The 72,089-nt window shown below is 38.8% G+C and overlaps 2 protein-coding genes and 2 long non-coding RNA genes across 6 annotated transcripts; 1 reads left to right on the top strand and 3 right to left on the bottom strand.

The window, feature by feature from the left end:
* Nucleotides 1-10,437: 10,437 nt before the first annotated feature.
* LOC307169317 lies at nucleotides 10,438-11,417 on the bottom strand. The gene is made up of 4 exons (XR_013823085.1): nucleotides 11,387-11,417; nucleotides 11,171-11,259; nucleotides 10,661-10,766; nucleotides 10,438-10,513 (listed from the first exon to the last, which is right to left on the bottom strand). It is a non-coding gene; the product is annotated as an uncharacterized lncRNA (long non-coding RNA).
* An 18,875-nt stretch (nucleotides 11,418-30,292) lies between these two features.
* LOC307167618 (uncharacterized protein) lies at nucleotides 30,293-46,849 on the bottom strand. Of its 2 annotated transcripts, XM_079886868.1 has the most exons (3): nucleotides 46,806-46,849; nucleotides 34,170-34,429; nucleotides 30,293-33,357 (listed from the first exon to the last, which is right to left on the bottom strand). In XM_079886868.1, the coding sequence occupies exons 2-3, from the start codon at nucleotides 34,225-34,227 to the stop codon at nucleotides 31,814-31,816; spliced, it is 1,602 nt and encodes a 533-aa protein (XP_079742994.1). In that variant the 5' UTR covers nucleotides 34,228-34,429; nucleotides 46,806-46,849; the 3' UTR covers nucleotides 30,293-31,813. The 2 variants fall into 2 exon arrangements, with proteins under 2 accessions (XP_079742994.1, XP_079742995.1); XM_079886869.1 differs by lacking the exon at nucleotides 46,806-46,849 and having other exon boundaries at nucleotides 30,299-33,237; nucleotides 34,170-34,425.
* A 1,566-nt stretch (nucleotides 46,850-48,415) lies between these two features.
* On the bottom strand, nucleotides 48,416-63,218 carry LOC307162340 (uncharacterized protein). Of its 2 annotated transcripts, XM_079877587.1 has the most exons (5): nucleotides 63,045-63,218; nucleotides 61,505-61,626; nucleotides 60,515-60,716; nucleotides 51,535-51,786; nucleotides 48,416-51,169 (listed from the first exon to the last, which is right to left on the bottom strand). In XM_079877587.1, exons 4-5 carry the CDS (start codon nucleotides 51,590-51,592, stop codon nucleotides 49,854-49,856), a joined length of 1,374 nt encoding a protein of 457 aa, XP_079733713.1. In that variant the 5' UTR covers nucleotides 51,593-51,786; nucleotides 60,515-60,716; nucleotides 61,505-61,626; nucleotides 63,045-63,218; the 3' UTR covers nucleotides 48,416-49,853. The 2 variants fall into 2 exon arrangements, with proteins under 2 accessions (XP_079733713.1, XP_079733714.1); XM_079877588.1 differs by lacking the exon at nucleotides 63,045-63,218 and having other exon boundaries at nucleotides 61,486-61,548.
* LOC307165150 lies at nucleotides 62,072-71,333 on the top strand. Its single transcript, XR_013822419.1, has 4 exons — nucleotides 62,072-62,184; nucleotides 69,291-69,555; nucleotides 69,766-70,656; nucleotides 70,760-71,333. It is a non-coding gene; the product is annotated as an uncharacterized lncRNA (long non-coding RNA).
* The last annotated feature ends 756 nt before the right edge of the window (nucleotides 71,334-72,089 follow it).

Below are 72,089 nucleotides of genomic sequence, written 5' to 3'. Positions count from 1 at the left end.
TTACATATAAATCATACATTTGTAGTCTAGATAAAGCGGAACTGCAATGCTTGGGTCTGAATTCCTCATTATTATAGCTCCACAGGCCCCTTTCCTGATGTGCGTCTGAGAGCAACTCGTTTTGGTGCGGTCTCTTTAAATACAATTGAGACACTTCATACCCCGCCCCCTCTCCAGGTTGCAGAGGTTCAACTCCACCCCGTTCGGCCATTTTTGTAGTTTGATAGCAGAGATACGATTATCTAGCGGCACAGAAACGTTTTATTCACACGTTATTAATAAAATGTCAACAACGGAAGACTTGTCCAGCCAGCCTTACATGTTCGATCCAGAGTCGGAGCCGGAGCGAGATGAAAATGAAGACGACGAACCTGCAGAACAACGTCTTCATATGGATGTATCGCACTGGTGTGTTACTGTATTTACACATGAAACTTTGGTCTTCCGACCTTTTACCACCGTGTCGATTTATTTTGATTAATATGGGAGGGAGAGAGAGCAAGACAGCGTCTAGTTTGGAGACGGTGATGTCTTGTTTACACTTTCGCCTGGCTCCGGAGAGAGAGAGAGTGTGTGCGCGCGACCTCTCTCTCTCTCTGCTCGTTCTTTCAGTTAAACATGCGCCCTGTCACAAGCGCGGCAGTTTATCTACATTAGACGGTGTAATGAAGCGTGTGGGTTATTACATCCAACAACCGAACATTTTAACTTGCCCTCTCGTAACTTCTTCATCCTTTAGCTTGGACTACAAAATTGCAGCGAGAAATAAAAATGGCGGATTGCTGGAAGTGTTGGGCCGGAAGTCAATGTCCTTATTTGGCAGTTCTGCTGCAAATACTGTGACGTAATAGTTCAAAAAACGTCATAGAGAACAGAAAAATCGGAACAGGTTGAAAAATATGACCAAAACAGAATATAAAGATATCAACGAAGCACCTGAAGAGAATAATTTCAACTTTTCTGTACTTCTAAACACTCCAAATATACAACAAAATGCATTTAAGGGCTAAAAAAGTGGATTTAACATGATATGTCTCCTTTAACTGCATCTGATTGGCGTTAAAGAAATCAACACATATGTCTGTGATTGGCTACATTGTTCAACGCTGCAAACATGTTATAAATGGATAGAGACTCTCGCCTGTAAATCATTTCTATTTTGTTTTAGTTGTTCTTGTTGCTTTTGTGCAACAGATGAATGATAATTTATTCGTTTTTAGATGTTCAATTTATAGATAATTCTATTTTGCGCGAGTCCCACGAATCGATTTTAAAGGACAGTTTCTATTTGGACATGTATTAAAAGTTTTTTTTTTCTTTTTTTTTTTCTGTGATGCAAAGACAAATTTTAGCATAACAATTATTATTATTATTATTATTATTATTAGGCCTATTATTATTATTATTATCAATGTTGAAATCAGTTGTGGTGCTTTATTTTTTGGGAAACTGTGATAGTTTTTTAAAGGATTCTTTGAACAGAAAGTTCATATTCATATAGATTTTTTAAATAGATTTTTTTTTTAACAATGTTAAAGTTTTACTGTCAATTTTTTATAAATTTAATGCTTCCTTGCTGTATGAAAGTATTAATTTATTTTGAAAAACTACTGACCCCAAACTTTTGAATGGAAGTTTGTTTCATTACTACATTTACTCTACATTTATTAATTTAGCCTACACTTTATTGACATTTGAAATTAAGAAAATGGTGCAATTTATGTAATATGAATAAATATAATATTATGTTTCAATATGTGTAGGCTATGTCACGATATGTATCGTCAGGTTCTTATACCTCAAATTAAAACCCAGTGATGTCCGCAGATCTTATGGTAACACAATAAATATGAAACTAAGATTATTCCCTGTATCATAAAGAAGAAGAAGAAAAAAAAAAAACATTTATTTTGTGTTACATGATCCTAATGGTGTTGCCTACCGTACCTCTATGAACAGTGCTAATTCAGGCTAAGTAGCCTATACTGTAGCTGCTGACTCTGGTCTATTGTCCATCCTGATCTTACTTGACTTGAGCGCTGCCTTTGACACCATCTCACATCCCCTCCTCATTGAACGTCTGGCCAGCATTGGTATCATGGGGGATGCACTTTCCTGGTTCTGTTCATACCTCACGGATCGTCAGCAGTTCGTACAACTCAAACACTTTAAATCGGCCTGTGCGTTTGTGCCTCAGGGTGTCCCCCAGGGGTCAGTGTTGGGTCCACTACTCTTCATTATATATCTGCTTCCCCTGGGCAAGATCATGAGACACCACAAAATTCATTTCCACTGCTATGCTGACGACACCCAGCTCTATATTTCAACTAAACCGTCATCTCCCCTTCCACCCACCTCTCTCAGCAACTGTCTTAAAGACATTCAAATCTGGATGAACTCAAACTTTTTAAAACTGAATGCCAATAAGACTGAAGTCCTGCTCATCGGCTCCAAATCTTCTCTCTCAAAACAGCAAAACCTAAATTTAACCATTGATGAGATCACAGTCCCTCTGTCAACGCAAGTCAAAAGCCTTGGTGTCATTCTGGACAGTTCCCTTTCATTCAAATCTCAGATTAAATCACTTACCCGGACTTCATTTTTTCACCTCCGAAATATCTCCAGGCTTAGACCCTCATTGACACAAGCCAGCACTGAAACCCTAATTCATGCCCTTGTCACGTCACGTCTGGATTATTGCAACTCCCTTCTCATCGGTCTCCCTTCCAAGCTGATAAATAGACTTCAACTTATTCAGAACTCTGCCGCTCGAATCCTCACTGGTATCAGACCATCAGAACACATCACACCTATCCTTATCACTCTACACTGGCTCCCTGTGCACTTCCGTATTGATTTTAAGACCCTTGTCATCACTTACAAAGCACTTCATAATCTTGCACCCACCTACATTTATGACCTCCTATCAGGATATGTTCCTACACGCTCCCTCCGCTCTTCCTCGACTGGCCTCCTTGTCACCCCCAAATTCCGCCTCTCCACCATGGGGGCCAGGGCCTTCAGTTGCGCTGCTCCAAGACTTTGGAATGCTCTCCCCTCCCACATTCGACAGGCAGACACAGTCACTTCATTTAAAAAATTGCTAAAGACCTATCTCTTTAAGAAAGCTTTTAATCTTTAAAACTTTTTATTTCTACATCGCCATAGTAACTCTCCTGACACTCTTTATAGTGCTTTCTTCTGGCGTTCTTAGCACTTTTCTGATTTGTTTTATTTGTATCATGTATTAGCCTACAATGAGTTTTAATATATTTTAATTTCTTTATTCTTTTATGTCCTCCGAAACATGTAAGATGTCCTTGGGTATTTAGAAAGGCGTCGGCCAAATAAAATGTATTATTATTATTATTATTATTATTATTATACACTGTGACAAGAGCCAAAAATAAATAAATTATAATAATAATGATGATGATGATGACACATGCAAAACAGAGAGAAAAGACTACCATAATATAATAATTATTCATGGTTTGCTACAATTACATGATTTCTGGTGTGATAGCCTGTATTGGGGATTTTGACCGTGATCCCATGCAAGTAGCACAACATTAGAACTGCATCCCATGCAATTAGGCCTATACTATATTCCTATAACCATTTGTGTTTGTGATTTTCACCGCTAATCCACTTAAATCATAACATTAATCGTGTAGGTCAATCACAATCCCTCACGGAATGTCCCCACCACTGGTGACACGCAGCGATCTGATATCTCATTGTTTGGGGTTACCATGGCGTCTCAGAACATTGGAGTATCGGCGAGCCTATCAGGGATGAGTTCCCTAATGAATATTCATGAGTCTTCCCCTACCACCCTGCAAAAAAAAAAAAAAATAGCCATCAGATCCGCGGGAGTGCAGGTGTCTAGTCTACATGTGCATACACAACTTTTAAAAACTGGCAAATGCACTGAAAGCTTCGTTGACAGATTTGAGTTGAAGTTATAAATTAAAGTCCATTTTATTTTCGCCGAATGGGGCATAGTTTGCATAGTAAACAAAGCACCTTTCTGTTCGGCCGTAGTTTAAAGTATTCCCACACTTTGGATGATCGTGGTCTGTCATTTTCAGCATGAGTGGGAGCAGAAGCTGCCATTACTCGATATTTAAACGTACTAATGAATGACGTGTCGACGCATTTCATGTCTGTTGATGTATTTTCATAGTCCACGTAATCGATGACGTTGACTCGTCGTTGCGGCCCTAATGTAAACAAAGTCTACGATTTAAAGACTAAAAGGTAAAATAGCCTTTATAATATAAGTCACTAGAACAGAGGAAACAGGCTTTCAGCAGCTTGAACATTTTTTGCCATTAACTGCGTTTCTTTGGATCTACATGCGTTTCAAGGTGTGTGATAAAAACACCAGCCTGTCCACAGCATCTGGCTTGAGAGCTGCACGGTGACATGTTACAAGTCAAGTCATCTTCATTTATATAGCGCTTTTAATAATGTAGATTGTTTCAAAGCAGCTTTACAGAGATAAACGTATAATTTAAGGTAACAGAGAATGTTTTGGCTTTATAGCGGTTCTTTAATAAAGTTATTTTCCAGCTAAAGTTAGTTTTGATCGATTCGCTTCCGTCGCAACGATCATTTGTTATTAAAGGAGAAGTTCACTTTTAAAATGAAAATTCTGTCATCATATACTGTCATCATAGGAAGATATTTAGAAGAATATCAGTAACCAGACAGTTTTTGGGTCCCATTGACTTCCATAGTATATTTTTTTCTTTCTATGGAAGTCAATGGTATCTAAAACTGTCTGGTTACTGATATTCTTCTAAATATCTTCCTTTCTGTTCAGCAGAAGAAAGAAATTCATACAGGTTTGAAACAACATGAGGGTGAGTATATGATGACAGAATTTTCATTTTAAAAGTGAACTTCTCCTTTAAATTAGGGGCCGCCAAGACGACACCATTCTCTCTACACAAACTTTAAACGCGATCCTGTGAGAAACGCTGATGGCGTTCACATGCGCATTAAGAGTTGGTTCTATAGTTATGTGCGCTTGAATATATGTGCACAGGTTTTTAATTCCCTTCAAACCAAGCCTAAACAAATTTTCCAGACAACGCTTTATCTGTAGAGCGGTAAAGGTATCCTCCATAGGGAGAGACTAGTTGGCACTTCAGCACTGCATTGTCATCGGGTCCTATCAAAACCATTCAAATTGCTCCTAAAAAAGACAACATGCGTTTTTCGGCAATATGCGGCTTTATTGCGGTTATTGTCATGCTTTCCGTCAGTAAATGACAGCTGCTTTCTGGCAGAGCGGGAAGGAAGGATTTGCACAGAGAGATACAAAGCGAAACCGGTTTGAGGGTTTCTGATTGCATAAAATAATAAAAGAAACAAACAAATTCACGGTGAATGAAGTGGTAATGAATGAAATGAAATTTAATATTTTTTTCTTTCATGTCAGATCCGATGGAAGAGAGAGAGGAGAGTGAAGAACTGAGTGAAGTGAAGGAGGAGAGTGAAGAACTGAGTGAAGTGGAGGAGGAACATCATGTCAAACCTGGAGGAAAACCTTTGAGTCGCTCAAAGACTAAAAAGACATTTTTAAAGAAAAGAAGAGCCAAGAAATCTTTCACCTGCACTCAGTGTGGAAACAGTTTCGCACGCAAATATGGTCTTGATGTTCACATGAGGATCCACACCGGAGAGAAGCCGTTCACATGTGATCAGTGTGGAAAGAGATTCTTATGCAAAGGTAATCTTAAGAGTCACATGAGGACCCACACCGGAGAGAAGCCGTTCTCATGTGATCAATGCGGCAAAAATTTTTTTAGTTCATCAAACCTGAAGAAACACCTGGCAGTTCATATGAAGAAGAAGCCGCATTCATGTTCTGTGTGTGGAAAGAGTTTTTCACTGCTGCTATATTTACATACACATGAGAAAATACATACTGATGTGAGAGAGTACATGTGCTTTGAGTGTGAGAAGACTTTTACTACAGCGGCCAAGTTAAAACGGCACCAGAGGATCCACACTGGAGAAAAACCTTACAAGTGTTCACACTGTAACAAGAGATTCAGTCAGTCAGAACATCTGAAAATACATGAGAGGATCCACACTGGAGAGAAACCTTACAAATGTTCACTCTGTGACAAGAGATTCAGTCACTCATCACATCTGAGATCACATGAGAGGATCCACAGCAGAGAGAAGCCGCACACATGTGATCAGTGTGGAAAGAGTTTCTCTTTTAAAAGTGGCCTGAAGCTACACCTGAAGATCCATGCAGTGGAGAAACCACATCACCTCAGTCTGAGATCACAGTAGCTCATCTTTATGTGCCGAGAAACATGTTTTTTCTAAGTTAGTTTCCCAACAGCCATGACGATCGACAGGACATTTTCACATTAACACGAATGTTCGGCACCAAATTCACATGAGGTTTGTCTGTTCAGTCCAATGCAAAAGAAAAATGTCAGTAAATGCAGTGTCAATCTCTGACAGTAGGTGGCGCTCATGGAAAAACGGAAAAAACAACAGCGCTGCGCAACTTTCTGGCCGTTTCTCAATATGCGTTCTTGTCTGTACTTGTGTTCTTGTGGACTTGTGAAACGTCATCAGTCGCTGCCCAAGTACTGTCCCAATACACAAGTTTGCATTTTGGCAAGAACGGGTAAAAATCCCGGAAGTGTTCTTGACACGCCCATTTTACAGAGGATACAGAGGATGCATAGGTTGGTAACTTGTGTGAACTTGACGGCAGAAATATTCCAGCATTCATTTTGGCATTCGAGGAAAGAGAGGCAGGCGTTTTTCTACAATTTCCCACGCTATTTCATCACTAAATTCACTTCTGAGAACATTTGATGCGAGAAATCAACTGTGTAGATTTCAAATATTGGCATTTTCACGAAAATTTATGGCGAATCGAAAATGTGCTCAAATGTTTTCGGAAGTGAGAATCTCCATAATGATGAGATATGAGATGAGATATACTTTATTGTCCCCGAAGGGAAATTTGTTTTGGACTCTGTCCATTCCATAGCTTTACAGAGACAACACAAAAAAAAGACACTGTACAAAAAGAATGAGCATTTCATATACGTTTACGTATGTATAGTAGTAGACACATTAACGCCTTCCATTGGCACTTATAAAACTTTAAAACTGTTACTTAATTAAAAACTGGCATATTGCACACAAAAACACACAACTGATATATTGCACACTCTCCATATGGCCTACAAAATACAAAACTGACATATTGCATACTCCATAGCACCCATTAAAATACACAACTAACATATTGCACTCTCCCTAAGGCCCATAAAATACACAATTGGCATGCTACACACTCCATAGTACCCATAAATACATAACTGATATATTCCACAAGGCCTATATAATACACAATTGGCATACTGCACACTCATAGTACCCCTAAGATTCACAACTTATGTATTGCACACTCTATCTGGCCTACAAAAATCCACAATTGACATATTGCACATTCTCTATGGCCTAAAAATCGCACAAATGACATATCACACACCTCAACAACCAACATATTGCACACCCCAAAAGCCTACAGATTGCAAGAAGAACACATTACACACACCTACATATTAGAGTTAATGAGCTTAATAGACATACTGTAGGTAAAAAAAAAAAGAGTTTTTATAACGGTTTAGCCTACATTTAGGAACTCTAAATCTTCTACCAGATGGTAAAAGCTGAAATTCCGGATGAAGAATGTGGGTCGGGTCAGAAACTATTTTTTGTGCCTGTCTGATAACCGACTGCTCATAGATTTTCTGGGGGGGGCAAATAGTTTTTGACCCCCATAATGTCTTTACTTGACAAGCGATCTGTGATTTTGATTGTACTGTCAGGTTACCATACCAGCTTGTAATACCGTACTTTAAAATACTCTCTAATATTGCATGATAGAACAACAACATACATTTTTGTTCTACTCCATACAATCGAAGTCTCCGTAAAAAAATGCATCCTCTGCTGGAGTCTGGAACAGACCGTGTTTACATGGTCCTTCCAGGTCAGTGCATTATCAATATGTACACCCAGGTACTTGTAAGAGCTAACCTGAGTAATGGGTACATTAATTACTACAGGCCTGGTATCGCCTATGGCTTTTGGGTCAAACACCATCTCCTGAGTCTTAGTTACATTTAGCACAAGATAATTATCATCGCACCACTGAACAAATTCCTCAATTTCTGTATGATACGCGGTTGGACTTTTATCTTTATGCATGAGGCCAAGGATTGCTGTATCATCGGAGAATTTAATAATGTAATTTTCGGTATGAAGTCTAAGGCAATCGTTAGTATATAATGTAAAAAGGGCTGGCGAACTGACACAGCCCTGCGGGACACCAGTGCTGATTGGCCTGGGCTCCGTAAGAGCATTATTCACTTTAACCTGTTGAGTACGTTTGTTAAAAATGAAAAAATACCAGTTAAGAATAAAAGAATTAACATTCATGTGTTTCAGTTTCTGAATAAGCATATAAGGCTGTAGAGTGTTAAAAGCCGAACTAAAATCATCAAATAAAATACGTGCATAGGCTTTAGGGTCTTCGAGGTGTTTACTGACCAGATGTGAAATGCTATTGATAGCATCGTCTATGCTGCGCCCCGGCCTATAAGCAAACTGAAACGGATCCAAAAATGCACCAACATCTTGTTTAAGAAATGACACCATTATCCTCTCAAAACATTTCATAACAATAGAAGTTAGCGGCTAATAACAGCAGTGAATATGGACAAGTTTCTTGTTTCCTGACAAAAGTTATAGTGGGATACAGATTTTTTTCATACTGTATTTTTGACCTGCCAAAATACGTATCCCCCCTCCAAAATCTACAGATGATGACCTATCATCAAGTGTTTTATTGTGTGAATACTGTACATTATGTCTAATAACAGCAGTGAATATGGATAAGTTTCTTAGTTATAGTTAAGTTATAGTGGGATTTTTTTTCAGACCGTTTTTAATCCTGCTATAAAAATATCCCCTCTCCATAATGCACAGATGATGACCTATCAACGTCTCCACTTCCATTGGCGCCTGAAGAAAGCAAGGAAAGCCCCCCACCACCCATCCTCACCACATTCTACAGAGATACTATAGAGAGTGTTTCAGTCAGCTGCATCACTTTCTGGTGTGGGAATTGTACGGCCTCCGACCGCAGCGGATAGTGAAGACAGCTAGTAAGATCATAGGAACTGCACTCCCACCAATCTATGACATCTACAATGCTCAGTGTATTTGGAGGGCCGTCAGCATCATGAAGGACTCCACACACCCACTTCACCCTTCTACCCTCTGGCAGGAGATACCAGAGCATCCGCGCTGCCATCACCAGATTATGAAACAGTTTCAGTTTATTCTCAACACTCCTGCAAAATGAACATCAAACACTTCCACACACCAGAACACTTATACCCCCCCTTTTGCATCTAGGAATTCTTAAAGCTTAGGCCTTAACTTGAAGTGAGTCTCCAGTACACTTTCAGTTTTAATGTATAATAGGATACACACAGTAGATCCTGTATCCACTTTCTTCATCACTTGAATGTACAAAATATACAGTAAGACAATAACTTTGGCCACTGTTTTTGACATGCTGTTTACATACCAAGTTTTATTTTATTAATCAATCAATTATTTTAATCTGCAATTATTGTATTATTAATCAATATATTGTAAGCTATTTTTCAAGCAAAATAAAAAAGATAAGAAGACACAAACTTGGAAGGTGTGATGTAATACAACAAGATGTAATGAATAAATTCCTCCACAACAATAATGTGTACAGAAAACTAAGGAGTACAAGCAGTACACAGGAAGGCGGCATCTGTTGGTGGGCCTTGAACGCACATATGGTGGAACCACCGCAAACAAATGTCACACTGAATCTGGAAAACAAATTATTTGGATTTTTGGGTAAGAGGCTGCAAATTTTCATTCTTGTGCAATTGAAGGTATATTTTTAATATACAGTAATTCATGTGGAGATAAAAGAATAATAGAATGTTTGTTAGTCATGGGTAAAATAGAAGAAATAGAATAGAAAAATCCAACATAACAATACAAGAAAATTCTTGATAACTTTATAACAAAACGTATTTCATTTCACATTTCTTAAGTTTGATTTACCCAACTCAAGTCTGTCTCAGGCCCTTCTGACCCACAGAAGTGACATATGTTTGTCAGGTCATCTTCGAAACAAAACAAAAATCACAGAGCATGCATCTATAATTCTTCATTTTTCACACTAATACTTTTTAGGTAAGTATGGAATAATTCTGATAGCTGCATACGATGTTTTACAGCAATTATAAGGACAATTATTTGTATTGCTAAAACATCCCCTGATATCTTATTACTCACCAGTCTCTAGGAGAAGAGTGACAGCGATTTGCAGCCTGTGTTTGATGATAGCCTCTTTCGTAGCAGGAAAATCTACTGTCTCATTTTTCAAAAGTTCTTCTGCAAACTGAAAAATACATTTTTTGACTACATAAAAAAAATCATGTTACAGAAATATAAATCTACTGTCAGTGAATAACTTAACTAGTCTTAACTAAACAATGGTCATATTATAATGTGAGGGCGAGGACACTGCTCTGAATAGTAAACATACTTTCAAGGCAAAGACTCCACACGAGGTACCGTCCGATTGTTTGGGATGTGGGACTGTGTCGCATGTCCACCTTGAGACATTGCATCCCTTGTTTCGCATGAATGCCCTGAAGAAAGAAAATAACAATATAAAAAATATTATGATTTGCAATTTTGTCACACACAGTAGGGGGCAATGCCACCATGCATTTTTAAACCGTACAAAAACAAAAGACTAATAAAAACTACCAAAGATTCACATTTATGTTATCACATTTAGTTTTTTTGTTAGATTCGTAGCTTTTCACATCTTTATAGAGCTCCTCGGTGGATAGGTGATAACTTGTGGGCTGTGTAAAGAATGACAAGCTCTAATGGTGGCTAAAATCCTGTGCTGCCAACTACTCCTTTTCTCTTTTATGATTATTTTGTTAAAATGTTATAATTAAGTTTTCTTATTGACAGTGGACATACTAAATTAAATGTTGAAATGTTAATAATGCTGAAGTTTAATTTTTACAGCTATCCTTACCTTGTTGTTTCAAGACATGTTTTGATGTCTTGCTTAGACTCTCCCAGTGGATCCAGGAACACAGACTTCCTTTGTTGTGGGTAGATCACCTTTTTTCATGAAAACAAATGACACGTTAGTTCTTTACTAAATCAAGCATAAATCAGCATATTATGGCAGTGCATTTTTCTTCTGTGACGTAATTTACTTTTATAATATGCGTATAGTAAATTTTACCGCTAGTGTCCAGTGGTGATGATCATTTATAATTCCCACAATGATATCGTACTCCAGGGGTTTCATCTAAAATTTAACAAAAATTATTGTGGTATTTGAATTGTCCATAAAATATGGTTTAGAAAAACTTGAGGGTGAGTAAATGATGACAGAATTTTCATTTTTGTGGGAACTATCCCTTTAAATGTTTTTAAATTATTTTAAAGCATTACATTTTATTTATATTATTTAGCTTTATTACAATGGGAATTTGTAATTAATCTGAATAGTACATCAATGAGATCCTTTATACCAATACAGACCTTGAGTCTTAGAGTCCATCTTTTCCAAATTGATGTCATTGCAAATGAATCAATGAATGCTGCCTTTGTAGTATTCTGGGCATTGTACTTACGCACCAAGACCGCTAGATATGCATTAATTGACTATTGAGAAATTTTAAACAAGAGATTATGATAGAATTATAAAACAAATACATTGAGAGCTACAGTTGATTTACAGAACAGTTAAAACTGTACATACCTCACTTTCCAGCTCCATGTTCGGACCAAGTAATTGAATATCCCAGTAAAATAATTTGTAAGCCCCTACTCTAGAGAGGAGGACATGGGCATTCTTTCCTGCCCAGGCATCCCGTACATCTGCCGAAAATAATGAATAAAGAAGTAAAATAATAATAAAAATATCTAATAAATCGATGTGGAAAATGTAAGTAGCAATTAAAATGCAATCGAAGCTCCTAATGCATCACTACATACATTATTGTAACCACATTGTCCATAAATTTAGTACAGCAGTCACAGTCTCATGTAAATCATTAAGGGTGATTGAGACATAATTATGAAACTAGTGTGCTTGGGTATTAACATCTCTTCCATTAAAATTAAAAATAAATCTTACACTTCTCTGCAACAGCTAGAGTATGTCCATGAGTCGGTGGCAGGGCTGTTGCTGGTGGACCTGTGGCTGGAAAGACTGCTGGTTGTGGTTGGGCAGGTGGTTTTGGTGGGGCTGTTGCTGGTGGACCTGTGGCTGGAAAGACTGCTGGTTGTGGTTGGGCAGGTGGTTTTGGTGGGGCTGTTGCTGGTGGACCTGTGGCTGGAAAGGCTGCTGGTTGTGGTTGGGCAGGTGGTTTTGGTGGGGCTGTTGCTGGTGGACCTGTGGCTGGAAAGACTGCTGGTTGTGGTGGGGCAGGTGGTTTTGGTGGGGCTGTTGCTGGTGGACCTGTGGCTGGAAAGACTGCTGGTTGTGGTGGGGCAGGTGGTTTTGGTGGGGCTGTTGCTGGTGGACCTGTGGCTGGAAAGGCTGCTGGTTGTGGTTGGGCAGGTGGTTTTGGTGGGGCTGTTGCTGGTGGACCTGTGGCTGGAAAGACTGCTGGTTGTGGTGGGGCAGGTGGTTTTGGTGGGGCTGTTGCTGGTGGACCTGTGGCTGGAAAGGCTGCTGGTTGTGGTTGGGCAGGTGGTTTTGGTGGGGCTGTTGCTGGTGGACCTGTGGCTGGAAAGGCTGCTGGTTGTGGTTGGGCAGGTGGTTTTGGTGGGGCTGTTGCTGGTGGACCTGTGGCTGGAAAGGCTGCTGGTTGTGGTTGGGCAGGTGGTTTTGGTGGGGCTGTTGCTGGTGGACCTGTGGCTGGAAAGACTGCTGGTTGTGGTGGGGCAGGTGGTTTTGGTGGGGCTGTTGCTGGTGGACCTGTGGCTGGAAAGGCTGCTGGTTGTGGTTGGGCAGGTGGTTTTGGTGGGGCTGTTGCTGGTGGACCTGTGGCTGGAAAGGCTGCTGGTTGTGGTTGGGCAGGTGGTTTTGGTGGGGCTGTTGCTGGTGGACCTGTGGCTGGAAAGACTACTGGTTGTGGTGGGGCAGGTGGTTTTGGTGGGGCTGTATTTGGCAGGGCTTTTGCTGGTGGACCTGTGGCTGGAAAGGCTGCTGGTTGTGGTTGGGCAGGTGGTTTTGGTGGGGCTGTTGCTGGTGGACCTGTGGCTGGAAAGACTGCTGGTTGTGGTGGGGCAGGTGGTTTTGGTGGGGCTGTATTTGGCAGGGCTGAGGTTGGGGGGGCTGTAGCTTCTGGGGCTGCTGGTTGGGCTGTTCCTGAGGATGCAACAGCTGTAGCAGGTGGGGCAAGTGGTTGTAATGGGGATGTTGTTGTTTCAGAAACCACTGAAGTGTTCCCTCTCTCTTTAAAATCCCAGTGTGGCACTCTGGGTGTGTCATCAACGTTTATTTTCAGTTGGTCAATGTTAATTTTGTGGAATATTGCCCCGTTTTCATCTTGGAGATCAGCACTTTTACCCTGGATTGCCTTAATGGTGTATGGTCCTAAAAAATTGGCTTCCAATTGCAACTGCGTTTGAATATACGCAGGTTTGGAATTCCCTACAAGCCAAGCCTAAACAAAGTACTTGTCTTTCCTTATAAATTTTGATAAAGAATTTTTTTTAATTTTGTTGCTTTGGGGTAGGAACGCGAAACAAAATTTCCCGACAACGCCTTATCTGTAGAGTGGTAGTGGGATCCTCCATAGGGAGAGACTAGTTGGCACTTTAGCACTGCGTTGTCATCAGGCCAGGCGAAGGTCCTTCGTCAGATCTGGATACGGCCTGGATCCGGCAGGCTGCAGGAAAACCTCGGGATAAACACAGACACTAAAATTAGCGTAGATGCCATTCTTCTCATGATGTAACGAGTACATCAGGATTTTTGGGAGGTGTTCCTGGTTCCGGCTGACCTAATATATGCAGCCTAACATTAAATTATAGAAGTCTATAATGTATTATGTGAAAGCTAGGTCAAAGAGATGTGTCTTTAATCTGGCTTTGAACTGACAGAGTGTGTCTGCTTCCCGGACAATGGTAGGAAGACTGTTCCAGAGTTTTGGTGCTAAATAGGAAAAGGATCTACCGCCAGCAGTCGATTTTGATATTCTAGGTATTATCAACTGGCCGGAATTTTGAGATCGCAATAGACGTGACGGACTATAATGCGCTAAGAGCTCGCTCAAGTACTGCGGAGCTAAACCATTTAGTGCTTTGTAAGTGATCAGCAATATTTTAAAATTGATGCGATGTTTAATAGGGAGCCAGTGCAGTTTTGACAGAACTGGGCTAATATGGTCATACTTCCTGGTTCTGGTAAGAACTCGAGCTGCTGCGTTTTGAGCCAGCTGTAGTTTGTTTATTAAGCGTGCAGGGCAACCACCCAGTAGAGCATTACAATAATCTAGCCTTGAGGTCATGAACGCATGAACTAATTGTTCCGCATTTGTCAATGAGAGCATATGGCGTAATTTAGATATATTTTTAAGATGGAAAAATGCGGTTTTACAGATAATAGACACGTGACTTTCAAATGAAAGATTGGTATCAAAGAGCACACCCAGGTTCATAACCGACGACGAAGACTTAACAGAGCAGCCATCAAGTGTTAGACAGTATTCTAGGTTATTACGTGAGGAAGTTTTTTGTCCAATAATTAGAAACTCTGTTTTTTCAGAATTTAGAAGTAGGAAATTCCAAGTCATCCAATTTTTTATATCCGCTATGCATTCCGTTAATTTTGTGAATTGATAAGTTTCGTTAGGTTTTGAAGAAATATAGAGCTGGGTATCATCGGCATAACAGTGAAAGCTAATGCCATGTTTCCTAATGATATCTCCTAATGGTAGCATGTACAGAGTGAACAGCAGCGGTCCTAGTACTGAGCCTTGTGGTACGCCATACTGAACTTGTGATCGATGAGACATCTCATCATTTACTGCTACAAACTGATAACGGTCAGATAAGTAGGATTTAAACCATGCTAGTGCATTTCCCGTAATGCCAACATAATGTTCTAATCTATTTAAAAGAACGTTGTGGTCAATGGTGTCAAATGCAGCACTAAGATCGAGTAACACTAATAGAGAGATACAACCACGATCGGATGATAAGAGCAAATCATTTGTGACTCTAACGAGAGCTGTTTCGGTACTATGGTACGGTCTAAATCCTGACTGAAAATCCTCGCAGATATCATTTCTTTCAAGAAAGGAACACAGTTGTGAAGACACTGCCTTTTCTAATATCTTTGACAGAAAAGGTAGATTCGAGATCGGCCTGTAATTGACTAATTCTGTAGGATCAAGTTGCGTTTTTTTAACAAGCAGTTTAATCATAGCCAGCTTAAAGTTTTTTGGTACGTATCCTAGAGACAAAGACGAATTAATGATATTAAGAAGAGGATCTATGACCTCTGGAAGTATTTCTTTCAGTAGCTTAGTCGGTATAGGGTCTAACATACATGTTGTAGATTTAGATGATTTAATGAGTTTAGTAAATTCTTCCTCTCCTATAGCAACGAATGAATCAAATTTTTCCTCAGGGAGACTACAATGCACTGCCTGATGTGATACTGTAGTAGACGGTTGCATAGTTATAATTTTGTCCCTGATATTATCAATCTTATAAGTGAAAATGTATGTATCTATCTGTCTCTTATTTTGTTCTCTAAATAAGGTTCAGAGACATGCAAAACTCACTTTCATGTAAGTCAGTGGTTCTCAAACTAGAGGACATAGTGCCTTTTTGCCACTTTTGGCATTTTGAAAAGAGAAACACGAAGTGTTATAACTTCTGCACACATTAACTGATCTTGATGAAACTTCAGCAGTGTGTTCGTGGTAAGAGGCCGATCAGATGTATGTAACTATTGTGAGTCAAAGTTATAGCGCCACCAACTGGTAGCAGGAAGTGTGTCACTTTCAAAATGCTTTTGACAAAAGTGGGGGGGTTAGTTTTACCCACAGTTACAAAAATCAGTTTGTATATTGGTTTCATCGAGCCGGACAACTTTCTAATTTACAGTCATTAGCTCCGACCAACAGGAAGTCAGATATTTTGGTTTGAATGTGGATTTCTTTGCAAAATCGGCCTCTGAATAGGCCTGTCGCGATAGTCAATAAATCAATTAATCGCACGATAAAAAAAAAATGAGCTCGATAATTTTTCCGGCCGCGATAGTTCCATTTGCATACTTGTTTGTTTTCCTCGTCTCTCTCTCTCTCTATCAAAGAGACTGGATGACCACTCTCGGTTCCTTAGCGTATAGGAGGAGTGAACCCTCTTGTCAGTTGCATGGTCTTTGTGTGGGGAGGCGGCGCCGCGGCGCTTGTCAGTCACATGGTCTTTGTATGGGAAAGCGGGACTGCTTGCGGCGACTGCCGGGAGAGAGAGAAGACGCTAGTTGTGAGTTGGAGGGAAAAAAAAGAAAAAGATAGAATTGGTTTCAAAGCTAAACGCGACAGCGAGCCCGATCTCATGAAAATGCGTATCTATACCACGAATGTTATTTCTCGTGCCATTTATACACCAAAAATAGTTTTTGCGTGCATATGATACGCACTTTAAGGCGTGTAATACGCACGTACTCCTCACCCCTAATCCTAACCAAGGATTTTCAGTGCGTAGCATATAAACGCAATAAAATGCGTCTCCGTCTTCCCGACAGTACACAATCACTCGGGCGTTTAGTCGACAAAGTAACAGAAGGACAGTGCAAAATGGTGTGATATGGCCTGTTGAGGCTTTTTTTATTTGTTTACAAAGGTCCTAACTGGCAGTTTTCCCTGTTATGGAATGTATCACTATTTATGTCTGAGCCTAATGTTTAATATTTTTTGAAGTGCAATTTTGTTTACATCCATTTTATTTATTGTTTTTGGTATTTATTCAAGTGAATTTTTTTGTTAACAGACACTGAGAGTCCATTGCTTTTATTGTTTTTGGTTGTTTTGTTCATTTTTTGTGGATATTTAAAATGTTTTCTGTTTTCAATGTTTAATATTCTTTAGAAATAAAAGTTTATAGATCTCTGAAAAGGTGTACCTGCATTATTATGCCATTATCATTATATTAGATGAAAATGGTCTCAGTACGACAATATGAATAGAACGTTTATCGCAATAATTTCCAGCAAAATTTGTTATCGTGACAGGCCTACCTCTGAATTTTTACCCACTCCTCTTAAGTGGTTTATTTTATCCCCACCAAACTTTTTCAACATGATGAAAATACATTAAAGGTAGGGTAGGTAATCCTGTTCAGAAACACTTTTTTTTATACTGGGTGAAATGGTCCTTCCATCCTGAGAGTAGTCAATACATTATGTGTTCAGAAAAAGGAATGAAAACAATCAGACCTCTGTAGCAGCTGCAGGACAGTAAAAACTCTGACCAATCACTGCCATTCGGTGCGAATGTAAAGAACCAATCAGATGCCTTCATGTCTCGTGCCCGAGCCCCACTGCACGCGCTGCCCTGCGTGCACTCATCACATGTCACCGTTCCCGGAAATATTCAGCTCAAAGCACCTGCATATGCAGTCAGCGAAGGCAAACAAGGCAAAAACTACTTCCTCGGACCCTGCCCGCACTCTTGAACGACCTCCTCTGCTTTGCTCCTCTGCTTCGCCCTCAACCGTGAATGAGAGTGATCGACTAAGCGCGTGCGATTACCTGCATCTGTCATTGAGGTCAAGTCATATAGATTTGTGAAAAGGTTGCTGTGTCCAAGGAAAGCGAAATATGTTGTGTCATCCTTTTAAAATTTAAGGGCATTTACCATGAATGGCATCAGCGACAGCGCTGGTCAGCATTCCACAGCTCGAGACAGCCGCGGAAAACAAAAATCAGAGAGTCATGCATTGAATCGCATCAGCTTCAGCGTTACCCATGCGACGCATTGCTGGTCAGCTGAGCCTTGAAAAGTGGAGCTCAAAGTTAAAAATAATTAACACCTTATTTCATTACTATCTTTTAATGAATCAGCGTTTTTGAACGTGTGTGTTGAATGAACGGTTATAATGACTCATTGAAAGACAGTCTGTTCCCACTGTAACTGTGCGCTGATCGACAGCCTTTCAATGCGCAGATAGATGCTGTTTAGTTTCGGTTACATTGGTTACTGAAAATGTACTCGTTTTTGTGCATGGATAAATAAATAAATAAATAAAAATGGCGATAAAACCGCATATCGCGCTATTGAGCCACTCAAAATTACTGCAAGGGAAAATCCTTCACTGAGACAGCCCATGCCTGAGCAGCAGCTCATTTACATTTAAAGGGACACACACAAAAACCTTTTTGCTCACCATTAAGTAAAATTTTATTCAAGTAGTAGTACTTTTACTTGAGTAGAATATTTTATTACTCTTTCCACCTCTGGTGGTTAGCCCTTACAAAGGGCCTTTTGGTCATTGCCTTATTCACCTACGTTACCATCTCTAGAACCAAAACGAGGCTAGGGGGTACACTCTAAACCGGAAGTTCAGTGACAGAGCGCAGTGGGCGTCTGTAATCATGGTGGTAACTGTGTGGACAACAAACCTTTCATCTCTTCCTGAATTAACAGTGGACTATGTTGAAAAATGGGCAAATAACGACTGCAAGATTCCAAGTTTTTCGGACGATGACGGCTTTTTTTCTAAAATCAACATTAGCAAACGTTACTTTTAAACTGTTAGTTTCTTAGCTAGCTAATACAACAGGACGCGACAACATTACAAGCTGATGTTAAGCATTAAGATATATTAACCACACCAAACTGACTGTTATTTTGAGTGTTAACAATAAATTATTTTACCGACAGTCAAGAGGAGCGAGACAGTCAGTGTGCGAGCTAAGTCTTTTCGCTCAATGCAAAAAAACGAGGCACCTTACAACATTCGGGTATCATGACTGTGGATAAACTGCTCAGTTCGCGGAGTGGTGCCACTGCTAGAACAAATACGCTTGCTAAACGTTCAAATGTTAATTTTGATCGTTCATATCAACAGTTCATCTTTCCCTGCTAGACTAAAAATAACATGTTATGTGCAGTTGATGTGATCTTTAGCTAATAGTGTATTGGAACCATCAGTAAAAATAGCTTTTTTCCAATGTGTCACTACAAAGCAAGGCAGGGTGCTACTGTTGGTTATTAAAATTAATGCATATTAAGTATAAGTAAGTTTGTTTACAGGCATGGGTTGCTCAGTTTACATAGCGATGTTAAGTAGGGTTGGGGAAGGTGCTCTTCAGGTCTCACAGGTAACACAGATGCTAAAAACTAATCAGTAATGTCGTCCACTGGGATGCACAAACCCAGTAACATCATTTGATTACCTTGAAACTTTTATGCATCTCTGCCTCAAAAATATCTTATTTTAATAAACAGCTGGTGTCAAACAGCTTGTCAAATTACTGTTATTCCCCAACCCTGGGTTTTAGTACAATGAGTGTCCAATATATTAGGTACCCTGCAAGCTGTATTAATCAGTATCATGTCTGATGTCTAGGACAAACCTAGCAACTTAAACATTGACTGTTATGCTTTCATGCTGTAACATGAAAACGCCAGTTGTACCTAATTAACTGCACACTCAGTGTACATCACCATGCTCTGTAATTTCATGTTAGGTATGCATATCAACACCTATTTTGCTAGGCCAGTTACATGTTCTTTTAAATCCTTAAGAGTTACCATGACTGTTTGCGTCTGGACCAGACGTTTAGAACAATATGTTGGTATACCTATCTAAATGTGAATGTGTTCTTAAACTTGTTTGATTATTCTTAAAGGTGGAGCTGTCCTTCGAGGAGCCATTCATTGGCAATACAACCTGCAACTGTAAAGCTGGCTTGGGACAGTGCAATCACATAATAGGACTGCTCTACACACTGGCCCACTATATTAAAATGGGGTATGCATCTGTCCCCCAAACTGCAAGCAAAACTCTCTACCTCAAGCCTGGCATGTTCCATCAAGGACATTAGGTCTCAGCCCAAGAGCAGTTAGCACTGTGACTGTATCCAAAGTTAAACCACCATTGGCTAATGCATCACCAAAGAAAAACAGCGCTCTACTGAGGGGATTGTCTCTAATTTGTATTGTCCTGTGCCACTTCCATTACCAAGTGCTGAATTTGCAGAGACTCTTCGTAGCAACCTGGCTACAATCGGCAGTAAGAGCCAGATGTTAAAGTTACTGGAAGCAAACTGTAAGCAGCCTGCTGATCTGGTCTCCACAGAATTTGGGGAACTTCCCCGGGGTTCTGTATTAACTTACCAAACTCAACGTCCACTGTCCATTTTCAGTGAAAATGACCCTGAACTTCCTCTACCTCCACAGCCATGCTCATTTAGCACTGCTCTAGATGATACTGAAACATTCTTCTATGGTGGCCTGGCTGTCACACTGTCTGATGCAAAGCATCTAGAGATGGAAACCAGAGGACAAACAGTAGCAAGACCTGGCATCAAGTACGAGCCAAACGCCTGACATCATCATCATTCAAAAGAATCTGCTCCAGGGTGAGAGACTTTGACAGTTTGGCAGCCAACATGAAGGAGAAACGGTTGACACAAACTAAAACAATGAAGAGAGGCCTTGAAATGGAGCCAGTCGTTGCTGCTGAATACAAGGAAATCACTGGCAATGAAGTCTACCCCTGCGGGTTTGTAATTAACCCCCATGCCCCACATCTGGGGGCCTCACCTGATAGGAAAGTGCGTGACCTTAGTGCAGCACCAACCTACGGACTTCTGGAAATCAAGTGTCCAAACAAGGAGAGTTTTAAAGAGTGTGCATACTTGTACTGCAAGACCGATGGAACCTATGCTCTGAAGACAATCCATGAGTACTACTACCAGATGGTGGGACAGATGGGTATCACCGGTATGACATGGTGCGATATCTTTGTCTGGTGCAAACAGGACCATCACCTGGAGAGGGTCCACTTCAACCCTGAAGAATGGGAAAACATGAAATCCAAACTTGACAGTTTCTTTTTCACATACTTCCTGCCTGCCTTGTGCAACAAAGGTACATGAAAAGAGCATCAATGAAATGAAATGAAACACAGGAGGCCATGTTTAAAAATGTTTTAAAGTGTTTTATTTTTCAGAGGTTTTGTGACAAGTGCTTTATATTTAAAAGTTATTGTGACTTTTACAAAAGTAAAAACTTTAACTTTTATATTTTGTATATAGTTTTTTGTGACAAATTAAAAATGACATCAAAAATAAACACTGTGTTAAAAATAAAAGAAACTTGACTGTAAATCAACCTGTCAGCGTAATTCAGTGTGCTTCATGTGGTGGACAGTATAATTTCAAACCAGTCCATAAAGACAGGTATAATTTCAAGGGTGCACTGGCACTCTTTAGAACAGAGGCCCTGGGAAGTTACTCAAGAGGGCACAAACAGTCCACAGTTGATTGACAGAGCCCACTAGTGTCATTGGTAAGACCCTATCGAATATGTGATACTCTTTGATCCTCCTAATGGCACGCTCAACATGAATGCGAAGTCTGGCTATGGCTTGTGTCTGTCTCACCTCTTCTTGGCTGAAATGTCCACGTGGGACTAAAAAGGGTGGGATCACAAGGGAGACATTGATTTCAGTGAGAAGGTCCTTGATGAGAAATCCTTTATCCGCCATATCTATTCTATATCTATCATCTATTGTGTGACGTGTGCGCAGACTGTTGCATAAATATATACACACTAGATGTCGCCTCGTTCCAATGAACTGCCGTAGCCAAGGCGGAATCTATTGTATATATCTATGCAACAGTCTGCGCACACGTCACACAATAAGAAGCGCCCACGCCTTCAGATCACTTGGACGTGGCTGTGTTATTAGAGGTAAAAACTATATAAATACTGTTCGTTTTCTCACATAAACCGCTCGTTTCGTGTCTTAGGCCATCAATGTGTACTTACGATGGGGAATTGTTTCATTTGGACTCTGTGCACGCTCTTTGAGACAGTGACCACAGACCTGCATGAAATGACTGACAGACAAGAACGGTTTGACCTAAAAATATCAAAATTGAAACTACTGTGGAAAAAAAAGACACCTACATCTTGGATGCCCTTGAGGTAAGCTAAAACATACCAAAATTTAATTTCAAAGTGAACTATCCCTTTAAGAATGTTCAGAGATTCACATTTATGCACATTATTTGAAAGTGGTAAGAAACAATACTTGACAAAGACACATGGCAAACATGAGGGCTTAAATACACAGACTAATGACAAGACAAGGGACACATGTGAACAATGATCAGACAAAGAAAAGACACATGGCAGGATCACATGACAAACAGGGAATCACATGACAGACATGGAAACATGACATGAACAAACCCAAAACGTGACAACTAGCCGGCAGAATATTCCACAATTTTGGCTTAGCTAAATAATCGTGTTTTAAATTATCAGGTACAGTTCCTGATTCAAGACATTTATTTATTAAATTCTAAAAGGTTTTCACATGTTTAACAAGGCGAGGAGGAATTACATCAAGAGAGGAGCCAGTGGGTTTTAGCTTGTTTATAATTCTCTGCAAAGACGAGAGAGAAATTGGTGTGAATTGATTGAAAACCACATGACATGCAGCACAGCTGGGTCAGGTGTTGAAGGCAAGATATTCAATCTTATGTCCCTGTAGCGTTAATAGAGTGATTCTGACTGGTCAATTTAGCTCAAAGGGATTATTAATTAATTGATAAGGAATTCGAAAGAATCACTTATTACAACCGAGCAAATGACTTGTTCGCGGTTCATTTGAACTGGCTGTAATTCTTCAACGGATATAAATATCCAAACTATAGTGCAACACTATAGTTAACCCTCTGGGGTCTAAGGTGTTTTTGGGGTCCTTGAGATGTTCTGACATGCCCTAACATTTGTGCTTTTTTCAGTTGCTTATAAACATATTAATGGCAAAAAAAAAAAAATTACACACTATTTAGCACAAACAGGGCTACCATAATATGTGAACAACAAGAATGTACATGTCTGCATTTTTGAGAGAATAATGTTTATGCGTGGTTATTGAAAAAACTAAAAACTAAAGTTTCTGAAATAAGGCCATAAAACACATTCTAAATATGTGCCAATAAGACTTTTGTCTAATGGATGTCATCACCTGGGTAGGGTTGCACCAGCCGTTCGTAAGTTCTTTCTTAAATTGGAACGTAAAGTCCACACTAGAGGCTTAGTAACTACTAGCTAGTTTGTAACTAACTCTGAACTTTATTCCGTTGCACCATTTGTTCGTAAGGCAGAACGTAGCTAGTTGTTACGAGGTGCGGTTAAGGTACAGATGAAGCAAGATCCAGTTGCAGCACACTTTATTAAATAGATACTAACTTGAACAAACTAGGACAAGAACACAGGAACAGAACAACCGAACGACACACAAAGACATGGCTGAAACACAGGGCTTAAATACAGGGGTAAACGAGCTAGACAGGATAACAAGGGGGCGTGGTTAATGGGAAACACCTGGGATGACTAATAGACAGACAGGGAACCACTAAATGTGACACAAAACCACATCGTGACATAGCCCCTCCCCTATGGGCGGCTCCTGACGCCCATAAAAACAACAAAAAGTTCAGGAGGGTGGTGAAGCGGAGGCGGTCTCGGGGGCGGGATGGAGGGCCAGGCCCGTGGAGCAGCAGAGGGCCTGGAGACTGTAGCAGGACTGGAGGCCAGGGCGGATCAGGCAGTGCAGGTGACCAGCGCAGATCAGGCTGTGCAGGCGACCAGGGCGGATCAGGCTGTGCAGGTGACCAGGGCAGATCAGGCTGTGCAGGCGACCAGGGCGAAGACCCTTCGGGCGGCCACGGCGGAGAAGACCCTTCGGGCGGCCACGGCGGAGAAGACCCTTCGGGCGGCCACGGCGGAGAAGACCCTTCGGGCGGCCACGGCGGAGAAGACCCTTCGGGCGGCCACGGCGGAGAAGACCCCTCGGGCGGCCACGGCGGAGAAGACCCCTCGGGCGGCCACGGCGGAGAAGACCCCTCGGGCGGCCACGGCGGAGACGACCCCCCGGGCGGCCAGGGCGTAGACGCCCCCTCGGGCGGCCAGGACGGAGACGACCCCTCGGGCGGCCAGGACGGAGACGACCCTTCGGGCGGCCAGGGCGGAGACGACCCTTCGGGCGGCCAGGGCGGAGACGACCCCTCGGGTGGCCACGGCGGATCGGGCTGGTCCGGAGGCCTATTGCCGCCCCCCCCCCCCCCCAAATTTTCTTGGGGAGGCTCCCCGGTATAGAATCCTGGACCAGTGATGAAGAGGGCTTTGGGTTGGACAGGACCAGCGGCGAAGAGGGCTTTGAGCTGGGCAGGACCAGCGGCGAAGAGGGCTCTGAACTGGGCGGAACCAGCGGCGAAGAGAGCTCTGAACTGGGCGGAACCAGTGGCGAAGGCTCTGTGCTGGACAGGACCAGCGATGAAGAGGGCGTTAAGCTGGACAGAACCAGCGGCGAAGAGGACTCTGAGCTGGCGTGAAGTGCAGGTTCGGCTGGACTGGGGTGAAGCTCTGAATCGGCAGAAGCGACGTGAACAGTCTCTGGATCAGCAGAAGCGACGTGAACAGTCTCTGGATCAGCAGAAGCGACGTGAACAGTCTCTGGATCAGCAGAAGCGACGTGAACAGTCTCTGGATCAGCAGAAGCGACGTGAACAGTCTCTGGGTCAGCAGAAGCGACGTGAACAGTCTCTGGGTCAGCAGAAGCGACGTGAACAGGCTCTGGATCGGCAGACGTGACGTGAACAGGCTCTGGATCGGCAGACGTGACGTGCACAGGCTCTGGATCGGCAGGCGTGACGTGAAGCTCAGGCTCGGCAGGCGTGACGTGAAGCTCAGGCTCGGCAGGCGTGACGTGAAGCTCAGGCTCGGCAGGCTGGACGTGAAGCTCAGGCTCGGCAGGCTGGACGTGAAGCTCAGGCTCGGCAGGCTGGACGTGAAGCTCAGGCTCGGCAGGCGTGACGTGAAGCTCAGGCTCGGCAGGTGTGACGTGAAGCTCAGGCTCGGCAGGCGTGACTTGAAGCTCAGGCTCGGCGGGACGAGACCCTGGAATGATGGCCTTCGTGGCAGCACGTGCTGACATCAGCGGGGAATCGGCCACGCTAGAGATCGGTCCTGTACGGCCATAGACCGATCTGGTGGCTGGCTTGATTGCAGGCAAGACGTGGAGCGCGGTCTGAGGGGACATTGCGGGTTCAGGGAGCTTCTTCTCCTCCTCGCCCACAGTAAACAAGGAACTGCTCCACAACAGGGCCAGGTCAACGTACCTTTCTAAAGACCTGTGCGGATCAGGTTCGGGCATCAGAGACCGGAGTGGTTCCGATAATCCCCCACGGAAGAAGATCATCAAGCACTGGGTGCTCATTTGTGCAAGATGTGCCAGCTCGAGGAATTCTGCGACATAATCCTTGATGGCGCGATTCTCTTGGCGAAGACGGATGATCTGGACATCAGGACTCCAGGTAGGCATGGCTGCTGGATCTAGGTTTGGTGAGTTCTTCTGTTATGAGGTGCGGTTGAGGTACAGATGAAGCAAGATCCAGTTGCAGCACACTTTATTAAATAGATACTAACTTGAACAAACTAGGACAAGAACACAGGAACAGAACAACCGAACGACAGCATAACTGTTGACACAAAGACTGTCAAACAAGAACTCACAAAGACATGGCTGAAACACAGGGCTTAAATACAGGGGTAAACGAGCTAGACAGGATAACAAGGGGGCGTGGTTAATGGGAAACACCTGGGATGACTAATAGACAGACAGGGAACCACTAAACATGACACAAAACCACATCGTGACACTAGTAGGTCGTAAGCTCTCCGTAAAGTAATGCGTAGTCGCATAATATGACGTTTAGCCTTGGTTATCCAATAGCAGCCTTCAAATACGTGAGCAGATGTTGTGTTGAAATGCTGTGAATTTCAGTTTATCCTTCATTCTTTTGCCTCACGTTACAAAACGGTAAAAATAAGTTTCCATTAAATACGATACTTGATCATGAATAGCATAAGTGTTTTTATATGTAACATTCAGAAACTGTATTTGAAATGAAATGAATAAGGATCAATAAATAAATATTGATACAAAAAGCATAAGAAATTACGTTTATTGATTATGACTGATATTTGACATGCACACCATGGACCGATGCACACAGCGACGTGCTGTTTAGGATGGGTTCGTGTTAAAGATAGATAGCCTCTAACAAAGTAATCTTTTCACATAATGTTCTCTCTCTTAAAATGTAAGCGAGTGTAAATGTCTGCATTATCATATATGTATTAAGAATTGAAGTCTGTCAGGTAAAAGAATAGCTTATTGATGCAGTTCAGTGTGTTTGATATTTTATTCCATCCGTTACTCCTGGGGCCTGTTTCAGAAAGGAGGTTAAGTGAAAACTCTGAGTATGTTAACCCTAAAATGAGGGAAACTCTGAGTTTTCTGTTTCAGAATGGGAGGTATGTTAAACCTGAGAAAGCAGAGTAAGTCAAGCCTGTTTCTGAAAGAGAGGTAACTTATACTCAGAGTCAGTTACCATGGTAACTTACTCTGTGAACCTAACCTGGTCGGGAGCAGGTTTTATTTGGTAAACCCAGAGTTTATTTCTGTCTCCTCCCCTTTTTTAAAGAGGAAGTGGTGTTTAAACACCTCATTCATTCTTTCAGTACATTTTTATGAATAAAAATTATAAATAAAATATTGCTATTTTTACTGCTGTTTTTTTTTTTTTAATAAGATGAAGTCTATATAACTCCTTAACTGGCAAATGAAAATACAGTTGTAGATTAGAGTTACATAATGTAGTTCTAAACAAATTCTACAGAATTAAACGGTGGCATTTACTGAAAATCACTGAACTGTGTTCATCTGTGCAACAGAAGTGGGGGGGGGATAAGAATACCCGTTTATACTTGGATATAAACTTACATTCTATAGGCTACTCCACATAAATATGTGAAAAAAAAATCTGATTGTGTGATGTGTAGACACATAATATTAACATAACCTCTCTGTGGCAGCAGAAACTCTTTATCCTCATTGTCATGTGAAGATGAGCATTTGGTTGAGTGCACTTTATAGCACTATTTGTAATAATTTCTGGTGTACTGAGTAGGCTACTTACAACTGCCTGGGGTTCTGTTGGGACAGGAGGCTCCAAAAGACAGATATTACCATCAGAATATGTTGGGACCAACAAAAAACCCAACCCAAAGTAAAATAAATGGAAATATCAAAAATAGCCTATATAAAAAATTACACATGTAAACCTCTTACATTTTATGAAGGCCCTTGGATCTTCGGGAGTGACTGGCTCTGAAGTCCCTCCAGGAATTCCCTCAGCCAAAAATGCTGCTGCACTGCTAGACACCGGATGCTATTTAGTTATTTAATATGTCAAATGTAAAGTCAGGTAGCCTACACCCATGATATGCTCAAGCCTTACCTAATTAAATTATTTTTTATATTTCATTTTCAGCTGCTGCCATGTTCTTTTAATGCCTGTAGGATTGTACCTATGAAAATTAAAATTAGGTTGAATAACATACTGTTCTTCCAGTTTCACCTCTGATATTATAACAGTTGGGTAAGTTACTTGTATTACTAACTACAAATGACATCTTCAGCAGTGTAATTAGATTAATGTCTACTTATTACTAATTACTAAATCCCACATCAACCTCAACCACTTGAACAATACAAGGAGAGACAAGAAACTGCACTTTTAATGCTTTCAAATAAACAATCTACAATTGCATGAATTATTCTTGAATTGACCAAAGTGCGTAGAGGGAGAAGGTTACATAAAAAATATACCTTTTAAAAATGTTAAATATACAGAATTGTTCTGTCTAATGCAATTACATCCGATTTTACTTTAAATTACAGAAGAATTAAGAGTAATCCCTTTAATTAAATTACAGTATTTAGATTACTTGGTAATATATTACACCCAACACTGTATAACTAATTAAAATGTAAAGGTGAGAAACGTGCCAACCTCTTTTTGTCTGGGGCTGTTGCCATGGTGACTCATAATATCTGTGCTCCATTGATAATGGCTTTTTATAGTTGTGGTGCACGCGCTTAACTCAGAGTAGGTCAACTCAGAGTTGATTGAACTAACTCATTTCAGCTGTTCTGTAACCGAAAACTCAGAGTTTCCCATCTCAGGGTAAGTCAACTCAGAGCTCAAGCTTTAACTCAGAGTTGGTTGAACCTCCTTATTGAAACAGGCCCCTGATCGGAGGCTGCCGTAAATATTTAGTTTAAACGTAAAGTTACGCTTCAACTAAGTTTAATGGTGCAACGCAAAAATATTTAGAAGTGCGTAAGTCGTAACTTAGTGTCCATTTACGTCAAAACTAGGCTAAGTTATAACTTACGCACAGCTGGTGCAACCGGCCCCTAGTGTTTTTTCTTCAAAATGGTGTGAAAATCACCCTGCCTTATCATTCACATAACACAATACATTGATCTGAATTTTGCAAAGCACTTTCTGTTTGGAAAGGCAATATGCGGAGTGGGCGTCAACAATCTTTCATATTTAGTGGTTCACACCTGGAGACAATGGGGCCTGCATACTTAATTAGCCATTCATTCAGGTGAGTCACTGAGCCACAAGAATGCAAGAGCAACAGTTGGAAGCATCTCAATTCTTTTTTATTTTTCCACATATTGTGCTTGCAATTTGGCCTATAATATCCAAGGAAAACATGTCTAGTAATTGTGCAGTTAATTCTCATACTGTATTTTCAGATTTGGAATATTTATCCTCTCCCCAAATTTGTCACTAATAAAACAATACAAATTATTTAAAGAAATAATTTTATAGGCTTATATTTACCTTTTAATAGTTTGTTTACACCTTGTAAATATATAGTTTTTATTAAAAAGGTTACAATTACAACAACAATTCAAGTGTAATCTTTCTTTGTAAAAACTAAAGTATGCATTTTATCATACATATTTCAAAGTTAAGTATTTGATTGATTATTTGATAACTTTATTTTTGACAAAACATACTATATTTAACATGAGCAAATATTGGCAAACAAAAGCTTATTTGAGGTGGCAGATATTTTACAGTAAAAATGTATAATCTATCCAAAACTAATCAAGGAAATGTTGTCTTTCATATGTCTGTAACATAGGTCTTTCATTTTTATTATAAGAAATATAAATGTTAATTTGCAGTTTAATACGTTGCTTATACAAATACATTTTATTTCAACATATTTCAGTCGATTTTTACTCAGTATAGCAATACAGTTTGCTAAAACCGAAACATTCATTCACAAACAGAAACGCCTGACTGTAACGTTGTTTTTATGAAATATTAGGGCATATAAATGTTAATTTTCAGTTCAATACGTTGCTTATACAAATAGCCTACATTTTATTTCAACATATTTCTGTCGATTTTTACTCAACTCAGTATAGCAATACAGTTTGCTAAAACATCATCATTCATTCACACAGAGACGCAATTTAAATTTAAACTGTCTTTTTGCGAGCTGTGATAAACAGCGCGCATCTCTGCGGCTGCCGTTCATTCATTCACAGAAACGCGATTAACTTGAGAAGGAAAAAAAACTTACTACATATTCGGATCCTCTCTCCTGCAATACCCGCACTCTGAGGTAGATTTTCCATTATTATTATTCCTCACAGCGCTGCCAGATGGTGTAAACACGTAGGCTACAATGGTCTGATTAAACTTGTGTTTTCTCGCGCTGATATTGGGGCGTTCACAGGTTTGCTTGGATTGCCTCAGTAATTTGCGTTTGAATAGCGTGCGCTCTCCGTGGGCGGAGTCACATTACATTTGAATTAGCTCTAATGAGCTTGACTGGAATCGCTCTCTTTTAATACAGATTTCACAAGATGAGAATATTTGTTTTTTATATAAATTACCTCATTTAAAAGAAGATAATTCAAGCTTCATGCCTGTGTGTCTGTATGCCTGTTTGACTGAGTATTCGCTGAGTTACAGTTCATTTTCGGACGTGTTTCAGAATGGTCTTTACTGACAGAGAGAAGGCAGAACTCGCATCATGTTTATTTTTCTTTATTTGGCAAAAAGCACAACACTTTGTTTTTATTGTGAGTATACACAAAAATAATACACATTTAACAGAATCGATTGATGTATGAAACTTGCTTGTAATATCAAAGTCCACAGAGCAAAATTAATTTCTTTTGAACTGAACTGAAAAAAGCGAGCCTATCGCGACGGCGCGATTGTCGAACCCAGGGGGTTAACAAGGTAACTTAGATCAGCAGTTTAAGACATTAATTTTGTAAGCACATAACACAAGTAACACTTCTCTTTAAAAATAAAAACAAGACTTTATTGATTATTCTAACACAGACTAAAACTAATATCTAACACAAACACACGCGCGCACACACGAGTTGCAGAAAGGAAGAGAGTGAGGAAAGAGTGAGTTTAAGAGTAAGATGATGAAATCCCAAGATTCTATGCACTTAATCACGTGGTGTGCTGGCGAATGAATGAAAGTCTTTGTTGAAGCTGGCTTTGCAGAAGAAACGTGGGCCGAAATCTTGTCACAAAACTTAACTTAGAACTGAGACTCACAACGGAAAATAAGAAACTAAGAAAAGAAAGGAAATTGAGACGAGAGTAGTTAGATGGCTTGAATGAAGTTGTTGAACCCGTTCTTCTGATCTTGATTTGGGTTCTTTGTCTCTGCGCTTCTACATGGTTACTGTCTTTCTGTTCTCTTCTCCCTTCGCGCACCTTTTCAACCTTGTTGAAAATTCTTTCACCGAGAGAGCGCGCAAACTTTGTTCGGGTCTAAGATTTTAAACTCACATGTTTGTCCAGCATCCTAAGAGAACTGACCAATTAAGACACTGGCTTAATTTAGGAGGTGGCGTTCTCTTCATCTCTTATCATAAATCAAGCTTATCTGTGCTCTCCTTACTCTCTAAGCTCTAGCAGAGAGGAAAGAGGCCACAGTTTAGACATTATTACTATTATAAGAATACAGAACATTTGACACAAATTTCACGCAAGCCATCTTTTTAATTAAGAACATACGATCGTAGCGATAGGAAGCGCGACACACTTTCATTCAAGCATCTAATAGTTACAACAATTACATGAATTATATGGGATCTAAGCATATTAGACATGCCCACATATTGTAAAAACAACAGAATTATGTAGTTGCATGATGTTTGATTATAAGTCCATCGACAATTGTTCTGAATGATTTGATCCCAGAGTCAAAGTCTCAGTCTCTTTGGTTTGAAGTGATTTCAACACTGGGTCATTCATAGGTCTCCTTAAGGAGACTGGGGTCTGCTTTGTGTCTGTGTGGAGTCCAGCAGCTTCTCTGCTGTTATCTTGATCGAGCACAGAGCTTTAGCCATCTCTGAACCAATCAGTCTTTGGAACCAATCTAACATTGACACGTTCTTCCTTTAGTTGGGCTCATCTCTTTGAAGCCCGCATGGCCATAAAGTTCTTAGCTGGGGTTTTTCGTTGGTTAGCGTAGACTGGCTGAAGCCTGATTTTATGGCTCTGGATTGGTGATTTAAGTTCTGGAATGTTGAGTCCTGTGTGGAGTTATGTTTGAACAAAACACCTGGAAGCTTCATTTGTGTTTGATTCGCACTCAGTCGTTACACTAGTGTGGATCCTCTCATGTGATTTCAGATGTGATGAGTTACTGAATCTCTTGTCACAGTGTGAACACTTGTAAGGTTTTTCTCCAGTGTGAATTCTCTGGTGCTGTTTTAAACTGTCCGCTGTAGTAAAAGTCTTCTCACACTCAAAGCACATGTACTCTCTCACACCAGTGTGTGTTTTCTCATGTCTATGTAAAGATTGCAGCAGTGAAAAACTCTTTCCACACACAGAACATGAATGCGGCTTCTCCTTCATATGAACTGTCAGGTGTTTCTTCAGGTTTGATGCACAGAGAAATGTTTTGCCGCACTGATCACATGAGAACGGCTTCTCTCCGGTGTGGATCCTCATGTGAACAATAAAGTGTGATGATTGACTGAAATCTTTCCCACATTTATCACACTTAAACGGTTTCTCTCCAGTGTGAACTCTCATGTGTAGCTTCAGTGTATTTTTAAAAGTAAAACTCTGTCCACACTGATCACACGTGTACGGTTTCCCTCCAGTGTGGATCCTCTCATGTGACCTCAGATATGCTGATCGACTGAATCTCTTGTCACAGTGTGAACACTTGTAAGGTTTTTCTCCAGTGTGAATTCTCTGGTGCTGTTTTAAACTGCCCGCTCTAGTAAAAGTCTTCTCACACTCAAAGCACATGTACTCTTTTACACCAGTGTGAGTTTTCTCATGTTTATGTAAATATTGCAGCAGTGAAAAACTCTTTCCACACACAGAACATGAATGCGGCTTCTCCTTCGTATGAACTGTCAAGTGTTTCTTCAGCTCTGATACACAGATAAATGTTTTGCCACACTGATCACATGTGAACGGCTTCTCTCCGGTGTGGATCCTCATGTGTTCTTTAAGGGATGATGATCGACTGAAAACTTTCCCACACTGATCACACGAGAACGGCTTCTCTCCGGTGTGGATCCTCATGTGTCCTTTAAGGGATGATGATCGATTGAAAACTTTCCCACACTGATCACACGAGAACGGCTTCTCTCCGGTGTGGATCCTCATGTGTCCTTTAAGGTTTGAAGATTGACTGAAATCTTTCCCACACTGATCACACGAGAACGGCTTCTCTCCAGTGTGAACTCTCATGTGAACATCAAGACCATCTTTGGTTGTGAGACTCTTTCCACACTGAGTGCAGGTGAAAGATTTCTTGGCTCTTCTTTTCTTTAAAAATGTCTTTTTAGTCTTTGAGCGACTCAGAGGTTTTTCTCCAGGTTTGACATGATGTTCCTCCTTCACTTCACTCAGTTCTTCACTCTCCTCCTCCACTTCACTCAGTTCTTCACTCTCCTCCTTCACTTCACTCAGTTCTTCACTCTCCTCCTTCACTTCACTCAGTTCTTCTCTCTCCTCCTCCTCTTCACTCAGTTCTTCACTCTCCTCCTCCACTTCACTCAGTTCTTCTCTCTCCTCCTTCACTTCACTCAGTTCTTCACTCTCCTTGCTCTCTTCCATCAGGTCTGACATGAAAGAAAAATGTATTAAATAAAATTCAGTACATCAAAATAATACACTGAAAGAAATACAAATTGAAAGGACATGAAAGTGAGCCCTAAAGTAGGGTGACCATACGTCCTCTTTTTCCAGGTCATGTCCGGCCGGGATTTCGAGATCGCCCAAAATATCCGGGATTCGGCTTTTGCTTTCTACAGTCACCATTCATTATGTTTACATTATTACATTATTTGACACTGACACGTACATGCCATCTTTGCAGGTCATGCATTCTGCTTCACACGGATCCCGATCGAGACGAAAACACAGGAATTTTCTTAGCAATGTTAAAACGCACATCAACCGATCACTTGTTTAGCGTTCATGTAAACACTACATTCAGATTCACCAATCAGAATTAATTCAGTCCTATTGAATCAAAAGGTGTGCATGTAAACAAAATGAATGGCGACGAGAAAGCAAAAGCCGAATCCCGGATATTTTGGGCGATCTCGAAATCCCGGCCGGACATGACCTGGAAAAAGAGGACGTATGGTCACCCTACCTAAAGTAATAGTAGAAAGTAGACAACTGTTTTAAATATTATGATAATTTGCTGCCTTTTTATAAATTGATTATTTATCAGTTAAAATAGTATGTTGATAATCAATATAAAAATTTCTCAAACCTCCCTTTACTGACCATTTGTTGAAGAAAAACCAAGAACATTGTGTACCATTTCATAGTTGAACTGTTTATCTAAATGTGATGAAGTGCTTGAATGTTTCTAACATGAATGTTCTTCAGCATCATGAATGAATGGAGAATAAACACCAACCTCTTTGTTCTTCAGGATCTTCAGTGTGTTTCATTCTGCAGGGTTCTGGATCACTCATGTTCTCACTGTCCTCTTTAATAAACTCAGTCTTCGCAGATTTCAGCTCTTCCTGATGCTCTGATGCTCGTCTTCACTTGTAGCTGATGGGAATTTACAGCATTTATTGGAGAATTGATGTGGGAGGAGCTTCACTGACCATGTGACTGATGTGGGAGGAGCTTCGTTGATGATGCAATTGGTGTGGGAGGAGCTTCACTGATCTGCCCAAAATCAAAAATATATCAGTTACTGAGTTTGTTTTTATACTAACTGACACTTGAAAATTTCCTTGAACGAGGGATATTTTTCTTCCAATTATTTTTAAAACATTATCGAATCTGAATCCTGGGGGCTGTTCCATAAACCAAGATTAGAGTATAAGCCAGGCTTATTTCGGTTAGTCAGGCTTATTTTTGGAAGATTCGGTTTCATAAATCAAACTTAAAAAAGTTCAAACTCAGTTACCCCGGCAACTTATGCTGGGAAACTAGTCTGGTCCAGGGCAGGCTAACTGTCAGGCTAAGCCTCAGTTGTTACACAGATCCTCTAACACTGACCAATAGGAACACAATGATATTACCACTGACACTCTCTCATACCATTATTGGACTTTATTGACCACTATTAGTCCAAAAATAAATACACAGTATACAGAAAATCAACTTAAATAAGGCTACAATGATAAATTAGTCAATATAGACCTATATATATATATATATATATATATATATATAGATAGAAAGATAGGCCTAAATACAATATATATATATATATATATATATATATATATATATATATATATATATATATATATATATACAGTGCTATGCATAAGTTTAGGCACCCATGCTAAAGTTGACTAAAAAGAGGAATAAAAAATCATCTTTTGGAAATTGAACTTAATGCCTTAATTTAAAAAATGAGGAAAAATCCAACCTTTAAGAACACCAATTTTCTTTGTGAATGAATAATGTATCGTAAATAAATAAATGTTCTTCCTTAAAATACAGGGTGCATAAGTTTGGACACCCCTATGTTAAATTCCCATAGAGGCAGGCAGATTTTTATTTTTAAGTTTTTTTATTTTTTTGGATACTATGCATCCTGATAAAGTTCCCTTGGCCTTTGGAATTAAAATAGCCCCACATCATCACATAGCCTTCACCATACCTTGAGATTGGCATGGTTTTATTTCAGTTAGCCTAATAGCTAGTTTGATTTGCATTGAGAGCACCCTGTATTTTAAGGAAGAACATTTATTTATTTACGATACATTATTCATTCACAAAGAAAATTGGTGTTCTTAAAGGTTGGATTTTTCCTATTTTTTTAAATTAAGGCATTAAGTTCAATTTCCAAAAGATGATTTTTTATTCCTCTTTTTAGTCAACTTTAGCATGGGTGCCTAAACTTATGCATAGCACTGTATATATATATACTACAGGTTTTCTTTTTTTACTGGCTGAATGTTTTGTGCCCAAGATTTAATTAGATTGTTTTAAAGATTTATGAATACATTTCTCTCTGGTTTTGTTTGGCAGCTGTAGTACATGTTTATGATTAGAAGAACATTAGAACACAATCTAAAAAAAGCTTTGTAAAGCATAAGTTAAAATCACAAAATTAAAAATAAATAATTACAAAAGCAAATTTTAAATTTTAAATTTTAACTGGTAAGATGAATCTGAGCTTAGTAATTGACAGTATATTAGCCTACATTTGATTTACCCCATTACAATAGTCCCTTTACAGTTATTGCTATCATAAAAATATACACACAGGTTTAAAATTCTAAATAAGGCACATCTAATGTCCAAATAACAAATATTTTAGTGTATATATATATATATATATATATATATATATATATATATATATATATATATATATATATATGTACTTTATTATGTCTTTCAATTCAAACACATTTAACACAATTATACAAATTTACAGTTCCTTTAAAGACATCATATTTTCCCCCAATAAATATTCCTTATTTTTCCTTCTACTTTTTTTCTTTTGTGATAATACCCACCAACACATAGCCTAAAAACACACATGAATAGAACAATAACCAAAAAGTTCATAGACACTTTTACATATGATTTAAGGGGGATAAGACAAAAAACAATAAATAAATAGTAATAAAAATGTAACATTAACATATTTATATCAAACTCTTATAATGACACATAATTCCTAATAGTTATTCAAGTAATATTATTTGAATATCAAATATGCAATATTAAATAAGTAAATAAATAAAAGAACAAATTACTAGAAATAAAAGGGAGGGAGTGTTATATAAAAATGTAGTTAATAATATATATTCCTTTATTTTATGGAATATTCTTTGATTTTAGAGTTGCACATATCTTTTCAAAATGTATACATTTGCTCTTAATTTAATGTTATCCTCTCCATAATGTACTTTAGAAACTAAATCTACTCATTTAAAACTGGGGATTCTTGCTTTCCAAAAAAATATTGCATTAAAAGCTGTAATTCTCAGCATTCTAAATAAGTATACATCTTCTTTAATAAATAGCATAGGTCCTATACCCAAAACTATATTTTGTATATTTATATAGGCATTTAGTTTCTTAAAATAAACTTCCCTAAATTATAGGCTACTTCACTGAAGTACTTCTGTTTGCTTGAAGTTCAGTGCAACTTATCCAACATCCTAAAGATAAATTATTATAATTAGAAGATATTTCTAGTGTTATAAAATATCGCATATTAATTTTCCGAATTTTCCGATTTTAAGAATTATTGCGCTCCTATTTGGCGCACATGCGCGCAGCAGCACTCGTTCAATATGAAAATTAGCAGCAAAATGGATACATTTGCATGGCTTTCGAACATTTACAGATGGAGAATATAACTGTAAAATGTAAGTTTTGAACTGAGGGGGGGGGGGGAAAACATGTCACAAACGCATAAAACAGCACAAAATATGTACGCTGTTTGATGGTGGATCGATTTGATCTATGATCGACCTCTAGGGCTGCTTAAGAAACGCGTGCACACGCAATTATCTAGACTAGATAAACCTGGATCAAATTAGTGAGATTGCGTGAGCTTCAATTACCTTTTATGGAACCACTTTAGCCCCAACTCATTTGTTAGGCTCATTCAAGTCCGGTTTTGGAGTTTAATCCCCGCTTTTCTAAGCGTCTTTTATGGAACAACCCTCTGGGACAAATCCCATTGTTGCCATATTTTGACACCAACTTTGAGATTGATATTTATTTTACTAAAAACGTTTTGAATTATTAATGGCCGTTCACACTAGACTTTTCCTTGCACTGACTTCCATTCATACGCATGTGAAAGTGGGACACCAGAAACACAATATTCTGTTTCTTCATTAAAATACAGGTATCTAGAAATAAATAAAAGAATATAACTAATTTAAATTCTTCCAAATATGAATAATGGTAAGAAAAACAGTTAAAATCATAAACACAGAAATAAATGTACATATAGTAACCAGCAAATCCCCTCAGTCTGCTGACACCAATGAAATGAGCTTTAAGTGTCAATTTACAGGAGATCTTAAGACATCAGCATAATAAATGAGGAGAAAACAGGAAGTATTGTCATGAAATAAAGAGTGTTTTCAGCAGATCTGTTAATATTGATGAGCCTCAGACTATCAACACTCATTCAACAAGCCATTCAGGATCATCAGCAGATCATCTCACTTTATTCTGAGTGTTTGCTGTTAGAAACACATTACTTGAGTCAGGATAGATGATAAAAGCCTGTTAAACTGCTCTACTGAAAGACAATACTCTTATTTCTTAAACTATAACATGGATAAAACATCAATAACACAAAACAATGACACTCATCTTCCTCAACCACTACAGATTACAGCAGCATAATGTCCAAATCAATCTAAATATATAGTTTGATCTTATAATAACTACATTAATCACTACACAGTACATTTGAAATCCGGAAATCAACATCAATGTACATAATTTCAACACTTTAAAAGTGTAAATATGGGAACAACCCTCAAAGTATTAGTTCGACACTTTCAAGAGTGTTGCCTCTCGCAACACCGACGACACAGAGTTACACCATGAACACTAAGAGAGTGAAATATGAACACCTATTCTTCATTACCTACTTTAAAGAACTGTAAAATCAGGGCTTGAATTTCGGCGCGGGTATTGCGCATAATTTTAATCATTCCCGCAGGTCTCCCACTTATAATGCGGGAAATTCCCGCAAACATTGATTCACTTTAGCATGTAGGTTGTATTGGTAAATTAATCCACACAGATTATAAAATCAAATCAGTCATTTTAAAACTGTCTACGAGACGCAATTTCACAAACAGCGTGAGTGCTTCAGCGGTGCTGCGTCTTCTATCTCTCGTCTCTCTAAATGTGTTGCACTAGGCAATCGTTAAGCGCGCTGCAGGCATTGCATCATGAGTAACGTAACTAAAGTTTACCATTTGCAGTCTTTTTTGAGTCTTACCAGTTTAAACATTCACGCGTATTTTAAACTTTTCGGTACTTGCGCGCTGTCTGAGAGATGTTGTTTTTTCTGCACACATACATAGAGTAAAGCCGCCTCACACACAGCTCGCGGGTAACAAAAGTTATTTTTCGTGATTATATCGCTTTAACAGTCAAAAACATGCGAAAATTAGAGATGGTGCTCGATGCAGAGCCAAATGGGAGGAGCTAGAGCTCCAGCTCCTCCCCTCGCTGGAGCTCCAGCTCCACCTTGCTAAATTTAGTGAGCGGGGATTCGCTGCAGTGTCAAATGGGAGGAGCTAGAGCTCTAGCTCACTGTTGCTGGATCTAGTGCGAGTTCAACCCATAGACTGTAAAAAAATATGGACGTAGTGTCCGTGACGTCACCCGTAGGTTTCTGAAGAGCATTTTTGAAGCCTAAAGTGGGCGGAGCCGGCCGTCGCCATCTTGGCCTTGCGTCACTCCCGGATAACAGAAAATGGGCAAAGAGGCGGGGCGTGAGTGGAGCTGAGGAGCTCAATTAAAAGTTCCTATTTTTGCCCTTCGAAATATTATAATAGTTAAAAGACATGGCTACAAGTGAGACTGTGTATCGTGATTCTGTACTATTCTGCTAGTTGAAAATGCATTATGCAGTAACTTAATATTACTCTGAGAGTGTGTGTGTGAGACAGTGATTTATGTGCATACATGTCAGTCACTCTTTTTTTATAGTCTATGGTCCGTCAGCGCGGCATCGCTCGTCAAGTTCGTAGAGAGCTTATTCGGTCCATTTTAAATTCTGATTTTGGCCACCTCTCCATAGATATATTGCCTATGAAGTTCAAGTAAATGAGCTAGAAAATCCGCGCTCATTCAAGGATGTACATTTAACGTTATTGCATGGACGGAGAAAGCGCCGACGCCTGCAGGATTTCATCTGACGGTACATAAGCATATTATAATCTATCTGTTCCGTGAGAGCAGAACGAACGAGCCTTTATTGACGTTTTTAAATCTGAAAACTCCAAAAAGCAACGAAATTGTCAGACATCCATTAGTGCATGTTCACAGAGGAAAACAACTGAAATACAGCGCTGGTTGTTCTCTCGAATGATACTCGACGACAACGACGGAACCCAAAGTCGTGGGCGAAGTAATGGGTGTTTTAAATTGTATGAAATAATCCCGAAAAAAAAGCACAAAACACTGCAGAGATGATAAGTTCAGCAGCTAAAATTTGCTGAGGTGAACTGACGGCTAGTAACAGCCAACAGCAGACAAACGGCTAGCATTGACATCAGCGGCAATCCACCTGTCACTCAAGTGGCCACACCCTTGCAGAACTTTAAATATTAATCAACTAAACGGAAGAGTTATAAAAAAATTCACCCCCCTCACAGTTGTCATGAAGGGCAAAATTAGCTGTATAGACCAAAGCCACATACAGACACCAGGCTGTAAACATGTTTTTTTCTGCTGTAAAGTTGGTCATTTTAACATGGGGGAGATACAGATTTGACTCACTTCTGACAACAGCCTCAAGCGGCCAGTCAATGAATTGCAGTTTAACTCACTTCCGTGTTGGTTTCAAGAGAGAGACGGGGAGGTTGCCGCTTGGTTCAACCGTGATGGAAGGACAAGTTTGTTTTGATGCGCAATATGCTGGCATACATCATACTGTATTTTTCTCTAATATTTGTCGTGATTATGATTAAATATTTATCGTTTCTGTGACAAACGCGTAAACACCTAATAAGAACATTGCTCACACTGTGTGTGTGTGTGTGTGTGTGTGTGTGTGTGTGTGTGTTTCTAAAAACGGTTGAAACTTTTTATCTATGTATTATTTTATCTTTATAACGGTTTCGTTGTTTTCCTCACTTTTAAAGCTGCTTTGGACAAAAGCGTCTGCTATTATTATGTAAATTACTAGACTTAAAAGGCAATGTGAAAGCTTAGATAGGGCTATTTATTTTTTGTCCACCGCATTTACATGTGTGTTATTTGTGAATTAATCTAAATCATCTGATTTCTGTTGAGTTGTTCAATGTTATGATACTGTACACAGCCTATTAATACATAATGAAAATGCTTTATTTTTTTTAGACACATTTATTATCATTAGCCTACTTTTGCCGGTGCTTGATGCTTGAACTGCACCCAGGATTGATTAACGTGCGATATTAGTCATTGCTTAAATGAATGACTAACGTTAAAAATATTTAGTCTATCGTAGATGGCCTACATTTAATGACATAAGGCCTATTTAAGTAGCCTTATCCAGCTCTTTACATTAGATAGATGAGTTAGCATTTTAATAACCTAATACCAAAATAAAGTTTAAATTAAGATGCTATAACCATAGGTTATGCTATTTCTATATAGCCTTATTCCACAAAGGACTGTTTATAAGGTGATAATCCGTTATACATGTAATAGGCTGAAGATTTTTGTATCTTCTGTTATAAAGACGAAGATTGACATTTCGTTAATGAAAAAAAATAAAAAATAAAAATAAGAACATATTGTAAAAAATGAACAACTCAGGTTATGTTCTGTTAGATGTGTTTTTGTTTAATTATATCTAGGCAATGAAGATAGCCTTAACAAATATACATTTTAATATATTATATAAAAAACATTATAGGACTATATAAAATATATTTAAAAATTAAAGCTGCAAGCAGCGATGAAAGGGCCCTCGCACCCGTGCCATCAACACTCGGTGGCTTTAGGAAGACAGAGCATGGTTGGGAAATGTACATTTAAGGAGGTATATATAGTAAGAGTATGTCAAAGTTAGTAACAAAATGTTTTGTATAATGGTGATAATAGCATGCTTCATGACTCAGCTAAGTGTTGCTAGCATGTTTAGTCTGTTTCTAGCATGCTTAGTACACAATAATTATGTGGTTAGTACTGTATTACTGTGTTAACCATGTCAGTTTCTGTTGCCAGTAGGTGGCGTTATGACTATTGCTGAATATGAGCATGGATGTGTGTTCAGGACAGAACTCTTATCAAACGTGTGAAGTTTGGTGCAAATTGGAAATTGCCTTCTTGAGTAACAAAAAAGTCATGTTTCATTGAATTAGCATTCTTTAGCACTTAGCTAAGCATTGTTAGCATGTTTTAACATGTTTCTAGCATGTTTAGAACTCAATGGCATTTTTAACATGTTGCTAGAACGGCATCAACGTGTTAAACATGTCACTTCCTGTTGCCAGTAGGTGGCGCTATTACTATAAATGAACATTCTCATGTAGATGTATTCAGGCCATGACTCTTATCAAAAGTGTGAAGTTTGGGGCAGATTGGACATTCCATGCCAGAGTTACAGCAAATTCCTATTTAATTGCAATAATAGCATGCTTTAGCACTTAGCTAAGAGTTTGCTAGCATGTTTTAGCATGTTTATAATATGTTGTTAGCATGTTTAACACTTGCTGGCACTTTTTTATATGTTATTAGGAGTCCATAACAGTGTTAAACATGTCACTTCCTGTTGCCAGCAGGTGGCGCTATGTCTGTAACTGAATATAAGCATGGTCATGTGTTCAGGACAGAACGCTTATCAAAAGTGTGAAGTTTGGGGCAGATTGGACATTCCATGCCTGAGTTACAGCAAATTCATATTTAATTGCAGTAATATCATTCTTTAGCACTTAGCTAAGTGTTTGCTAGTATGTTTTAGCATGTCTCTAGTATGTTGGTAGGATGTTTAGCACCTACTGGCATTTTTTTTATATGTTATTAGGAGTCAAGAACAGTGTTAAACATCACTTCCTGTTGCCAGCAGGTGGCGCTATGACTATAACTAAATATGAGCATGGACATGTGTTCAAGAGATAACTCTTATCAAACGTGTGAAGTTTGGGGTAGATTGTACATTGCCTTCTTGAGTAACAACAAAGTCCTGTTTCATTGAATTAGCATGCTTTAGCACTTAGCTAAGTATTGCTAGCATGTTTTAATATGTTTCTAACATGTTTAGAACTCAATGGCATTTTTAACATGTTGCTAGAACGGCATCAACGTGTTAAACATGTCACTTCCTGTTGCCAGTAGGTGGCGCTATTACTATAACTGAATTTGAGCATAGACATGTGTTCAGGCCATGATTCTTATCAAACGTGTGAAGTTTGGGGCAGATTGGACATTCCATGCCTGGGTTACAGCAAATTCCTATTTAATTGCAGTGATAGCATGCTTTAGCAATTAGCTAAGTGTTTGCTAGCATGTTTCTAGTATGTTGCTAACCTGTTTAGCACTTGCTGGCTCTTTTTTATATGTTATTAGGAGACCACAACAGTGTTAAACATGTCACTTCCTGTTGACAGCAGGTGGCGCTATTACTATAACTGAATATTCTCATGTAGATGTGTTCAGGCCATGACTCTTATCAAACGTGTGAAGTTTGAGGCAGATTGGACATTCCATGCCTGTGTTACAGCAAATTCCTATTTAATTGCAGCAATAGCATGCTTTAGCACTTAGCTAAGTGTTTGCTAGCATGTTTTAGCATTTTTCTAGTATGTTGTTAGCATGTTTAGCACTTGCTGGCACTTTTTTATATGTTTTTATGTCCACAACAGTGTTTAACATGTCACTTCCTGTTGCCAGCAGGTGGCACTATGACTGTAACTGAATATGAGCATGGTCATGTGTTCAGGACAGAACGTTTATTAAAAGTGTGAAGTTTGGCGCAGATTGGACATTGCCTTCTTGAGTAACAACAACATCCTGTTTCATTGAATTAGCATGCTTTAGCACTTAGCTAAGTATTGCTAGCATGTTTTAACATGTTTCTAGCATGTTTAGAAGTCAATGGCATTTTTAACATGTTGCTAGAATGGCATCAACGTGTTAAACATGACACTTCCTGTTACCAGTAGGTGGCGCTATTACTATAACTGAATGTTCTCATGTAGATGTGTTCAGGACAGAACGCTTATCAAAAGTGTGAAGTTTGGGGCAGATTGGACATTCCATGCCTGAGTTACAGCAAATTCCTATTTAATTGCAATAATAGCATGCTTTAGCACTTAGCTAAGAGTTTGCTAGCATGTTTTAGCATGCTTCTAGTATGTTGTTAGCATGTTTAGCACTTGCTGGCACTTTTTTATATGTTATTAGGAGTCCATAACAGTGTTAAACATGTCACTTCCTGTTGCCAGCAGGTGGCGCTATGACTGTAACTGAATATGAGCATGGTCATGTGTTCAGGACAGAACGCTTATCAAAAGTGTGAAGTTTGGGGCAGATTGGACATTCCATGCCTGAGTTACAGCAAATTCATATTTAATTGCAGTAATATAATTCTTTAGCACTTAGCTAAGTGTTTGCTAGTATGTTTTAGCATGTCTCTAGTATGTTGGTAGGATGTTTAGCACCTACTGGCCTTTTTTTTATATGTTATTAGGAGTCAAGAACAGTGTTAAACGTCACTTCCTGTTGCCAGCAGGTGGCGCTATGACTATAACTAAATATGAGCATGGACATGTGTTCAAGAGATAACTCTTATCAAACGTGTGAAGTTTGGGGTAGATTGTACATTGCCTTCTTGAGTAACAACAAAGTCCTGTTTCATTGAATTAGCATGCTTTAGCACTTAGCTAAGTATTGCTAGCATGTTTTAACATGTTTCTAGCATGTTTAGAAGTCAATGGCATTTTTAACATGTTGCTAGAACGGCATCAACGTGTTAAACATGTCACTTCCTGTTGCCAGTAGGTGGTGCTATTACTATAACTGAATTTGAGCATAGACATGTGTTCAGGCCATGATTCTTATCAAACGTGTGAAGTTTGGGGCAGATTGGACATTCCATGCCTGGGTTACAGCAAATTCCTATTTAATTGCAGTGATAGCATGCTTTAGCACTTAGCTAAGTGTTTGCTAGCATGTTTCTAGTATGTTGCTAACCTGTTTAGCACTTGCTGGCTCTTTTTTATATGTTATTAGGAGACCACAACAGTGTTAAACATGTCACTTCCTGTTGACAGCAGGTGGCGCTATTACTATGACTGAATATTCTCATGTAGATGTGTTCAGGCCATGACTCTTATCAAACGTGTGAAGTTTGAGGCAGATTGGACATTCCATGCCTGTGTTACAGCAAATTCCTATTTAATTGCAGCAATAGCATGCTTTAGCACTTAGCTAAGTGTTTGCTAGCATGTTTTAGCATGTTTCTAGTATGTTGTTAGCATGTTTAACACTTGCTGGCACTTTTTTATATGTTATTAGGAGTCCATAACAGTGTTAAACGTCACTTCCTGTTGCCAGCAGGTGGCGCTATGACTATAACTAAATATGAGCATGGACATGTGTTCAAGAGATAACTCTTATCAAATGTGTGAAGTTTGGCGCAGATTGGACATTGCCTTCTTGAGTAACAACAACATCCTGTTTCATTGAATTAGCATGCTTTAGCACTTAGCTAAGTATTGCTAGCATGTTTTAACATGTTTCTAGCATGTTTAGAAGTCAATGGCATTTTTAACATGTTGCTAGAATGGCATCAACGTGTTAAACATGACACTTCCTGTTACCAGTAGGTGGCGCTATTACTATACCTGAATTTTCTCATGTAGATGTGTTCAGGACAGAACGCTTATCAAAAGTGTGAAGTTTGGGGCAGATTGGACATTCCATGCCTGAGTTACAGCAAATTCCTATTTAATTGCAATAATAGCATGCTTTAGCACTTAGCTAAGAGTTTGCTAGCATGTTTTAGCATGCTTCTATTATGTTGTTAGCATGTTTAGCACTTGCTGGCACTTTTTTATATGTTATTAGGAGTCCATAACAGTGTTAAACATGTCACTTCCTGTTGCCAGCAGGTGGCGCTATGACTGTAACTGAATATGAGCATGGTCATGTGTTCAGGACAGAACGCTTATCAAAAGTGTGAAGTTTGGGGCAGATTGGACATTCCATGCCTGAGTTACAGCAACTTCCTGTTTCATGGCGAAACATCGAAATTTGTCAGGCCGCCGAGGACCCGCCCTTTGACGAAAACTCAAGATCTTCGCAATTTAACGTCGCAAAGGCCTTAAGATTACACTCACCAAATTTGAAGATGATCAGATTAAAACTGTAGGAGGAGTTCGTTAAAGTACGAGGCCTGAAAATGGCAAAAACTGCACAAAAATCTGAGAGGAAGTTCAAAATGGCTGACTTCCTGTTGTGTTTAGGGCTATGCTCCAAGAGACTTTTTTGTAGGTATTAGGTCATTACATGTATGTACCGAATTTCGTGCACGTACGTGGAACGTTGCGGGAGGCGCACTCCGTTGAACTTTTATAGGTGGCGCTATCGAGCCATTTTGCCCCGTCCAATTCTGAAACCTATATCAGATGTAAATTTTCGCCAGTTCTGACGCGTGTGCAAAGTTTCGTGAGTTTTCGAGCATGTTTAGGCCCTCAAAAATGCAATTAAATGCGGAGAATAATAATAATAATAATAATAATAATAATAATAATAATAATAATAATAATAATAATAATAATAAACAGAGCAATTCCAAGAGGGTTCTCACACCATCGGTGCTCGGGCCCTAATGATTAATTTTGCCTGGGGTTTATTTATATGTGGAAATAAATCTTAAATTGTTAAAATATTACATTTTATGTGCGCTGAAACTGATCATAAAACGTTTAAAAATAAAGAGCATTACAAAGCAATATTGTTCAAAGAGTAAAGCGCTATTCATTTATAATATTAACATTTAAGAGTTGATTTAATGTCTCACGTGGCTCATTATAGGCTCAACGTAAAGTAAGAGATCAATTCACATCAATTCCCCTCACAGATCTCAAACTTTACCTCTTAACTCGACATTCAGTAACAGTTCTCACTCCAAACATCGAGACAATCACACAAACGAACACAAACTCGCTCAGGTCTGAATGAACTCAACATATTCTCCTCATGCTCGCTGCTGCTGCACTAAATGTTTATTTCAGAAGGAAGACGCCAGAAAAGACGCACAAGTATCGCTGTGATCGATGAAAACAATACAGAAATGAGTCTGTCGCTTAATCAAACTCTATAAAGTGTGTGTGGTGGTTGTGTAAATATGAGAAATACCGTGAACTGCTCTCCTCACCTCAGAAGACTCGACGCTGAAACTTTTCTTTTTCTTCTTCTGGTGTTTAATGGCGGATTGGCAGACCAACATAAATAGTGCATTTCAGCCACCTACTGATCTGGAGTGTGGAGTATACTTGGCTTTGGAAGAAAAAAAATTCTATTTATTATTCCTGTTTTATTTAGATATTTAAATATTAATTCATGAATTCTTGATTGTCTTGACCCATTTACTAACAATACTTATATTGAAATTGTATCAACTTCCATCCATCGTAACTCTTGACTTAACTGTTGTCTCTCCCTTTCATATGCAGCACTTTCTAAAATAATATGCTGCACTGTTTCTAAATCCTCACAATTATCACAGTTTCCTGCATCATGCTTCCCTATTTTATAAAGACTATAATTTAATGCAGTGTGACCAATTCTTAACTTTGTAATAATGACATCTTTATTCCTATTTCCATATCTTGTCCTCTCATTTCCAACCCGTTCCTGAATTTGATAAATATGGGATGATTATAGTATCAAAATGATTAACACGCGCAAGCACACTTATAAATTAACTTGATACATGATGTTGCAGAAATGTTTTATCCATGCCTTTCAACTTGTGTGTGCAAAATTCAAAATTGAATGAATGTGAAGCAATTTGTACAAATAGAGACATTTTTGTGAATACAAATGTTTTCCTTTGTATTAGTGTATCATAATTTGCACATGCAACACAGAAGATGTGCATGTGTGGATCAGGTGACGCGCGTGCATTCATTGACGTCTCCTCTGAGTCGATCTCATTTGATTAATTTGGATTTTGAGACTTTCTTTTCGAGGTTTTTAAGCATTTCACAACCCACACACAAACAACTACAAATGAATAGGCATGGTGCTAATTATTAATGTGTGCACAACTACCCATCTATTTGACAAATTCACAAATGTGCGTCACTACATTTAAACTAATACAATACAACTGTACAATACAACGTGCAAAATCCAAAATCACATTAATGTGCAGCATTTTGTACAAATAGAGACATAGTTGTTAATACAAAACCTCAATTTTTTATTAATGTAGGCCAGAATTTGTGCATGCAACAAGTAAGATGTGTATTTGTGGACGAGGTGACACGCGTGCATTCATTGACTCGTTTCTGAGCCGATCCTATTTGATTCATTTGGATTTTTGGACATTTTGAGACTTTCATTTCGCAGGTTGAGGAAGATGAGGAAGAACGCTTGAGGAAGAATGAGGAAGAACGCTTGATTTCGCTGCCGTTGTCTGTTTTAGCGGAATACTGCCATCTAGTGGTAGCAGGTTTTCTCAGACAGCTGTGTGTGTGGATCATGCAAGGCGAAACCTTATGTCCCTGTAGCGTTAATAGAGTGATTCTGACTGGTCAATTTAGCTCAAAGGGATTATTAATTAATTTATAGGGAATTCGAAAGAATCACTTATTACAACCGAGCAAATGACTCGTTCGCGGTTCATTTGAACTGGCTGTAATTCTTCAACGGATATAAATATCCAAACTATAGTGAAACACTATAGTTAACAAGGTAACTTAGATCAGCAGTTTAAGACATTAATTTTGTAAGCACATAACACAAGTAACACTTCTCTTTAAAAATACAAGACTTTATTGATTATTCTAACACAGACTAAAACTAATATCTAACACAAACACACGCGCACACACACGAGTTGCAGAAAGGAAGAGAGTGAGGAAAGAGTGAGTTTAAGAGTGAGATGATGAAATCCCAAGATTCTATGCACTTATAAGACATAACCTGAACGAACCATCAATCATTAATTTAACCCTTCTTAGGCGGGTTATTAAATCAATACAATACACCAGTTCAGCTTTTGGTCTGGAGGTTACTTGTGTTGTGTTGCGTAGGGATTCCCTTTTGTCGGCGTTCGTTGGTTGATGTCCTCGTGCTTGAACAGATGTCTGGGGCGGCCAATCACGTGGTGTGCTGGCGAATGAATGAAAGTCTTTGTTGAAGCTGGCTTTGCAGAAGAAACGTGGGCCAAAATCTTGTGACAAAACTTAACTTAGAACTGAGACTCACAACGGAAAATAAGAAACTAAGAAAAGAAAGGAAATTGAGACGAGAGTAGTTAGATGGCTTGAATGAAGCTGTTGAACCCGTTCTTCTGATCTTGATTTGGGTTCTTTGTCTCTGCGCTTCTACATGGTTACTGTCTTTCTGTTCTCTTCTCCCTTCGCGCACCTTTTCAACCTTGTTGAAAATTCTTTCACCGAGAGAGCGCGCAAACTTTGTTCGGGTCTAAGATTTTTAAACTCATGTTTGTCCAGCATCCTAAGAGAACTGACCAATTAAGACACTGGCTTAATTTAGGAGGTGGCATTCTCTTCATCTCTTATCATAAATCAAGCTTATCTGTGCTCTCCTTACTCTCTAAGCTCTAGCAGAGAGGAAAGAGGCCACAGTTTAGACATTATTACTATTATAAGAATACAGAACATTTCACACAGATTTCACGCAAGCCATCTTTTGAATTAAGAACATACGATACGATAGGAAGCACGACACACTTTCAAGCATCTAATAGTTACAACAATTACATGAATTATATGGGATCTAAGCATATTAGACATGCACACATATTGTAAAAACAACAGAATTATGTAGTTGCATGATGTTTGATTATAAGTCCATCGACAATTGTTCTGGGATAATTTTATCCCAGAGTCAAAGTCTCAGTCTCTTTGGTTTGAAGTGATTTCAACACTGGGTCATTCATAGGTCTCCTTAAGGAGACTGGGGTCTGCTTTGTGTCTGTGTGGAGTCCAGCAGCTTCTCTGCTGTTATCTTGATCGAGCACAGAGCTTTAGCCATCTCTGAACCAATCAGTCTTTGGAACCAATCTAACATTGACACGTTCTTCCTTTAGTTGGGCTCATCTCTTTGAAGCCCGCATGGCCATAAAGTTCTTAGCTGGGGGTTTTCGTTGGTTAGCGTAAACTGGCTGAAGCCTGATTTTATGGCTCTGGATTGGTGATTTAAGTTCTGGAATGTTGAGTCCTGTGTGGAGTTATGTTTGAACAAAACACCTGGAAGCTTCATTTGTGTTTGATTTGCACTCAGTCGTTACACTAGTGTGGATCCTCTCATGTGATTTCAGATTTGCTGACTGATTGAATCTCTTGTCATAGTGTGAACACTTGTAAGGTTTTTCTCCAGTGTGAATTCTCTGGTGCAGTTTTAAACCGTCCGCTGTAGTAAAAGTCTTCTCACACTCAAAGCACATGTACTCTTTTACACCAGTGTGAATTTTCTCATGTCTATGTAAATATTGCAGCTGTGAAAAACTCTTTCCACACACAGAACATGAATGCGGCTTCTCCTTCGTATGAACTGTCAGGTGTCTCTTCAGCTCTGATACACAGATAAATGTTTTGCCGCACTGATCACATGAGAACGGCTTCTCTCCGGTGTGGATCATCATGTGTAATTTAAGGTGTGAAGATCGACTGAAATCTTTCCCACATTTATCACACTTAAACGGTTTCTCTCCAGTGTGAACTCTCATGTGTAGCTTCAGTGTACTTTTAAGAGCAAAACTCTGCCCACACTGATCACACGTGTAAGGTTTCCCTCCAGTGTGGATCCTCTCATGTGTTTTCAGATTTGCTGGCTGACTGAATCTCTTATCACAGTGTGAACACTTGTAAGGTTTTTCTCCAGTGTGAATTCTCTGGTGCCGTTTTAAACCGCCCGCTGTAGTAAAAGTCTTCTCACACTCAAAGCACATGTACTCTCTCACACCAGTGTGTATTTTCTCGTGTCTATGTAAATATAGCAGCAGTGAAAAACTCTTTCCACACACAGAACATGAATGCGGCTTCTCCTTCGTATGAACTGTCAGGTGTTTCTTCAGCTCTGATACACAGATAAATGTTTTGCCGCATTGATCACATGAGAACGGTTTCTCTCCAGTGTGGATCATCATGTGTAGCTTCAGTGTACTTTTAAAAGCAAAACTCTGTCCACACTGATCACACTTAAATGGTTTCTCTCCAGTGTGAACTCTCATGTGAACATCAAGACTATGTTTGCATGTGAAACTGTTTCCACACTGAGAGCAGGTGAAAGATTTCTTGGCTCTTCTTTCCTTTAAAAATGTGTTTTTAGTCTTTGAGCGACTCAGAGGTTTTTCTCCAGGTTTGACATGATGTTCCTCCTCCACTTCACTCAGTTCTTCTCTCTCCTCCTTCACTTCACTCAGTTCTTCACTCTCCTCCTCCTCTTCACTCAGTTCTTCACTCTCCTCCTTCACTTCACTCAGTTCTTCTCTCTCCTCCTTCACTTCACTCAGTTCTTCACTCTCCTCGCTCTCTTCCATCAGGTCTGACATGAAAGAAAAATGTATTAAGTACAATTCAGTACATCAAAATAATACACTGAAAGAAATACAAATTGAAAGGACATGAAAGTGAGCCCTAAAGTAATAGTAGAAAGTAGACAACTGTTTTTATTATTATGATAATTTGATGCCTTTTTATAAATTGATTATTTATCAGTTAAAATAGTATGTTGATAATCAATATCAACATTTCTCAAACCTCCCTTTACTGACCATTTGTTGAAGAAAAACCAAGAACATTCTGTACCATTTCATAGTTGAACTGTTTATCTAAATGTGATGAAGTGCTTGAATGTTTCTAACATGAATGTTCTTCAGCATCATGAATGAATGGAGAATAAACACCAACCTCTTTGTTCTTCAGAATCTTCAGTGTGTTTCATTCTGCAGGGTTCTGGATCACTCATGTTCTCACTGTCCTCTTTAATAAACTCAGTCTTTGCAGATTTCAGCTCTTCCTGATGCTCGTCTTCACTTGTAGCTGATGGGAATTTACAGCATTTATTGGAGAATTGATGTGTGAGGAGCTTCACTGACCATGTGACTGATGTGGGAGGAGCTTCGTTGATGATGCAATTGGTGTGGGAGGAGCTTCACTGATCTGCCCAAAATCAAAAATATATCAGTTACTGAGTTTGTTTTTATACTAACTGACACTTGAAAATTTCCTTGAATGAGGGACATTTTTCTTCTAATTATTTTTAAAACATTATCGAATCTGAATCCAGGGACAAATCCCATTGTTGCCATATTTTGACACCAACTTTGAGATTGATAATGATTTTACTAAAAACGTTTTGAATTATTAATGGCCGTTCACACTAGACTTTTCCTTGCACTGACTTCCATTCATACGCATGTGAAAGTGGGACACCAGAAACACAACCTCAAGTGAATAACCCTGTGAGAAATAACAATCCATTCATTATTTGTATTGCTAATCCTAACATTATTCTGTTTCTTCATTAAAATACAGGCATCTAGAAATAAAAAAAAATATATAACTAATTTAAATTCTTCCCAATATGAAAAATGGCAAGAAAAACAGTTAAAATCATAAACACAGAAATAAATGTACATATAGTAAGCAGCAAATCCCCTCAGTCTGCTGACACCAATGAAATGAGCTTTAAGTGTCAATTTACAGGAGATCTGAAGACATCAGCATAATAAATGAGGTGAAAACAGGAACTATTGTCATGAAATAAAGAGTGTTTTCAGCAGATCTGTTAATATTGATGAGCCTCAGACTATCAACACTCATTCAACAAGCCATTCAGGATCATCAGCAGATCATCTCAATTTATTCTGAGTGTTTGCTGTTAGAAACACATTATTTGAGTCAGGATAGATGATAAAAGCCTGTTAAACTGCTCCACTGAAAGACAATACTCTTATTTCTCAAACTATGACATGGATAAATCATCAATAACACAAAACAATGACACTCATCTTCCTCAACCACTACAGATTACAGCAGCATAATGTCCAAATTAATCTAAATTTGAGCCCGGCCGATATTAGGCATTTTCCTAACTATCGGTATCGGCATTTATAACGGCCGATAAATTAATATTTAAAAAAAATGCAGCGTGCAGTGATTTATGTAAGGATGGCGCTGCCAATAAAGCACCTAAAAGCTGTTACAAAGAACTGGCAAAAGTGGCAAAAAAATAACAGCGCGTCTGGTGTAGACACAGTGTTAAAGCTCATTCTGCTACGTTACAACATCAAGCAATATTCCAATAATTTATGTAATTAACACTTTATATAGGGCTATTTTGCATTAAAAGTAGCCAGATGGAGACGCGACACGTTCAGAATTAATACACTTTTAGTAAACTACAGAACAGCGCGAGCGGGAAGCGGCGCACCTCACGCGGGCAGAGAACGCGTCCGAGAACGGACACTGTTAGTGATATAAAACGCACACACACAGGTCTGTTAAATTAAGCAATACTTTTAAGGTAGTCTAATATTTTTCTGACTAACAAAATTACTGACACAGTCAAGGGTAGATTTAAATAAAGAAAAACGAAATTTAAATAAAGAAAAATGAAATTTAAATAAAGAAAAATGAAATTTAAATAAAGTTAAACGAAATTTAAATAAAGAAATTAAACGAAATTTAAATAAATTAAACGAAATTTAAATAAAGAAATTAAACGAAGTTTAAATAAAGAAAAACTCAATTTAAATAAAGAAATTAAACGAAATTTAAATAAAGAAATTAAACGAAATTTAAATAAAGAAATTAAACGAAATTTAAATAAAGAAAAACGAAATTAAGTTAAATTAAAAAACGAGATTAATTTAGATTGATAATAACGGGTAAAAATTCTAATACATTTTGTTTCTATTCTTCTATTTTCCACAATGTCAAAGCAACACAGCTTAATCCAAAACACAAGCTCAGGCATGCACTTCGGTCCATACAAACTCCGCTGTTCTGCGCTCTTGCCAGAGAAGACTTGCGCGTCGGTTCTATTTCTAGCATGCACGCGTTTTCCGCGTGGCTCGAGCCGCGCCTGAGAGACGCGTGTCTCACGCAGGCAGTGTGCAAACTCCAACCTGTTAACATGGGAGCCGAAATAAAAACGGCCATGCCACGCAGTCAGTGTGTCGCCGGCCTTATTCAAGCACGAATGAGAACCGTTTCGCGGGGGATCCCAGATGTGAAAAAAACAACAACAACTAATATTCGAATGTCAAATCGAATACCAACCCACCGAACGAATATTCGGGTCCAGCCTTGTAGCCTAGTTTCTAGGGGTGGCTCGATACCACTTTTTCATGTCCGATACCGATACCACACACTTGAGTATCTGTGGATACCGATACCGATACAATACCATATATTTTTTCTTAATTAAGCTGTTAATAACACATTTGTCAGGAGGATGCACTGTGCTTAACCTAGCCATCTAAAAAGCATCATGCTCAAACAGTGCAATAAATGTTCTACTTTCCTAAAGGAAGAAATAAGTAGCCCACAACATGACTCAGTTGTGCAATACTGCTGCTTAATTTTTATTTTTTCAAGTATGGCTCTGTCTTACGTAAGATAGGGTGGAATTTCCTTATATGGGTCCTAAGGGCACTTCTCCGCGGGCGCGTGCGCGCACTCATAGACCAGAGAGAGAAGAGAGCGAAAGCAGTACAGTACGTTACCTCAAAGCGCCCTGCCCGGCTTTTAGGGAAGTCAATGTCACCAAAGAAGTGGGTTTTTGGTTGCCAGGGCAAGACAACCCTGCACAGATTCCCAAAGAACCCAGCGTTAAGGGAACAGTGGATGGAGTTTGTTTTTTCGAAGCATCAACAGAGGTTGTGCAAGACTCTTTGTTCCCTGCATTTCGACGATGATTGTTTTATAAACAAAGCCCAGATCGACGGATTTGCAGATCGTCTAATGCTTAAGGATTGAGCAGTCACAATGATAAAGGTTCGCTGTCGCATGCGGTGAGTAAAGTGCTTCAAATGTCTCTCTGTGTTGTTGTTAGCTCGGTTAGCACAGCTATAGCACACCGCCCACACGGCCCGCCCCCAGCCGCTCGGTTTTTTCCGGAAAGACTCGGTACAGCCTATCTTTCTTTTATAAATATAATAAAACTAAAGACGTTTTGGAGATATGAAGGATGCAATACTACTCAATAGGTACTCAAGATTAACAGGAGATTGAGTGAAAATGAGCATTTCAACCCCCCCTTTAAGCATTTGTATGACAATTTAGGACTAAGGGACGTGATCGTATCGGATCGGGTTATACTCCCGCGATTCATGCAATATCCGATCCAGTGATTTTGGCCAGTATCGGACTAATACCGATACCGAATATCGGATCGGCGCACCCCTACTAGTTTCACGTTTAGTACATTTTGCTTACTAATTTAAAATAGTATAAAACTACTGTACATATTTAATTATAAACGTTTTCATTATGATATTATTAATTTTACTTTACTAAAAAGATCTGAGTTCTTCCTCCACTAAATGAAGATTAAAAATAGAAGAGTATTTAGAATATAATATAATATAAAATGCAATGCAAACTAGTTTGGTTACAGCTCAAATTCTCATTCTATCATTCACCCTGCCTCCATTACATATCTTTGTCACACAAGTGTTTGATCACCACATTTGAGTTATCATTGCAAAACGTTTATATATTTATTCTGTTTATACTGTGTATTCTACATACAGTACCCATCAAAAGTTTGTACACACCAATTGGAAAGTGTCCAAACTTACTATACTATAATACACATAAATAATATTGCTACTGTATTATAATATACACACAAATAATATCGGCCGATATATCGGTATCTGGCTTTTTTTTATCGGTATCGGCGCCCAAAAATCCATATCGGTCGGGCTCTAATCTAAATATATAGTTTGATCTTATAATAACTAAATTAATCACTACACAGTGAATTTGAGATCCGGAAATCAACACCAATGTACTTAATTTCAACACTTTAAATGTGTAAATATGGGAACAACCCTCAAAGTGTTAGTTCGACACTTTCAAGAGTGTTGCCTCTCGCAACACCAACACAGTAGCCTGACTTCGTCATACTCATATTCTAGTCAGAATGTGAGTCTGAGACTGCTCCATAGAGATTTGATTATGGGGCGTGTCTCAATCGAACCAGGAAAAAAAAAACTCTGCACTCAATTGGATAGACCTACAACCAATCAGAGCAACGGAGTAAATGACGCATGTTCTTCATTCATATTTTCAACCAACAAAATGTCGCGGCTCTCTGTTCCTCTTTTAAAATGAATGCGCTGTCGATATCTTCAATAACGGACGCGATGGCGGAATCTACACATGATGTTTCATAAACAAAGTTTGGGAGGAGCACGTACAAATAATCAATCCAATATCAACTTGTCATCAAACAATACCATGTCTAACGTTACCCTATCTATCAGCATGAGGAAGCATATTCACTCTGTCAACTTACCTAACACTCCTTGACAGTTTTTCAGCATCCCTCCACCACCCCGAATCCTCACTCTTGTCTTGTTCTCTCACAACCAGGAACACGGGGGGAGTATGGCTACCGAGCCCACAGCCCTCGGACAGCACGTCATATACGCATTTAGTCTATCTGACTTATTTGTGTGAACTCGTGAAATCTTATATACGCATTTATTCTATCTGACTTATTTGTAAATGTGAACTCGTGAAATCTCAATTCTCCAGCTGCACTCGTCTTTGTTGTAAACTAATTCAAATCAAGCGCTCTTTGGTGACGTGGGTGATTACGTTACCGTTGCTCATCTGTCCATCATCGTATAAAGCCCGCCCCTGACAATTTGATTGGTCCGAACTATTTTTGTCCAGACCGAACTTCCCGACCAAAAAATATTGTGGGCGGGGTTCGGGCTGGCACCCAGGCTACCAACACAGAGTTACAACATGAACACTAAGAGAGTGAAATATGAACACCTATTCTGCATTACCTACTTTAAAGAACTGTAAAATACACTGACAAATCATGTAATCTGAAAAAATAAATTCACTCTGAAATAAACATTACTTTATATTACTCTTTAAAAACTTTATTTCAAAACAATCCAGAAATTTAAATTGTAGGCTAACCTTAGACTGGGATCATAAAAGTGGTTTTCTCAATTAGATTAATATTAAATTAATTAATGTTAAATTCCCATAGAGGCAGGCAGATTTTTATTTTTAAGTATTTCTTTTAAATTTTTTTTAGGATACTATGCATCCTGATAAAGTTCCCTTGGCCTTTGGAATTAAAATAGCCCCACATCATCACATAGCCTTCACCATACCTAGAGATTGGCATGGTTTTATTTCAGTTAGCCTAATAGCTAGTTTGATTTGCATTGAGAGATGATCTTATGGAAAGTACCCCATGCCAATCTCTAGGTATGGTGAAGGCTATGTGATGATGTGGGGCTATTTTAATTCCAAAGGCCAAGGGAACTTTATCAGGATGCATAGTATCCTGGATCCATGAAGTAACTGGCCTTTAAAAATAAAAATCTGCCTGCCTCTATGGGAATTTAACATAGGGGTGTCCAAACTTTTGCACCCTGTATTTTAAGGAAGAACATTTATTTATTTACGATACATTATTCATTCACAAAGAAAATTGGTGTCCTTAAAGGTTGGATTTTTCCTCATTTTTTAAATTAAGGCATTAAGTTCAATTTCCAAAAGATGATTTTTTATTCCTCTTTTTAGTCAACTTTAGCATGGGTGTCTAAACTTATGCATAGCACTGTATATGTAAACATTAAGACCAGGTTACTCACATGTCTCTGAACGCACACATGCACATAACGACACAGACGACAACTATGCACTTCAGAAATATCTACGATGTGCTGCCCGTGGTCACTCACATTGTTGCTTTCTACTTCTCCACACCTTTCCCCTCTAATCTCCTTTTTTAACTGCTTCTCTTGCCACCTTATCTGCTTTCTCATTTCCCTGAATTCCAGAGTGTGCAGGGAGCCACAGAAATATGTCATTTTTCCCCTGTCTAACTAGTCTTGAGTTCACAAATAACACTTTATACAAAATGTCTAGATGACTTTTAGTTACACCTGTCTTCATGCTTATAAGAGCTGCCACAGAGTCCAGTGTTTCCCACAGAATTAGATTCTATTTGCGGTGGTGTGGTTTTTGGGGACCGGGGACAAAGTTAAATATATCATATATATATATATCCTAAAAAATGACCCCCTCTTAATAAGAATCACAAGCTGAAATGTTGTGAAATACATGAAGACTGTTTTTTTATAGGTTTTATAGAAAAAAACTCTTGAAGGACCAGCACCACATCCTCTTCTACCACTATTTGAAGAATTCATCTTCTAGAATATGTTTTAATAAGTTTTGGGAGTTTATTTTTAGTCCCTCTCCTACCCTGATGTCCGTTTTGCAGAGATGGACTAAAAATTAACTCATAAAACTTACTGTCAGATTCTGGAAGATGAATTCTTCAAATAGTGGTAGAAGAGGATATGGTGCTGGTCCTTCAAGAGTCACTCTCAATCTGTCTGTCTATAAAGCCTATAAAAAAAACAGTCTTCATGTATTTCACAACACTTCAGCTTGTGATTCTTATTAAGAGGGGGTCATTTTTTAGGATTCTTTGCCTAACCCAAGTCTTTGAGACCCTAACACCTTGCTCTTCTGGAGACTCCAGGTAGGTTGCAGTTCTGGAAAATGGTGGCGCTGGAGACTTAAGGGTTCCTGATGGTTTCACACTTAATTCTTCACTAGAATTCTTCATTCTTTTGCAGTTAACATGTGTTTTTTCTTCTCCACCTGTTTTTGTCTGACCCTGCTGACCCAATGAGCATTTCACTGTCCAATGGTCATGCCTTAACTGCAATCTCTAGTATTACATTAATATTGCATTGTTCTTATGGGGATTTAATAATTTTTGACTTTTCAGTCTTTGTTAAATCTCTTTTTTGGCTTATTTTATCTGTAAAAGAAAACTTGCCTAATAATTCTGCACACCTGAAAATAAGACATTTTTCATTTCCAGCCTTCATGAACAATTATATATCACTTATAAATGATTAAATACAAAATTAATAGTAGTTATTAAGATTAATATGGTTTGGAATTGGCAAAATATTCCTGGGAATAAAATATGATCAGAAAATAAACGTGCCTAATAATTCTGCACACACTGTACTAACCATTCAACTCCGGATTGATTCTGGAATCTTCGCTGGGGGAATAAGCATTAAGCACAAACAAACAATCCGCCCTCTTGCTCATGTTTTGATTCAGATCGTGCGGTAAGAGAAGGAGGGGCTAGTCGTGCCTCCAGTGTCAGTTTGTGAGAGAGAGGGGGAGCAAGCAGCGCGAATAAAATACAATTTTACCCATATTAAATAGTTAAAAAATCTGAATCAATCTGTGGCGGTCAGCGTTGATATGTGGCGGGCCGCCACAAATTAATGAATGTATGGGAAACCCTGGAGTCACTACATATTAAGATGTCCTTCTCACTAATATGTCCATTCCAACGCCATCAATATGGCAAACAGTTCAACTGCAAACACACTCAGACTATCAGTTGTTCTTTTACTAAATTCCACCTGATATCTAGGAACAACAACTGCAGCTCCTGTTGCATCTGTTTGCATGTCCTTTGACCCATCTGTGAAAATCTGAATACTTTCCTTATACTTATTTTCCATATCTATAAAGACAGAATAAGAAAGTCTCTATGTGCTTTTCAATAAAAAAGAAAGGTCAATGGAAAATTTTAGAATAAAGATTGATGAGAAGGAGATAGATGAGGTACATGAAGTAAAATTTCTATGGGGTGCTTTAGATTCTCATCTTAAGTTTGATAGACATGTAAAGAGACTGTGCAGAACTGTCAAGAAGACAAATTTAAACTGCTTCCCATTAATAAGACTATAGATAGGCCTACTCATTAAGGCAGTTTATGCATTCTCTGATATTTACTCATCCACCATATTGCATTACTGATTGGAGTCAGGCCAATCAAACAACAATTACACCCGTTAGGTCATTATATAAACAGGCATTAAAAGTAATGGACCAGAAACCTGTAAGATGGCACCATTGCCTCATTCTAAGGAAGCATAATGTTTAGAGTTTTGACAATTTTGTAAATTATTCATTTCTAAACCTACTTTTTAAGTGTGTGAACAACCTTGCACCAGAAATATTCTGTCAACTAGTAGTGAAACAAAAGAGCGGAATAAGAACTAGAGGCACAATAAGTGGAAACTGTACAGCCGCAAAACGTAGAACAACATTTGGTCAGACATCATTTTCAGTAAGAGGCAAATTGTGGAAAACATTAACAGAGCTCAAGGTTTTTAATGCACATTTACAGCAATGGCTGAAACTGAAACAATTGTGTGAACACTGACTGTACAGGATACAACACAACACATACAAACATAAAGTTTCGTGTTTTTGTATTGTTAAATGTGTCTAGATTTCTACATCTATTTAAGCCCATATCTTATTGCATGTATAGGATGTATTTATTGTATGTATTTTAATAGTTATAATCTTTTAAATTCAATACTCTGTAATTTCTGTTTTAATTTTACAAGCCTAACCAGGGACAGGGTTTGCAAATTAGTCATGACTATAATAAACCTGCATGCATGGCATCTACTTTGTATTCTTTATAAATCAATGTTCAATGCATTTGTCCCTGTTAAATAAACAATAAATAAATAGTGTAACTGTTTAAATCTAAATGTGATGAAGTGCTTGAATGTTTCTAACATGAATGTTCTTCAGCATCATGAATGAATGAAGAATAAACACCAACCTCTTTGTTCTTCAGGATCTTCAGTGTGTTTCATTCTGCAGGGTTCTGGATCACTCATGTTCTCACTGTCCTCTTTAATAAACTCAGTCTTTGCAGATTTCAGCTCTTCCTGATGCTCTGATGCTCGTCTTCACTTGTTTTCCAGCATTTATTGGAGAATTGCAGTGGGAGGAACTTCACTGATGACGAATTTACAGGAGATCTAATAAATGAGGTGAAAACAGGAACTATTGTCATGAAATAAAGAGTGTTTTCAGCAGATCTGTTCATATTGATGAGCCTCAGACTATCAACACTCATTCAACAAGCCATTCAGGATCATCAGCAGATCATCTCACTTTATTCTGAGTGTTTGCTGTTAGAAACACATTATTTGAGTCAGGATACATGATAAAAGCCTGTAAAACTGCTCTACAGATAAATAATTACAGAAGCATAATATGTACATTTGAATAGTTACATTTTATGACAATCACGAAGTACTTAAATTGTTAAAATATTACATTTTGTGTGCGCTGAAACTGATCATAAAACGTTTAAAAATAAAGAGCATCACAAAGCAATATTGTTCAAAGAGTAAAGCGCTATTCATTTATTAATATTAACATTTAAGAGTTGATTTAATGTCTCACGTGGCTCATTATAGGCTCAACGTAAAGTAAGAGATCAATTCACATCAATTCCCCTCACAGATCTCAAACTTTACCTCTTAACTCTTGACATTCAGTAACAGTTCTCACACAAACATCGAGACAATCACACAAACGAACACAAACTCGCTCAGGTCTGAATGAACTCAACATATTCTCCTCATGCTCGCTGCTGCTGCACTAAATGTTTATTTCAGAAGGAAGACGCCAGAAAAGACGCACAAGTATCGCTGTGATCGATGAAAACAATACAGAAATGAGTCTGTCGCTTAATCAAACTGTATAAAGTGTGTGTGATGGTTGTGTAAATGTGAGAAATACCGTGAACTGCTCTCCTCACCTCAGAAGACTCGACGCTGAAACTTTTCTTTTTCTTCTTCTGGTGTTTAATGGCGGATTGGCAGACCAACATAAATGGTGCATTTCAGCCACCTACTGATCTGGAGTGTGGAGTATACTTGGCTTTGGAAGAAAAAAAATTCTATTTATTATTCCTGTTTTATTTAGATATTTAAATATTAATTCATGAATTCTTGATTGTCTTGACCCATTTACTAACAATACTTATATTGAAATTGTATCAACTCCCATCCATCGTAACTCTTGACTTAACTGTTGTCTCTCCCTTTCATATGCAGCACTTTCTAAAAGAATATGCTGCACTCACTCTAAAAAATGAAACATGGCTGTTGTTGAACCAAAGAAATGTAACTATGCTCAAATTAAATAATGTTCTTGTGTTTGTGCATTAAAACTAAAACAGTTGTGTTGACAGAATTAGAAAAAGTCATTTCTCAAATTTACACAACTCACTTAAGTTAAATTAACGAAATGCAGTTGTGTTACCGCTGCAGTACCGCACTTTGGTCAACAGGTGGAGCTATATATGCGCATGCGCAAATATTTCAAAGAACATTAATGCGTAGCTCATCTCTTAGCACTCGTTCTCCATTTTGTGGGAATCAAATCATACTCAAACGGAGGCTGCAATCAACATTTTGTATTTATCTGGACCAAAAGGTGAGTTATTTTACTTCCTATCTTTTAATATTGATGCTGTCAGTAAATTAGAATAGTCAATCGCTGTTTTTGTTGGTATTTATTGAAGTTGCTTTAGCACTTGTCCTCAAGTGGTGTTGTTAGCTGCTAGCGTTTTTTAGCTCTTATGTGAGCTTTTAAACTTGCTGAACTTTGATAATATTTGAATTTACCCATACAAAAAATGGCAAATGACCTTATTTTTTTTATAAAATTGCTAGTTAAGAAGAGTTTCTCCATGTTGTGCCCCAAAATTAATAACTTCCTTAATGTTGAGCATTTTTATTTAATGTCAAATAATAACTCTGAAACTTTTGAAACACAGAATGCATAGGCATATGGCAATAAACACGTTTGACACTGACTCGAGTAAGATGGCATCTACTGTAGCATCTGGTAAGCTTATTAGGTCATCCAAAATAATTTTACTACAGTTTTTTTTTTTTTTGTATTATTATTATTATTTGACTCTGTTACGGACCCTGGTCTAGGTCAGGGAAGTAACATAAACAACAACACAATGCTTTTCAGTTAGTCTTTTTATTTGACTTTTCTTGCTCTCTTGATTGTTTTCAGAATATGGTATCTCAGAGTTTACAAAGTGTTTTGAGTAAAACAAGTAAATCAAACAAAGCAATATACGAAGCAAAATCTTCAGGGGTGAGCTAATGCCAAAATAACAAACAAACAGAAACTAACTTTCCCACAAGAAAGCTAACTTCCCTAATGATCACAAATAAAAGAAACAAAAGATACAGAAAAAGTACCCTATCTCCTTAACTATCCAGTAAACAGGAGAAAAGTGAAGGCCTTTTGGCCTACAAAAAAAACGAGGCACTCACCCCCTACAGCTTCTCAAAGTCATGTAGCTGGTATGTAACAGATGTAATCACAAGCATTGAGGTCTCTAAAAACATATCACCAAGAATTAGGTGGCTAACAGCACTCTGTTAACTCTACACAGGAAGAGCACAGCAGACATTGTGTTACACTTTCACAGGTCAAACACACAGTACAACAAAGTGCAAGCAAAAAAAACAGAGAGCTCCCTCCAGAGGAATTCCAGGGGATTTTATAGTCCAGGCCTCTTTCTCTGGTCCAACCACCAACGGCTTCTCATAAAGTCCAGGACCAATCCTAAAGAAGGAGACAGCAGGAACAACAACAAAAGCATCACAACCGTAACACCCCCACCCTTAAAATTACAAATAATTATTTGTAATCACAAAACAATTCTTAATCCTCAAGGTTACATGGTGCACGTGACAAGGCATCGGCAAGCACATTTTCACATCCCTTCTTGTGCCGAATTTCCAAATTAAAACCTTGTATCAAAAGAGACCAGCGCATCAGTCTATGATTTGAATTCGACATCCGGAACAGAAAAACCAGGGGATTATGGTCAGTATACACCAGGATAGGGACATTACAAGCATCAAGATAAATTTCGAAATGCTGAAGTGCAAGCAACAGTGCAAGAGCCTCTTTTTCGATTGTACTATAATGTCGTTGCGATTTCGTAAACTTCCTTGAAAAATAGCATACTGGGTGATCAATTCCAGTAACATCCTCCTGAATAAGGACTGCGCCTGCTCCCACCTCACTCGCATCCACTTCCAATTTAAATGGTCGTGAAAAATTCGGAGCTGATAGAACTGGGGCACTACGCAGCAACGTTTTAACAGCATCAAAAGCTGCCTGACATTCTGAACTCCAATCAAAAACTTTGGATTGACTCAGTAAGTTAGTAAGGGGTGATGCAACTTCAGCAAAATTCTTGCAAAACGCACGGTAATATCCCGTCATTCCCAAGAAACGACGCAGCTCTCGTTTCGTTTTGGGAGCTGGAAAATCAATTATGCACTCAATTTTCACATTGACAGGACGCACCTGTCCCTGACCCACACATTTCCCAAGATATGTCACGACCGCTTTACCGAACTCACATTTGGCAAGATTCAATGTAAGAGATGCATCACTTAGTCGATGAAAAACTGCATAAAGACTTGTTAGATGCTGTTCCCAATCAGATGAATAAACGACAATGTCATCCAGGTATGCCTCACAGTTTTCTAACCCAGCCAGCACTATTCTCATTAGGCGTTGGAAAGTGGCGGGTGCGTTTCGCATCCCGAAAGCCATCCTCTTGTACTGCAGGAAATGATCAGGCGTAACAAAGGCAGAGATTTCTGAAGCCCTGGCGGTCAAGGGTACCTGCCAGTAACCTTTTAACAGGTCAAGCTTGGTTACAAACTTTGCAGCGCCAACCCTATCAATACAATCATCCATCCTTGGTAAAGGATAGGAATCAGGTTTCGTGATGGAATTTACCTTGCGGTAATCTATGCAAAACCGAAATTTCCCATCTGATTTAGGCACCAACAGACAGGGTGAGCTCCATGGACTGGAACTTGGCACAGCAAAACCGTGTTCTAACAAGTATGCAGACTCTTTTTGCATTATTTCTCTCTTGATGGGGTTTACACGATAGAAATTTTGCTTGATAGGAGAGCAATCACCCACATCAATATCATGTTCCAACACTGTGGTTTGACTAGGCACATCAGAAAAAAGAACAGGAAACTTTTCAATGAGCGCAACAACATCACTTTGACACGCTTCACTCAAATAACACAGATGGGACTTTAAATCCACTAAAAGCTTTGAATTGTCCAACAGAGCACACGATACATCTCGCATCCTAAGCCCATCCTCCTCAGGACAATACACAGCTGCCATAGCAGCAGAGATGGAATCAGTGGCTTTTGGCACACTCTGAGCTACATCCTTAGGAGTTTCATCTCTCATTACATAGGCCTTAAGCATGTTAATGTGACACACTCTGGTCTTTCGCTTTCTGTCAGGAGTATTAATGACATAATCTGTGTCACTTAATTTCTGCTTGATAGTATAGGGACCCGAGAACTTTGCCTGCAATGAGGACCCTGGAAGAGGAAGGAAGACGAGCACCAAATCACCTTCCTGGAAACTTCGATAAACACTCTTTTTATCAAAGCGGGTCTTCATTTTAATTTGAGTGTGGCCCAACTCCGAAAGTGCCACTTCACGAGCTCGGCGTAGGCGTTCTCTGAAGGAATTCACAAACTCGAGTACGCTCGTTTGGGGGGTTGTCTCTGCCAACAACTGTTCACGAAACAGTTTTTTTTTTTATATATATTATATTTATTGTAGCATTTTCAGATTTTCAAACAAATAGACAATACAATCACAAGACAGGACCAAACACAACTACACATCAAAAAAAAAAAAAAAAAAAAAAAAAAACTCCTTCAATTAGATTCAAGTTTGCAGATAACCACATCACCAGGCACAGGCAAGGAAGGTCAGAACAGATTTTTGCCTAGTGTGACATTATAACGAAACAGTTTTAACGGGCCCCGCACAGTGTGCCCAAACACTAATTCGGCAGGACTAAAACCTAAGGATTCCTGAACGGTTTCTCGTACAGCAAACATAACCAAGGGAACGCCCTCATCCCAATCTTTCCCAGTTTCAAAACAGTACGTACGCAACATACTTTTCAAGGTCTGATGAAAGCGTTCTAGTGCTCCCTGTGACTCTGGGTGATAGGCACTAGAAAGTTTATGCTTTACAGACAAACAGTCCAGAACCTGAGAAAACAGCTTGGAGGTAAAATTTGTACCTTGATCTGACTGTATAACTCTGGGAATACCAAATGTAGAGAAAAATTTGACCAGTTCTTTAGTCACATTCTTAGCTCTAATGGTACGCATAGGAATCGCCTCGGGGTACCGAGTAGCAGCACACATTAGAGTCAGCAAATATTGATAACCAGACTTAGTCTTGGGTAACGGACCAACGCAATCAATAATAATTCTCTCAAATGGCTCCGACACAATTGGAATAGGATGAAGAGGAGCACTAGGAATTCCCTGATTAGGTTTACCAGCTAGCTGGCACACATGACAGGATCGACAGTACTCTGAAACCGCTTTTTTCAAGCCAGGCCAAAAAAAATAGTGAAGAATGCGACCGAAAGTCTTGTTTACTCCGAGATGACCAGAGAGAGCATGATCATGAGCTAAACACAAAATCTGTTCACGATAATTATGAGGGACCACTACTTGAAACACAGTCTTCCAGCTCAGATCCTTCTCTGATGGGGACCACTTACGCATAAGCACTCCATCCTCCCAAACATAAGCCACATCTTTATCTACTACATCTTTTTGTACAGCCTCAGCGAGACACTTGGCTAGAGACGGGTCAGCTTTCTGTGCGGCCGCCAGCTGTTCTTTTCCGGCCCCAAGCATAGACTCCAACTGGACTACAACATCCTGGTCAGAAACACACACATTAGGAGAAACATCCTGCATACATTCATTTCTGTCAACTTTATCAGTCATAAATGTTTCAGACACATCTAAAACATCATCAAACTTTCTAGTCTGAGCACGGGTTACCGCACAGGCAGTAAAAACAGAAGGAAACTGTTGACCTACATCAAGCTGTTCACAAAACCCAGACACATCTGGCTGATCCACAACAATGGGCTGAGGAAACACCTTACCCCCAGCAATATCATTGCCTAGTATCAGACCTACTCCTTCTATCGGAAGCTGAGCACGTACTCCCAAACTTACAATTCCTGTAAACAAATCAGATTGAAGGTAAACGGAATGCAAAGGAACTTTAACACAGCCGAGCTCAATACCACGGATTAACACGCTTGATCCGCAGGATGACTGTTCTGAGAAGTCTAGTGCGCTTTCCACAATAAAGGATTGAACCGAACCAGTGTCTCGCAAGATTGTAATCGGCTTCAAATTTCCCTGCTCCCCTGTGAGAGATACTGCACCGTTCATAATAAAAGGGCAGTATAAATTTGTATGCGAATTAATAGAATTAAACACGGAGGGAGCAGTATGAACCAGAGCAACTCCCTTTGGTTTCTCAGGAGGTTTAATCTGATTCCAGCGTTTACAATCAGCAATCAAATGTCCTGGCTCGCGACAGAAAAAACAAACGCGCCTCTCTCCCTCACGAGCCACATTGGTATTACGAAACACATTCGAAGCTGCTTCTCTATTCTCTCCTTTTCCTTTACCCTTAAAAAAAAACCTTGAGCTGTTTCTCACAGGAAACTCAACAGATGAACCATGTTTCTCTCTACACACAGACGGAGTAAAAACAGTTTTGTGCGTGAGCACAAATTCATCTGCCAAAACAGCGGCATTAGTCACAGACAAGACCTTCTGTTCATTCAGATATACAACAATGTTCTCTGAAACACAACTTTTAAAATCCTCTAACAACAAGAGTTCACGTAATTGCTCAAATGTTGTAACTCTGCTTGCTGCACACCATTTATCAAACAACACCGTTTTCTCACGAGCAAACTCGCCGAATGTTTGACTGGTAATTTTCTGATGGTTCCTGAATTTCTGTCGATAAGCTTCAGGTACTAATTCGTACGCTCTCAAAACAGCTTTAACTGTATCGTAATTCAAACTTTGCTCAATAGGTAAAGCTGTACACACTTCCTGAGCTTTACCCACTAATTTACACTGCAATAGCAGCGACCACAACTCTTTTGGCCAACGTAATGTAGCTGCTATGCGTTCGAAAGCGACGAAATAGGAGTCTACCTCCGTCTCTCTAAAAGGAGGAACAAGTGTAACGTATTTACTCACATCAAAGCTGGTCGCAACAGAAGAGGTAGCAGGTGGACTTTGATTCTGTGCAGGTGAAATTGGAACATTCCCTGGCAAACGAGGAGATGGTGGTCTAGACCTGGGCACAGGCACAGGCACATTAGGTGACGATCTAGCTTGCAATTCCAAACTGCGTAATTTAAATTTATTATCAGCCTCTAACTCAAGAGTCCGAAAATGAAGAAGCTGCGCGTCATAATCCTGTTTCTTTAACTGCAGGTCCAACTCCTTCAATTTAATAGCCAGCATAGGATCAAATCGAGAATGACTAGGATCTATGCTTGAAAAAGGAAAGATATCTCCATCTACTGCTGCCTCAGCACCCTTCTCAATTACTCCTTCCACAGATTCCTCTGGCAAAATTCTAGCCTCCACCAGTTTGCTATGCAACTCTTCTTTAACCAATCGTTTTGGCCCCTCCCTATGAACACCAATATTAAAGAAATCTGCAATTTGTAACAAATCAGCTTTACGACACTTATTAAATTCCTCCGTGGTAGGAGACAATGTAAACGACGTTAAATCAAATTCCATGCTAATACTCCTCAAATTCGTCAAGCACCAAAGAAAAATTACCAGGCAAAAAATGCTTGTATAACTAATATCAACTACATTCATTGATATGCAATGGACGAGCCCCCAATTTATGTTACGGACCCTGGTCTAGGTCAGGGAAGTAACATAAACAACAACACAATGCTTTTCAGTTAGTCTTTTTATTTGACTTTTCTTGCTCTCTTGATTGTTTTCAGAATATGGTATCTCAGAGTTTACAAAGTGTTTTGAGTAAATCAAGTAAATCAAACAAAGCAATATACGAAGCAAAATCTTCAGGGGTGAGCTAATGCCAAAATAACAAACAAACAGAAACTAACGTTCCCACAAGAAAGCTAACTTCCCTAATGATCACAAATAAAAGAAACAAAAGATACAGAAAAAGTACCCTATCTCCTTAACTATCCAGTAAACAGGAGAAAAGTGAAGGCCTTTTGGCCTACAAAAAAAACCAGGCACTCACCCCCTACAGCTTCTCAAAGTCATGTAGCTGGTATGTAACAGATGTAATCACAAGCATTGAGGTCTCTAAAAACATATCACCAAGAATTAGGTGGCTAACAGCACTCTGTTAACTCTACACAGGAAGAGCACAGCAGACATTGTGTTACACTTTCACAGGTCAAACACACAGTACAACAAAGTGCAAGCAAAAAAAACAGAGAGCTCCCTCCAGAGGAATTCCAGGGGATTTTATAGTCCAGGCCTCTTTCTCTGGTCCAACCACCAACGGCTTCTCATAAAGTCCAGGACCAATCCTAAAGAAGGAGACAGCAGGAACAACAACAAAAGCATCACAACCGTAACAGACTCACATCTTCATTTTTGTTTCCTCAGAATTTTGGAGTCCTACATGTGACGTGCATAGATTGTGGCTCTTCTCAAACATCCAGATCTAAGCTTTTAAAACACTTCAGGTTGGTACATGGACACAGACAAAGTTTTAAAACATGGAATTCGCTGTGGTCCCACATATGCTCAATACTTATGCAGGTTATCAAGGTGCTGATGGACAGAACATTTACGCACAGGAGACATGAGATGATCGAAGATCTGCGTTTCGTCACTGAATTTAATAACAGATAGCCAGCACTCTTTAGAGGTAAGTCTTTATAATATAATGTCATCTGTGATGAATTACTTGGATGGTTATTGTATGCAATTCCAAATTATAAATTGAAGTATTTTAGATGTAATTCAGATAAATGCTGTTAAAGAAATACTGTTAGTCTTGGTATATGATAATATTGTAAAGACTCAAATTTATCAGCAACCAACCTGATTTGTCCTTTTTGTTCATTTCTGAACCCAGCTCCTCAAAAATTTCAAAAAGACAGAAGGAACAGCGGTAAAGAAGATCATAAGCATCCTATCAGTTATGGATCTGGTATGTTCTGTTATATTCTTCATCATTTTTTATCTGACAATAATTCACTATAGATTAAAATAGTATACCCAAAGATGAACATCATTTACTCTGCTTCATGTCACCGAATCCCTTTTATTTTTCGCTTTTCTAACTAAAAAGGTAAATTATGTGGTTGTACTGCTCATTTCTGTCCATGCAATTAAAGTCAACGGTGAGTTCCTGTTCTGAAGCTTCTAAAGTCACATGCAATTGTTTGATGCTATTGAAGCTTCGGAAGAAGAATTCACCATTGACTGTCATTGTAATGACAGAAATGAGCAGGAAAAACAGGAAAAAAGACTTTGGGAGTTTGAATGACATAAATGTCAGTAAAAAAAAAAAAAAACAGAACTTTTGGGTATCCCTTGAATTTTTGTATATAAGCTCTGGAATGTTAATATGTACATGATTAATTCTGTTTTAATTTCAGAGCTTGTTCGTCTCTTTACCCTATTTCTCAGCAGCATCAGATTTGTGATTTATGCACCTACAATTGGAACAGCTCTGACATCCAAGATTATTTAATGGCTTTTCTGTAGCAAAGCTTTTGGTTTAGAACCACTTATTACTTTTATTGTACTGGTTCTCTGAATTTTGAGGCCCTCACAGATGCAGTTGCAGATAATATTTTGTTTTGGCTCTTGTAGAAATAACTTTGGCATAATTTGTGTTAATTCTTCTGAACACTGCTTATTTGTCTCATTGTTCAGAATGACACCACTGGGAAAAGGTGAATTCATCTTGAATGCACTTGCTGTTTACCTGGCCCTCTCAAACCTTGTGAAGGAGTGCATGGTAAATTATTTACATTTATAAAAAATATTGGATGTTTCTCTAAAATCAACTATCCCTTTCACCCCTGATCTGTTGTTAATTGTTACTTTATGTATTTTTTTAGGATGTTGAACATGAAGTCCTATCCTCAGTACGCAAGACCACCTTAGGAATCTATGTGGTCAAACATGAAGGAGCAGAGGCTACAGATCCTTACAAATATGTTGGCATCATGATTTAAGGCATCTAAATACATGACAACCTGAACAATGTGCAGAAGTGTGTTCTTCGATGCCAGGTCTTATTTACGCCTGAAAAATAAACTCTTGAAATCTGAGGTTAGGAACATTTCTGGTCTTTCTATAATGTTGCACTGTTGACTGTTACAGTACTTTTGTTTCAATATCAACCATGTTACATTCCTTTGCATAATAGTCTTGTTTTAAACAACTGATAAATTGTTTGCTGCTTTTTTTGCAGAACACCTTTATAAGTAATGATTGATAAATCCTTTCACCTAAAGGCAATATGCTTTTTTAAAATTATTTATTTAATTATTTTCTTGAAAAGTGAAGGCAGTCTTTACAGAGTAAATATTGTGTACATGTTCACGTTGGAAATGTTTGTAAAAATGTAAACAAAATTGTAAAAAAAGAAAAAGTGAATGTATTCATTGAATAAACTCATAATGAAACTGGATTATTTGTGTTGGTTGAATGTAAAAATATTAATTTTAGGATAATTGAACTTAATTAACTTAATTGTTTTGGACAAAATTAAGACTGTTAACCTTATTCAACTAAACGGCATTGGATTAACCTTATGTAATTAACTTAAGTATATTGAAATAAATAATGTTACATAAATCCAACATAACCCAGTTATGTGGGACCGGTTGACATAAAATAGTTAATTAAAGCCAACATATAATTTCTTAGAGTGCTGTTTCTAAATCCTCACAATTATCACAGTTTCCTGTATCATGCTTCCCTATTTTATAAAGACTATAATTTAATGCAGTGTGACCAATTCTTAACCTTGTAATAATGACATCTTTATTCCTATTTCCATATCTTGTCCTCTCATTTCCAACCCGTTCCTGAATTTGATAAATATGGGATGATTATAGTATCAAAATGATTAACACGTGCAAGCACACTTATAAATGAACTTGATACATGTTGCAGAAATGTTTTATCCATGCCTTTCAACTTGTGTGTGCAAAATTCAAAATTGAATGAATGTGAAGCAATTTGTACAAATAGAGACATTTTTGTGAATACAAATGTTTTCTTTTGTATTAGTGTATCATAATTTGCGCATGCAACACAGAAGATGTGCATGTGTGGATCAGGTGGCACGCGTGCATTCATTGAGTCTCCTCTGAGTCGATCTCATTTGATTCATTTGGATTTTGAGACTTTCTTTTCGCGGTTTTTAAGCATTTCACAACC

Source organism: Squalius cephalus, assembly GCF_949319135.1.
Source record: "Squalius cephalus genome assembly, chromosome: 1".
Lineage (NCBI taxonomy): Eukaryota > Metazoa > Chordata > Actinopteri > Cypriniformes > Leuciscidae > Squalius > Squalius cephalus.
Note: the sequence above shows the minus strand (reverse complement) of the source record. Positions and strands in the feature narration are given on the sequence as shown.

Excerpts from the sequence above, each read along its gene's own strand:
- LOC307167618 (XM_079886868.1), bottom strand. The coding sequence starts at position 34,227 with ATGAGTGATCCAGAACCCTGCAGAATGAAACACACTGAAGATCCTGAA. Across the intron at positions 33,358-34,169 it reads AGATCCTGAAGAACAAAGAG|ACCTGATGGAAGAGAGCAAG; the intron begins GTTGGTGTTTAT and ends CTTTCATGTCAG.
- LOC307162340 (XM_079877587.1), bottom strand. The coding sequence starts at position 51,592 with ATGAGTGATCCAGAACCCTGCAGAATGAAACACACTGAAGATTCTGAA. Across the intron at positions 51,170-51,534 it reads AGATTCTGAAGAACAAAGAG|ACCTGATGGAAGAGAGCGAG; the intron begins GTTGGTGTTTAT and ends CTTTCATGTCAG.